The 72,089-nt window shown below is 38.1% G+C and overlaps 1 protein-coding gene and 1 pseudogene across 1 annotated transcript; one reads left to right on the top strand and one right to left on the bottom strand.

Annotated features, from left to right (window-relative positions):
• Nucleotides 1-468: 468 nt before the first annotated feature.
• Nucleotides 469-891, bottom strand: LOC149143000 (glucan endo-1,3-beta-glucosidase GV-like). Its single transcript, XM_089451648.1, has one exon. The coding sequence runs from the start codon at nucleotides 889-891 to the stop codon at nucleotides 469-471; it is 423 nt and encodes a 140-aa protein (XP_089307774.1).
• Nucleotides 892-28,469: 27,578 nt separating this feature from the next.
• LOC149142999 (CSC1-like protein ERD4) lies at nucleotides 28,470-63,906 on the top strand (annotated as a pseudogene).
• The last annotated feature ends 8,183 nt before the right edge of the window (nucleotides 63,907-72,089 follow it).

Below are 72,089 nucleotides of genomic sequence, written 5' to 3'. Positions count from 1 at the left end.
ATCTATCTCGTAGATATTTGGTGGCTTATATTTGTAAATTCTCAACATCCACTAAGATGATGTAAATACTTCCTCCAAGTACTCAAATTTCACATTTGTTATTCCCATTTTGAAAACATTTGGTAGTTCAATAGATCTTCTGCCATAGTATATAGTTGTCTTACCATTGTTGTAGTGTGTAATAGAAATATAGTAGAATAAGTTATACTTGCACTTCGATGTCGGAACAAGTTTCTGGTTTTCATTAAATAGATAAAAAATTAAGGTGTCTAGAGAGTACTTGGGCTTGAGCGGAATTCAAGAGTTGGAAAGGACATGCTTGACGAGGTTTCCATGGTAGTTCATAGTGTTTTCAAGTTTAGCACCAATTTCACCCTCATCACACCTAGATGGCCACCCCATCTTAGACACGACAATGTCGAGGTTCTTATTTCCAAGGGCCTACATTGCAGAGAACACTGCATCCAGCTATGCATCAAATATATTAGTGTACAGGAGCCCGGTGTTGCTGTCCCGGACACTGGCACTTGGGTGAAATGGTACATAGTCCAGAGAAATATCATTGGCATTGCCCTCGTAGGCAAAGAAAGGGTAGACATTCACCATGAGATAGGACCCTGTTTGGCTCAAAAAGTCGAATGTTGGATTTATCATGGTCTCCACAAGGTTGCTCTTGAAAACATTACTTAATGGCAGGCAAGAGTTATGTAGCACACTAGTGAAAATCAGGCTTGACACCTTCATAATTCCATTGAGGTTGTATTTGACAACAACCCTGTGAATATTCATCATGGCAAGGACAAGGTAGGAGTTGAGGTCATTATAATTAGCAAAGGTTTCATTGATGATAGTTATGGTGGTGATCAAGGTGCTGAGAACGTAGGTGACCATATTCTGCTAGACTTAGGTGTAGGCTCACGAAAGACAATGAGAAACGTTGGAGAGTTTCTCCTTGGGAAGGACAATGATGATTTTATTGTCGATACCACTAAATCTTTGGAGATCTGTTGGGTCTGCGTCATAGAATTTCAACTTGTTGATGCCTTGGCTGCTAATCAGCTGCATTACCTTGGAATTGAGGGGAATATTGTTTGCTTTGCAACCATAGTTGATACCCCTAGTGCCAGCCCTAGCAAAGCCAATGATATCCAAAGCCGCCATAATTATGATTATCACAGAGCGCGTTTGGAGGCTCATTATGAGCAAAGAAACTATAACTGACCAAGCTTTCTTCTTTTTCTTCAACTTCTTTTTGCACTAAACTTTTACTCGAACTGATTTAACATCAAAATTGTGATTACGACCACGTATGTTAGAGAAGGAAGGGGTTGGCGATGAATTTCATTTGACCTTACTGTGATGGGATACAATGCTAAACCCTAATGCTAACAATGATTTCGACGATGGCTATAATTTTATTGTTGCTCGCTTCAACAATCGGGTTGTCGATTCTCTACATTCTTAAAATCAAGGTTGATGTCATTGGATCATGATTTGGAATCACAAAAATTGAAAGAGACTCCAGCAGAATCAATCTCGAGAAACTCATCAAGAATATTAGTGCAAGAATGGCATCATAAGAAAAATTATGATAACAAAAGCCTAAGGTGTGCAATGTTCTGGCAACCATTGTTAGACATGATTTGTGAAAATAATGCACTTTTGAAGACCATCGATGAGAAGCTGTTGTAAGAAAAGATAAAAAGGCTAAACCCTACAAATATTTGTTCAAAGATAAAAGAAATAAAATGTCGCTTCAGTGATGTAACTTCAAGCAATGTAGCGCACCAAAATACAATCAGAAGCATCAAGGGCATGCACTTGTGAGTGTTGTTTCATGATTTCCCAAGTGAACTACCATAAGTAGTGGGGAAATAATTGGACAATTAACACAACAATAAGATTCTTGGAGACAACAAGACAACCAAAAAACCAATAAGTTTCTCTGATAAATGAAAGAAGGATTATGAGAAAATTTTACAATTTCCATGAGAGACCCTTCAAACCATAATTTCCATGGATTCATAACCCCCTTTGATACCATTGATCTGAATCTTGGGTAGGCCCACGAAATCTAACATATTGAAATGGATCCTGGGGGAGACCCCCAAGATCTGAGTAATTGTCACACCAAGAAAATAAAAAGAACAAACCAAACCACAAAAGTAAATCATGAACCAACTTTTATTACATAGAAAATGATAGTTCCAACTACATTGTGCTAAACCATCTGTCCTCTTATAAAAATATGCTCATTATTTATAACATTTTTGAGTTACATTACCATGGGTAAATACCATGGGCATAATTCCATTTGGTTCATTACCATGGGTAAATACCATGGGCAGATTTCCATTAGGATCATGGGTCCATAATATCAGAGGTTTAGATATTGGAGATAATCACAACATGCCATAGTTTGCAAACTTGCGCTATAATAAATCTCTGATATGGTGGATGTAAAATTACAATTAAACTCATTTTAATATCAATATCACATCCATATTGTTGGTCATTTTAGATGATGGCACATCAGGAAAGTTCCAATAAATTGATGCAATCTTAGATTAAATCCAATATTATAGTTATACTAGGTCCTCAACTGAATCAACGATTGACGATTTGATATTGGATGATTCATTCAAAAGTTCCAATATCAAGGGGACGCAAAATTCTTATTAATCAACATCGATACACCATATCGGGTTCGTATATCGGACATTGGAGCAAATGAGAGGTTGAATATTAAAGAATATCAACAGGATATGGATATCGGAGGAAGAATATCACATACAAACTTCAAACTGAGCTAGGCCAATTAGATCTATTTGTTCATGTATGGCCTGAATTGACCGCCACTGTTCAGTGATTGATTGATTAATCTTGGCCCACAGAATCCTCTTTATTTCAGCTAGTGTCTTGTCCAAAGTTAGCTCCTCCTCTAAGGCCTTTATTTTGCCCCTCAGGGCCTTAATTTCCCTTGTCTGCTCAGCCACTGTCATTTTGGACTTATCATATTTTCCTTCTAGATTGGCCAACTTTTCTTTGGCCTCTTTTATCTCTGTTGCTTGAAGCTCTAGCTCCTTGACAGCTTTTGTCAATTCATCCATGCTCATGCTAGACTCAGGCGCTATTGTTGTTGCTGTCGTGGCATCTGTGGCTGTTGTAGTTGCTAGAATAATAGGAGGGGTCACTGCTGCTTGTGTAGGAGGAACAGTAACCACAGTTGGAATTGTTTGAGGTGGCTGGGAGGTCAACTCTCCCTGCTTTCCTTGTAGTGCTTTCTCCAACTCTCCCTCCATCTCAATTATTCTTTGGTTCATTTGCATCAGCAAGTCCATTGTATCTTCAGCTTCTTCTCTCGAACCAGTTCTCCTGTTTGTGGGTGCATAGTCGAGGCGAGCCTCATTTTCTTTTTCAGAGCCACAATATCGTCCTCCTTTTTCTTCATTAGGGCCTTGATGGCTTTGGGGTTGTTAGGATCATGCCCTAGGTCCACAATAATGTCCTCCAATGTTTTAATTCTGTTGTCTTTGGCTGTGGAGGACATTCTTTCCAAATCAAGCTGAGTATTTGTATTCTTTAAAGATTCTTTCAACTCATGAGCTAGTGTGGCATTATCTGCCAGGGTAGCATAGACCATTTGCCCTGTTTGCTTATGTAACTCTACTTGATCCATGGGGTGAATGTCCTTGGCCAGGACCTCTAATCTTGTCTTGACATAGTCTGCAGCTGACTGTGGCTGCTGAACCTTGGGCTTGAAGTGGGCGAGAATCATCCTTTCTTCTTTAATGTCATATGTTGCCATCAATCTTTCCTGCTTGGCAGGTGTTGCCTTAAGAAATTGGTCATACAATTGTAATCTTAATAGCCCATTTTGAGCCTTAATTTCTTTAAAGGTGGCTTTGATGCAAGGTGGCTTCTTACTTTGTTGTGTAGAAGAAGATACCTCCATGCCATGCTGTCTGTCTTGCTCTTGTTGGAAAGAGCTTGTAGCTGTTTGTTGACTTCCTTCTCTGTCTCTCCTTGGACTTCCAAGGATTTCCTCATGGACTTCCTCCTCAATTGGAGAGTCAACCTTTTGCCTCTTGGCTTCAGGCTGTTGTGTAGACCCACTAGCAGGTGTGGAGTCTTCTCGGTCTCGTTTTCTGCCTCTTTCCTCATGGGAAGGAGTCTGTAAAACGGGCACTTGTGGTGCCTCTGTTTGTTGTGGACGAGCCTGTCCTTGAGATTGTTCCATTGAAGTGGCAGGCTGTTCTGTGACCATTCCTTGTTCTGTATCCATTGGCTCTTTCCTTTAGCTGTACCTGTTGCTGATGTAGATACTCCTTGGGCAGCTTGTGAAGCTGCAACAGTGGATGCGCCTTCTCCGACTTGGTCCGGCAGCTTGAAAGTTACCTAGTCAGCAGAATCCAAGTCAAGAGTTTTTTCTAAATCTTTGACATTTCTCTCCATAATCTCTTCTTGGGTAAATTCCTCAACTAATGTGTCTTGGAACCACTCTTCTTGGTTGGCATATTGTTCAATTTGTGGGAATTTACAATGGTCATAGGTCATCAGCCTGTATTTAACTCTTCTGGCACTGATAAAACCCTCCGGGTCATAAGGGACCCATCAGAAGCTCCTCTTTAACTTGTATTTGTCCCTCAGTATTTGATCGGCATCTTGCCAACCTTCTTTCTTGTTCATAATGAAGGGGCCTAGATGGTCTTTGAATTTCAGATGAGATTTCTTCTTGGCACTATGAAAATGAGTAAGATCAGAATTGATGAGCTGCCTATAGTACTCCAATGCGAACAGTCTCATTGGTACATATCTTGGGAGCCTGTAAGGACAGAGCTCACAGGCATAGATCCTAATGACAGTGTGATTTTGGTAGAGATACCAATCACCTATTTTGTAACTCTTAGACAGCTGCAAGGTCTTCTATATGTCATATGACAATCTAGAAGGAGGGGACCTTTTTAGAAGACAAGAGACTGGGTATACAAATTGGTCAATGAACTCACAGTAGGAAAATGGAGAATTTTGAACCTCATGGAAAACTGATGACCAAAAGATGACAGACCTTCTTTCCCCCCTGGAATCCAACTTTTTAATGGGCCATTGGAAGCATTCGGACTGGTTGTACATGAACAAATGATAGATATATGATGAATATTTAAAGACTCCCTCCCTATCCAGCTTCACTAGTTGGTCATGTATTTTTTTGGCTATGAACTTGGCATAATTATACTTGACAGCAGGGGGTTTTCCTGGGCTGTATGCCGACAGCAGAACCAGCACTATTTCATCAATGTGCTCACTTGTTTTAAAACCCAGCACAAAGGAAATCATATCTATAAGCAGCTTGCCCACCTCATTGAAATTGTCATATAAGAAACGAGGCAGGCCTGTAGGCTGGCAGTCTGTCCTCATGAATGTCTTGGTAATTCTTGCAAATTCAGAGCTAGAAAGCTTGGCACCTTCATCCAGAAAATAGTTCATGGAGAAAGGAATCAATAGCTGAGTCTGTTTGAAATTCAGCATCTGGTTGATGGAGTCAGGAGTAATATAAAAAAGTATGCTCCCAGATGGAGACTTGACAGCTCTCTGATTTGGTTCATAGTTCTCAGCACACAAATGGATGACCTGAGGAAAAATATTAATAGAGGGAAGGAAATAATAAGGCAAATTGGACTCCCATATGCCATACATATCTCAGTTGTTTATAAAGCTGTTTCTTAGTTGGCAGAAGGTATTCAAGTGATTTCTGTCCCAAACTAGATCTTGAATGAGGTCATCCTTATCAGCCAGAGGCATGGCTTCAAGTTCTCTGTTTGGTGGATTCATAGGAATGACACTGAGAGCTGTTGGAGTGGCCATTATAAAACTTTTTGGTGTTATATTTGGAATGAAGTTTTACAGAAGTAACAGATTGCTGAAAACTGACTCTGAGGATTTGCAAAGGAGTTGCAAAATGAGTTCAAGTGAGGGAATGGCCTTCAATATTTGTAATTATGATGAAAACGAAAACTTTGCAGAGTTCGGATAAGGCTTTAGCTTCTTTGGCAAATTCCTTGGATAGAAGACTATGAGGGAAAATTTTTGGAAGGGAACGGGGAGTATTACAGTGAAGTTGCAGAGGTTTATGAGCGGCATGTGGCAGAAAAGATAATGTTGAGTTTATTGCAGAGTTTTGATGGAAACCCGAGCTTTTAAAACAGCTTCCTGCGGTGATTTTGCGAATTGTCGGGGATTGGCAGGGTTTTCGTTTAACAATGGGGGGTAGTGAGCGAATCTGGGTAGGTTTTTTAGGCGTATGAGTGATTTCAATTCAGCAATTTGCTGGTTTTAGCATGAAAAATGGAGAAAAATGGTAAGAACAGGGTGAAACTGGTGAAATTAGCAAATACTTGGTAAAAATGGCACCGAGGGTTGTCGAGCTGGTGCAATGGTGAACAATGGTGGCGTATTTGCAGGCAGCAACAGCGCAATTTGGTCGAATTTTGAATTTTGACACCAACGGGCGAAAAAACAGCACAAACAGCTCCCACACACAACCAATGCATAATGAAACAAAATGGTCGAAAAGGCATGTTTTTATGAAAAATTTGGCATATTAGCGTTTTTGGTGCTTTTCTTGGGATGATATCAGCCTAACGTCATTGGCGGGTCCTAGGTACGGACAGGTGATGTGGCAGCTGACTCAGATGAAGACGTGGCATAGGACACTGGCGGGGTGACGACGTGAGCAGGTGAGGTGGCAATGACACGGGGCACCGGCGGGGACACGAAGACATGACGTCAGAAGCGACGCAGGGCTGACGTAGGAGGGCGGAAGGTGGTATCCGGTTTTCCTCGCACCACCTTTCGGCACAGGCGGTATTGGGGAAGGGGCCTCCGAACACGCCGGGAGGCCGACGCGTGGCAGGGGTACGGCAGGGAAACTGCCCATCCCCCGGACGTTAACCTCCGGCGGATCGGGGTGCAGGAATAACCGCCGACCATTGATTTGGGGAGCGCACAATCTGACGGTTGGCGGCACAGGTAAGGTGACGGGGATTAGGCACGGGACCCACCCGTATTATTTAAACAGAATGCGCCATGCGGGTCATAAACTTTGAAACGCGGGTTGGTGGGTTATGTGCGCCGGCAGTGTTTAATGTTAAATTAAATGTTTAAATGCTTAAACATTAATAGTGAGCGCTGAAAAAGGGTTAGGTTTATAAACAAAAGGGGAAGACCATGGTTATTATTTTCACCAGAGGTTAAAACAACCCGGGTTAGAATGCGGAAGGGTTAATAGTAGTCCCAGATGGACTATTATTTCCCTAGACTGTATATACATATCTATAATGCTATAGGGTGGGATTTTAATATTTTTTGGGATTTTATATAGTTTTTTGTAACAATAGGGATGTGAAAATTTAGTTAGGGAGCTATATAATAGGATTAGAAGTTAATATGAGTTTGTGATGTGAAGGAGTAGGGGGGAGGCTAAGTTTATGTACTGAAACTCAGTCATGGGAAGTGAATGGAATGTAAAAGAGTGATTTTAACACAAGAAATGTGGCTTCTTTTTATTGAAGAAAGTCAAAGCTTGAATTAGTATTTCACAAAAAAAAAAAAAAAAAGAAGTGATAACAGGGTTGGCTGGGAAAATCCCAAGGTCCTTCTGGGGTGTTAGTAAGAAATTTTGAAGGGGGGGGTGAAAGGGAGTTAGACATGCTTCTATCATTCTACCATCAAACTTGGCATTTCTTTCATTGATGAGACAAGTTGTAATTGACAATACATCAAGTGATCAAAACCCTGCTTTCTGCAACTTCAGACTACCTACCCAGCCTAATACACCTAACATTTTTTCTTCCTTTGAATGGGTGCACTTAGACTTGCAGACCCTGATGATCTTCTTTTCTTTTGACTGTCCTCCTAACTAAATCTACCCTTATCTCTTCCAAGGACCCAGGTTAAGCAGTTGGGCTCCTTCATTTCTCTACCTAGCTACTCATCTGCCAAGATTAAACAGTTTGGACAGACATTTATTCTCTATCTCTAAAACAAGCAATTTAAACATAAGGAAGCCAACATTAAGCTATTTGGCCTCCCATTAATCGAGAAATCTTTCAAAAATGGAACCTTTGCAGTATGGAAAAGGTGAACATTTTTGGCACTTCCACTGTCAATCATGAAATATGAAGCCTATTGCAATAGGAGGCTAACATAGTGAATAACGCATCACTGAGTGTTGGCAGCACCTATTTGGTTGTATCTAGAAGAAAGCTTAGCGTCAACCATTTCTCATGTGGTTTGACTAGGAAATTCCAATGGCATTGTAAGTCAATCTTTGATAGAGATTTTATTCGCTCAACCTTCTTCTTTGATGATTCTTGCCAAAATTTTGTCAATATTTTAACAACACGCAATGTATCTTCTAGGCACATTGAGATTAAATTTTCCTACAATAGACTATAGTTGATTAATTCAATCATGTTTCTAGATATGTCCTTGGCACTATATATTGCCATCTCCACATTTTTAAGCCTTATCTCCCATTCTTGGAAGACAATCTCTTTGCAAGATTCTTCTATTTTGAGCAGATTTGTTAATCAGCCCTTAGAGATGTTCCACCAGTTAATGAAATTGATGATTTTATGTTCAAATTCCTTGCTATATGTCCTTATATCGGACAGTAGATTCACAAGTGCATCAGTTGATTGGAACATTTCTTAGATAATGGCCAACTTTTAGCAAAATAGAATTTGATGATGAGAAAGCATGTTATCTAGCTCCCCTGCTTCTTTCATGATTTTTGTTGTCTCTGGATAAGCCTTCAGTTGCTCCATCCTGTGCTTTAGCTCCTGTATATGGGTATCCTAACTCTTCATGTCAGATTCATATTGAATCTTGAGCCCATTGAAATTGGTTTTCAATTATGCAAATTGAGCTTGCCATTGTTGGATGATTCCTTGTTTTTCATTTTCTAAATTTTTTTTAAGGTGCCTTATTCTATCATCTTTCTCCCTTATGAGTTGTTGCACTTATATGGCTTTGTCAATTGTTGCACTAACATAGGCTCCTGGATATTGTGATAGTCTCCCAAGATCCTCAATAGGGGACACTTGGGCATCTTTCCACATTACTTGAAAGGAGGTATTTGTAGGGACCAAAGCCTGCCTTTGTTCAGTGCTTCTCCTCTTTCTCTACCTGCTGACTACTACTATTTGTTTGGGACTGTAAAATATGTCTAGAGGAGGAATCTCCTCAATATTGAGAACGACCTCAGAGGTCAGAAAAATTGGGGTGATTTCCAGGTCATCAGTGTCCATAGTTTCTTTAGAAGGATGAACGGTGAATGAGGTATTCTTAGTGATTACATAAGTCAGATCAATTTGCGTTTGCGATGGAGTTTTTTTTAAGGGTCAGCCTCTTTAAGAAATTGATCCCAAATCCCATCCATAATTTCTTCTATTGCTGCCTTTTTTGCCTTCAATTCGCTAGCTACCAATGTTTAAGTTACAGGAACTACACCTTCACTTTGAGATGTGCTCATTCATGTGTCTTGTTCCGTGTTCTGGTGATTTAGATTAAAAATTTCACTCGGAGAATGAAAAATCCTTTTAACCCTATATTGATGAAACTGCATTAATTCCTCAAGGCTCAGCTGTGTTGTTGCTTCTTTTTCAACCTCTGCATAATTTGACATCGATTGAAAGAAATCATCATATTTATTAGGCTCATTTGTAAACAGCCTTATCTTCACCTATGTTGTAATATTTTTTGCAGTATCAATTGGATCATACTGTAAATTTGGAATGGATGGAAAGTTCATCAGTTGGATTTCCTCCATCTCCTTAGTATCATGTTTTAAATTCTCTAAAGAATAGAATCCACACCGAAATGATAAAAATAGGTGACATTGTCTTTTTTCTTTCTTTCATGACCTTAGACATGCCATTTCCCAAAATCTTGTAGGTTATTTTGCGGGCTAGGAGCTTATAGGGGACATATAGCAAAAACACCCGAGGTTGTGCAAGGCTACCAAAAATTTGAAAATAGGTAAATGATTCCTCTCCAAACCATCTTCCTACTAATAATAGGTCAATGTTGCCTTCAGTGGAGATTCTAGGGAAATTCTCATTGAAAACAAACTAGTAAATAGGAAGGATGACAACATCTCTAATATTGTAAAAATTGGGTCGGCATTTTGACTCCCATAGAATATTATGGTAAATATGAATAGGCAAAGGGTCTTCAATAGTGCATTTCCATCCCATGGATGGAAAATCTGAACTGAAGAAAATACAATCCATAATGTAGACACATGTAGAATGGGAGAGCAATAGTTTCAAAAAAATTATGCTTTTTCCTATGTTCTAGGATTTTGTTGGTTAAGTTGCTGGACATAATAGTTCCTGAGTCCATAACAAAACTATCATAGGTAGCTTCAGTCAGGGGTACCCATTGGTCTAAAAACTTTTGGGTATTCTCATAGCCAAAAAATCTACACATCATTACAACAACAAAACAATAGGGTGCATTAATATAGGCTATAGCATACATACCTTTGTCCTCCCACTTATGCTTTCTTGCGTCTCTTCTCCATCCTCAAATGAATTCAGATTGGTGTTCATTTTCATGCACGAACTTCTCAATGAAGTCTTTATCATATTTCTTCTAAGCTGATGGGAGGTGGTACATTGCAGACAAGTCTTTTCCATTGAAAGAGTCGATGGTCATTTGTCTCTTGGTCATGAAGCTCCTATCTGCAACGTTCATATCATCAATGACCCATTTGATCATATCCATATAAGACAAGATGCTTGGGTGAGCGCCAATTCTATGGAAAAACGAATTGGCCACATCACTCTATGTAATTTCTTAAACCTGAACCTTATCCTCTGTTGTAACTATTCTTCCTGTGACTTTTGGCCCTTCATCTTCAAAAATGTTATACATGACCTCCCAACTAAAGGCCCCAACATCTAGGGTGCATGTCGTGTCGAAAAATAGCACAGGAATTTCTGCGACCTCGGGAGGAGGAGCAACTAGCTGATGTTGAACAGGAATTTTCATTTTGGGTTTAGCCGGTCGAGACATTTCTTGTGAATTTAATTTATCAGGACTAGCCTGCAAGGAAAAAGCACAAAAATGACATGTGCCTACACTTAGAGAAAATGACCAATTATGCATGAATCTTTGAGAATCATTAATATTAATGAAACCATTTAGAATATTGAAAACCATAAATTCACTGCATTTCGCCATTAATTGACAGAACGTGCATCCACATGGCCTTCAACACACGTGCATCTACTAATCTCTGATTGCGGTATGTCTAACTGTACACATCATCTTTACCAAATATTTTTATCGGAAAAATCATATAGTTGTCCTAGCAAAACTTGTTATCTCCTCTATCTCTTGACCCTATTAATTTTATCATAACATCTTTAATATAAAATTGCATTTGCCCTTCATCGCAGATTTTGGAAAGAACCCTTCACTTGAATCTGTCGATCTCTGATTGCAATATGCCAATAGCCCTTGATTCCTTTGAACTCTTTGTTTATGTTTTTCTAGCCCTAAAATCAGAGTCCTCTCTATCGGCCATCTCCAATTGGAGGTGTAACCTTGTTGCATGACATGTCAATTCACTAATTGTCGAACACTGATCACCTTCTACATTTGGCCCTTCGTCCTGTAGCTCTTCATTTGACCGCAGTCTACCCCCCGTATTAGATCCCTTCAATCGGAGGTTATCGGTCATAGGTTTCACTTTGATGCACAATATGCCTCAACCTCTGATCACTAATCTCCCATGCGCGACACCATCGCTGCCATGTATCTAACTCATGTGATGTTGTGAGTAATGCCACGTGTTACCATTTTTTGGCCTATTGTGAGCCTTGAAATTGTTGAATCCACCTACTGCATATCAACCGTGTTGGCACGACGTGATTACATCAACCTTTGCATGTCACTTCTCGCAACCAATCAATAGCTGCCATGTGTCCCTTAAACCATTCAATCATTGCTTTCCACGTGTCTCTTATTGGATCTAGTATTTTGCTACCATGCATCCCTTTAGGAAGAGAGAGAAAAGGCTCCAGTTTCTTCCATTTTGCAGTGAAATCCTTTGTTAATTTGATATCACCCATCCTGATACATTAACACTAGTAGCTCATTCCCAATGATTTCATCGCATATCACAACTTGCATATCATTTTTTTTAAACATTGTCACTCTACCTCAATTCCAAAGATAAAGTACATAGTTTGGATGCCTGACTGCCAATATCAACTTTCATATAGTGTCACCTCTAATAATCGTCGATCATCGATATCATATATGGATGCGATTCATTTTTTTATAATGTTTTCATATGATTTCACCTCCATTTGTCGCAACTTTCCAATATCACATATTTGTGACACTTGTCATGTTAAAATATCTTATATCAAAACCTATGATACCTAATAAGGTCTCTATTTTGCTCAACCAGGGATTAAATTCGGGTCTACATGTCCTGTCAGCATTTCTTTGCACGTCTTAGTGAAAATGCTAGTATATATTACACCCATGGTATATACTGGAGTCATATGCACTGCGTAAATTAAAATTGTGTGGACCCTCCCACAACCCTTCCATATGCACGACTCTAGTATGCTCCATGTGATCCCATATGACATACCATACCATAATTTAACATAATTAAAATATTGTCGACCCCATTAATCCACATACCCATCTAGTCAATTGTGGTGGAGGCCTACTCAATGAACAATTGAGATTCAACTTGGACGGTGGCTGCATGTACAATGCACTTATATTAATATATGGAAAACCCCATGATGCCCAACATTTGAGGAGGAATATATTACTGCAATTTCAATTAAAAATAAGTGTTATTAAACCTGACCCCACCAACCTAGCATGCAATCAGTCGATGGTTGAAAACTACAGATCGAATGGTGCAGATTTCGTGGGGTCTCATAATTGTGCGACAACTAATGCAAAGTTTCACCCTGATATATCCCTCCACGGGGACTTCATTAGGGGAGCAATACCATGCCACATGCATTCCTATTGGGGGATACATATTGAGAATAAAATGACATAATACATTGGAGGATATATAATGGTAAAGGGTCTTCATATTGGCAGGTATAAAAAATGGAGCTCAAAGTTAATGAAAAATAGCAAAGGGGTCTAAAAAATATTAATGAAAAAATGGATACCTAACATATCTAGTAAAAGTAGGGTTTTTTAAATTGGGAAGGTGTATTGGGTTCATATTGATATGGGGTTAAATAATGTGAATTTTAGAGACATTTTCCAATATGTAATCAAATTAAGGGTACTTTTTAGTATGCCACAAACACGCGTGATATGTCAGAGGTTCAGTGAGTGAAGCTCCATAGATCTGAGAGTCTAAATCTGCTTCATCCAATTGATATTAGGCACCATTAGGTCCCACCTTGTTAAACTGTTAACACACTCCTCATGACTCAACCCAACAAATCTTGGGGTTTCATCTCCTCGTCATGGTTCGTCATGGTTCCATTTGTTGGTGTTGACGTAACTAATCCAAAACATATGCTCTACCTCCATGTCACCCATCTTTAGCACCATCTCTGCCTCGCAATGGTTCTGTGGCCCTTATTTACTAAGATTTGACCACCATGGCTTATGATATGGCTGCATTCTAGATTGCCTCCAAGGCCCGAGACCTACGTCATGGCCTGCGGTCACTTTCCTCGGTACTAACCTACTGACCCTCGAGGTTGGGCTTCTTGGTGGACTCTTTGACAGGTGGCCTAGCCACCATATCCCATGGCATCAACCTGCCAGCCTATACAATGCTTCCTCGGTCTATAGCACACTCGACAACTTAACATACACCATTTGAAATTTCACCTCGTAGCTCAAGGCTTTATGAACATAATTCACACACATTATATATAAAACCATGCCTCTCGAACTTATATAATTTATGTGCATATATATCCTTAAACATTGGCCCCTTCTTATTTAATCAATTAGATTTAAATGAAACCATGTAACTCTTCACCTTAAGCATTCGATGGGAAACCATATATTTATATATCATACTTGGATTAAAACATCAACGATGCATATGTATGCATGCTCACTATAAATCCCCTTCACACTAGAACTTAATAAAACTTCGACTTTCCATTCAAACTAATCCCTACCATGCAACTTAATACCAACTCATATTCGGCCCCAACTCTAACATTTCTTAATGCAGCGATTACGACCTTGTAATATACATAAATATTTTTTGATGTCCTTGTACAAGGCACTATACGTAATGGCATTCCAAATATCATTTTGATATAAAATCATACACCCGCATTCAGAAAGAGGGAGGGTATGAAACTTTAAATGTATTTAATATAAACCTTCCATGATAATCATTTAAACATTGGAACAAACAACCACCCCCTCATATCCAAGCTCGTTGAGACACGTAAGGGTTCCAACTTTGGAACCTTGCTTTCACTTCGACCAATATATATATATATATATATATATATATATATATATATATATATATATATATATATATATATATATATATATATATATATATATATATATATATAATAATTAACAAATTAAACCTCTTTTTATCATGGAGAAGATGCATGTGCATGAATTGCCCTCTGAGTTTACAACTAATGAACGTCCACAAATTGATCTTGTTCATCAATTCAAAGTAATCACCACCAAGCATTTCTAGTACCTCTAATCTAATTCTAGGTTGAATTACATTATTCTTGTCACAAGGGCTTCTATCAAATAGTTGAAAAACAACCTTTAGTTCTCCATTGTGTCCCCAAATTCAGCCTATGCAAACCCAAAAACTATAAAATTTTGACATGTAATTCTAGTTCACAGTACCATATATCCATCTATGGTTTTCTATTGTCGAATTTATAGAGATTTTTGTTAATTCCACCCTTGACGCTTTCGTCAAACACATGGTGGACAACCTGTAAACATTCAAAACATTTCATTAACTTGCTCCAATTCTAGCCCAATTCCAACCCAATGTTGTAACCTGCTTTAAGACCAATTTGCAGCATCCCACTCCCACTAGCCGTCAACACCACTCAACCAGTACTACATAAATATCATTAATTTATCTTGTGGAAGTGTAAATAGTGAGATCTTCCATAATTCTCTTTAATTAACCTAAACCCAAAGATTTTAATTGTTATGTGTGTAGTTCTAAATGCTATGCAAAACACTATTTTTCAACTCATATACATAAGTCTAACATAAAATAGAGTGGACGTAAATATTTTTAAACAACATCTTAACCTAAATCCCTAAGCTAGGGCTTCAACATAAAATCCGTTAATTAAATTCAACATTTATATAGCCATACATCAATACACACAACTTAAATTAATAGTTAAATATCCTCATTCAAGCACAATAGCTTCAAACCCTAACTCAAGCTCACATATACATTTATAAAAACATATTCCACACATCACATTTAGTAAATACAACATTGATCTAGTTGAGGGTTCACTACCATAATGCATAACACACATAGCAATACATAGATATCATATAGTGGGTACTTATCTAAATAAATGGTTCGACTAGTTATAGACTCTCTACATTCCTCCCAACCATAGATTGTGTGGCTCATAACCTCAACCAAAGGTCACTCTCGAGATGGGACAATAACTCCAAAGGCAATAGTTATACAAAAAAAAAATAAAACCTAGGCCACAACATCAACCCTATCAACCTTCATCTCTAGCCACAGACTCATATCGTCGTGACCATCACCCAAGTACGACAACCTAAAACCATCAGTGGTTCCTACCTTCCAGGGAAATTACGGATGGTCAAAGTAGTCCCTTCCAACAACTCTAGGAGCCCTATTTAAGTCTCATGTCTAACTATTGAATAGTCGAACTAAATAAACCCTTTACTCAGTGACAGATTCCAATCAGGACTCCAACTATCTACAACCAAGTTCCCCACTAGAACTCCATGGAACCAAGCAATAATCAGGGCTAACAAATCCTCATAGCCACCAAACCCCGAGAATTACTTTGGAGCTCAAATAAAATTTGAATGCATCCCATTGGTAAGGTTAAATGAGTAACCACACTCAAGCCAATTATGGAGTCCAACCCCAAGACTCCTTGACTCCTCAGTCACCAATTGAATTTCCTTCACATCCAACCATAACTAGCTGAACGAATAATTGAATCAATAATCTCACCAGAAACATATTCCCATTTATAACTACATCGCTTTAGTTCTCCATGTGGCACCCTGAAGAGCTAGATGGGCTTTGGGGTGCACCTTTCATCCAAACATAAAATTGTTGTCCTTTTATTTGGAGTTGTTCCCCCAATACTCTTTCCATGGATTGGGCTCCACAACCAACCTTATTTTAATATTATTATATTATTTTTACAAAAGTAATTACAGTTTATCTATCTAGCTACTTAGACATAAAGGGAATTTAAATCCAAGCACGCTATCCCCATAAACTATTTAATATTACTACATGGGGAGACATGCCTCAACGAAAATTTTAACTAAATAGCCTAATATTCCAAAGCATCCAACTCACAATGCTACCCTAAATATTATTGTACATTATTTACATAGGCACTATACCCTTATCAATTAATTCTCATCCTACCATCCTAACCATGGGGATACTTCCATAGACACGCTAGCCTCAACATCCACATATACATATACAACACAGGGTTCGAGCAACGATATTACACTTCCAAATGAAAGGTTGAGGGTGGTATGGATGACAAAGGTTTGGAGGGTTGTTAGGAACCTATTGGTTCTTATATTGATGAAATTACTACACATAGTGAGTTTCACATCATGATCATTTCTATTATTAATCCTAGAGGAAAATCATTCTAATGATCTATCCTTAACGATGTTAGGTACTAGAAACCAATCATGAAGCACAAGAGTCAAACATCATCTAGTGGGAGAGGTGGTTATGTGTCTTGTTCCAATATAAATATTGTTGTTTATTTATCAAAAACTACTACTTCTACCTCCTTAAGGAAGATAATAGAGGCATTGGCTGAGAATGATGAAGGATATAATCAAACCCACCTCAAGGTTATATGGAGAGGGAGCATGGTGCCTCAAAGAGGTAGAGGAAATCTAATAATGAACCTATAACTAAACATAAAATGGTTTAAGTAATTTATGGTATCTTGTAGATTAAACATCAAGATGCTACAATTCTTGTCTGGGCCATTACACAATTTAAACATGATAGTATGGATGACAAATGTTTGGAGGGTTGTTAGGAACCTATTGGTTCTCATATTGATGAAATTACTACACATAGTGAGTTTCACATAATGATCATTTCTATTATTAATCCTAGAGGAAAATCGTTCTAATGATCTATCCTTAATGATGTTAGGTACTAGAAACCAATCATGAAGCACAAGAGTCCATCATCATCTAGTGGGAGAGGTGGTTATGTGTCTTGTCCCAATATAAATATTGTTGTTTATTTATCAAAAGCTACTACTTATACCTCCTTAAGGAAGATAATAGAGGCATTGGCTGAGAATGATGAAGGATATAATCAAAACCCACCTCAAGGTTATATGGACACGGAGCATGGTGTCTCAAAGAGGTAGAGGAAATCTAATGATGACCCTATAACTAAACATAAAATGGTTTAAGTAATTTATGGTATCATGTAGATTAAACACCAAAATGCTACAATTCTTGTCTAGGACATTACACAATTTAGACGTGATAGTATGATTAAAGGAACATATCTTACATCGAAGCTTCCGTAATTTTAATATAAATTAATCACTTTTAACCATGCTAAATTTAAACCACAAGATAAGAAATTTTATATTAGGAGATTAAAGATAAAACTGAAGGAGCACTTGAAGAACAATTCCATTTCATTGAACATTAAAGAATCGGGAATAAGATTAATTCTTTGAAGATCACCATATATAAACACTTGCAAGATTATTAGGAATTTTACAAAAGTTATGTTAACAAATTTAGGAATACTTGGGCATACATGAATGTGCACAAAGGTGTATGGAGAGTCTGCCATTGAATACAAAACTCATATAGATAAATGCTGGTTGGCTTGCTAGATTGGATATTTTCTGATAATTAATTCCTACTTGTGATGTGTTGAATAATAGAAAGAGTGGAGTGTTTTTCAAGAGTATTGATAAAATCAAGGAAATATATATACCATTAAGTGTCCACTAAAATAATGTTGTCACCAAAGAATAATATGAATTAAATAATATCATTTTCAAGACCACATTGGTTGAACAATTTAATGGGATCACCACCTTCTCAAAGAAAAAGGTAAGAAAATGATTAAATGATCTTATGGCTAAAACTTATAGGATTAATTAAGTTTTGTGGGAAAACGTATAGAAATAAGTGAGGTACAATATGAAATATGTGAATGTACCTTAGTAAAGGACCATGCCATGGTAGACCCCATCAAAAAAATTCATCAAAGCATGGATTGATAGGGATTTGGAAAAGGTCATCAAGGCCTTATAAAAATTCAATTAGATGGATATTAGGATTTGTAAAGAACAAATATCATCGCTACCTTGTTATTATACCTGTCGAGGTAGGTATATATCGATCGCTATGTAGTTGACTGCATATTAATTGGGTTGAATTGCTTTTCATAATAATCATTTAACCAAAGTTTTCCATACGATTGAGAACTACATGAAGGATTGTGAAGTTTAACCAAAGTTTCCTTTTCATTTGATTAGGCAACAAATGAACCTCTTATTGCAGCCTCACTTTAATTACTCTGAGCAATATATTGTTTTTACAACATTATCCTAAGTTCTAGCTAACATCCAGGATAACTTTACAACATTATCCTAAGTTTGATAACTTTAGGACTGACTATAGCCTTTATGTATCATATCCTATCCTAAGTTTTATATTCATGCTAGTTGAATCGTGTCATGTAACCCACTCTTGGCATGTTAGCCATCTGTGATATTTCAACCCAATCCAACCCACTATTAGCATGCTCGCCATTTTTCAAGCTTTCACTATCGAATTCTTTGCTTCTGTCTTTGCTTTTGGTCTCAAATCAGTCGGCTCTGGTACTTGATCCGCAAGTGCATTCCCTTTCTTGGTACTTGATTTGCTTGGTACTTGATCTACAAGTGCAATTCCTTTATTTCTTTCTTTGTTGTTCATTTCTTTCTTTCTTTGTTGGTGAACTCCCTTTCTTTCTTTCTTTGTTGGTGATAGAAGTAGAGGCTTTTTCTTTGTTGGTGATAGAGGTAGAGGCTTTTGTTGGTGATAAAGGTAGAGGCTTCTTCCATAGGCATTTCCAGGTACCATATCCCTATCTCCAAATGCAGTGAACCAACAATGTACCATATCCTCATCATTAGATACAGTTAAGCAACATTATAGATACAACATTTCCAAGTACCATATCCCCATCATCAGATATAGTGAAGCAAGATCATAGGATACAACATTTCTAGGTACCATATCCTCATCGCGAGATATAGTGAACAAGCTCGCAAGATACAATGAACAACATCGTGAAGCACGTTGTCGGATACAACATTTCTAGATACCATATCTCATCGCCAGATACAATAAACAACATCGTGAAACAACATCATCAGATACAGTGAAGGAACATTGCTACCACAATATCCCTTGTGCCCTTTCACCCTGTACATTGAAGATTTCCCTTTCACCTTCCCTTTCACCTTGTGCATTTATAGTGTTCATCATGTAATCCATTTACATTGGAGCATCCTAACTTAGTATTACATTTAACATAGTATTACATTGAATAAGAAACAACAACTTCTTCACATGGCTAACCTCAAAAAAAATATATTTTACACAAAATATTACAAATTTTGGTATGTATGTACAAAGCATTTAGAATTTTCCATATCTGTTTGTTTTCTGGCTCTTCAATTTTCAAAAATACTGAAGCATTATAAATTTTGTCTATGTTGGGTCTAAAATCTTGTGTTTTCTCTTAATTTTCGAGAATAATGAAGCATTATAAATTCGGTATATGTTTATATGCAGTAATTTCACCTTTATATGCAAAAAAGCATTAATTTCAGAATGATTTCACCTTTGTATGAAGAGAAACACCAATTTCAGTAGTAACAATTTACCATGAGACTCATTGTTCGATGAATGGCATTGGAACAACGTCAATTGGATATGGGTCTTGATCTTGATTAAATGAATTTCCATTTGATGGGATATCTCTTTGAACTTGATCTCCATCTTGATCCATCGCTACTAATGCTTTTGCAAATACCAAATATAATAATTGAAAATGCTTTTGCAAATACTGAATATAATAATTGAAAATGCTCTAGCTTCTTTAGTTAAATAATAAGTAGTGGTCAAGAATTTGAAAATAAGACAGAATGCCCGAGCTATAATGGGTGGGATATATGGGCGATGGGTAAACTAAAATGGGCATTGTTGCTTCTTTTATAAATACTGAATATAATAATTGGCGAGAAATTGTACAAAAGCAAGAGTTGTTTCCATAAAAAGCTTTGATACAAATTGACAAGGTCTTATAAGTCTGGAACAAAGAAATATGTTTCATCCTCCTTAGGTCATGTTGCACTACCTTGCCTCAACCGCAAAGGCTTCACCAACCTGTGCTTACTGTAATGTAAAGGAGGCATGAAAATAATAGTTGGTTGATCATGTAGAGGCTATGGCTAATGATGCAGCAATGCCTATAGTACAAAAAAAAAATTAACTCCTTATTCGAGCCAACAGCGATTTGCATATATGGCCACCTGTCTCAACAATTCTTTGCATGGTTGTTGATGAACGATGGTCTGCATAGTTGTCCACCTGTGTCAACAAAGGTGTCCACCTATGCCAAAAAAGCTTGGCATGGATATCAATCAACGGTGCTCTGCCTAGATGCCGACGTGTCAATCCTTTAATACAATGGATACATCATATGTCAATCTTTCGTAGGAATCCATACAGTAATAAGAAGAGTCATTGTTTACTTACCTCGGATTTCGATGTTTACTTAACTTAGAATTCTAAATTTCAAAAGAAATCAATGTTTTTTGATTCATGGTTATACCACCATTTCTTTTCCAATAATAGACAGACATCTATTTGTTAAAAAATAAAAAATTACTTCCCTTACGATTTCAGCATTGTACTCTCACAATTACAATTCGTTTAAAATAAATTCTGCAAAAATAATTTAAAAACAATTTCGACATACATATTTTGATTAAAAAATAAAAAAATACTTTTAGGATGTCAGTATTGTACTATGAGTAATACAAATCATTTAAAAATAATTTTGGCAAAAATCGTTTAAATAAATTTTGGCAGGTATCCCTTCTGCAACGTATATCTTGTTAGTCCCTGCCATCTCGGAATCACCAGGGACTATAGTAATCGAAAACCATGATGTTAATATTAGTTGAGCTATTTGTGAGTTATTTGTTACTGCCAGTTCATGGAGTATAATGAAATTTTTTAGATACATAGTGATTTACTATCTTATTTGGCCTCTTCTCGAGATGGGAAGGCAAAAACTTACGTTATATATATTTATGTTTTTCCTATCAATGTTAGATCATTGATCTCATTAATAGATCAGCTCATGCTAGCATTTAATGCTTGGGATCTTCACTGATATCAAATTTTGTGAAGACAAACATTGTCTTATTGATAGACAGGTGGCAGATAGACAGGTGGCAGATAGACAGGTGGTCTGTGTGACCTACATGAAGATGCGCGTGAAGAGAGAGGAGGGCTGCATGAAATGCAGCATGGCTAGATGAGAGGAGGGCTGCATGAAATGCAACATGGCTAGATGAGAGGAGGGCATGCATGAAGATGCACATGGCCAGAGGAGGTCTCTATCAGAGTGGCAATTACCTTTCTCAATAACAGTTTCTCTGCAACAGCTACCGTTACCTTTCTCTGGAGCAGTTTTTCTACAACAACTATGAATACAATGTCTCTCCAACAGCTATGGATGCCGAAACTAATACCATTACCTTTCTCTACAATAGTTTCTCTACAATAGCTATGGATACCGAATTCAAATGTAAACCAAATTCAAATGTAAGGATAATTACCTTTCGTTGTGGCTTCTGTAGCATACTATAGTCACACCAATAGCATAGGCGGTTGACCAAAATGATGACCCCACAGACTTGTAGAAGCAAAGATGCATCCAAAGGATCAGTTCAGTTGGTACACCCAAAGGCTTAGTTCGGTTGGTATGTATCCAAAGGTAAGCTTCCTGTTGTTTTTCATTATCCTCCATAGCTCGACTCTTATCTGCCCTTTTCTCTTCTTCATTCTTAGTATTTGTTTTCCTCTTATTCATTCATATTATGTGCTTTTGATATGGGAAGTTGCTTATACTCATCGTGGCAAGCATGTAGGATCTGCAGAAGCTGTGAAGAACTCTACACCATTAAACTCTACTACGAAAACAGTCTCAAATAAATCAGGCTAGATAGATATTCTATCAAGATCAACATATGTTCCCTCTGGTTTTGGCAAGGTTTCTACATTGCTTTCCTCAACCATTAGCACCAAAGATTCTCATTGTAAGGTGACCATGTCTAGTGGCACAAATGAATTTCCAGTGACTTCAATTAAGGAAGACAAAAGTAGCAGTTCCATTCAATCACAGAATTGTTGAAATTATAATTTCAACTGAAGTGTTGCCGGAAGCTGACAGTTGAACAGCGACCGTAAAAGTACTCCAGAAAACCGCCGGTGCTCATCACACCACTTTTGATCGAAATTTGTTTTTCCTCCGAGGGCTCAGATCACACTCACCTGTTGACGCGTGTCCACAGGAACTGTTCCAAAACAGCCATTTCCCTGGAAGGTAAAGGTCGGTAAGAAGAGGGCTTCCGATATTGACCACAGCGGTCCGATTTCTGAGGGCAGATCAACGGTTATGATAACGGGAGCATGTTTTGTTTTAATGCAACATACATTGCAGTTCGCAAATTGTACATACGCTCCAGAAATTAATTTATCTCCGTACCAAAGTAATTGAGGAAATTTACTTCAGTCAGTAAATGTTAGTAAAACATTCAATTTTATTTAATGCACGGGAGTTGTTCGTTTTAGGGTAAAAAGTAAAAACAATTTTTTTTTTTTGTTTTGTCGTATGAAATGAAAATGGGCGCAGCACTGTGAACTGTAGTGTGCAGCAGCGCAAAAGAAAAAAATGCACAACAATGCAGAGATTGAAAATTGTAATGTGAAGCTCGCCGCAATGCGAATGAAGAAATCTTTCACACAGCAATGAAAAAGGGTAATGTATGTTTTTTTGTTGAAAATGTAATACGCAGCAGTGTTGAAACCTGTAACGTCTTTTGTTTTGTTTTTTGTTATATATGCAATGTAAAATTCACAGCAGTGCGAAGAAGGAGGGAACAGGGCAGCGAGGAATCACAATTTTTATTGTGGAGAATAGTAATGTAAAGGTGCAGCAGCGTGGATGAAATGTTTTATGCATAGCAGTGCAGAGTTAGTATTGGTGGTTGAACTTGGAATGGAGCATGCAGCAGCGTGAGTGAAAGTAAGAAGTTCGTTTAAAACAAAAGGGAATGTGCAACAGCCCACATGTAATTTTTGTTGATTGAATGTATGTTATTTTGTTGGATGAAATGTAATGTTCCGCAGCAAATGTAAAAGCAATTTTTTTTTACACAGCAATGTAAATTTTTCAAGAAGAGACAGAGTAATTTTGTTTGGAACTGAAGCATTCCCTGGTTGAAATCCCTCTGTTAAGAGGAAGATGCTTTTTAGCATAGACAGTTGTGAAATCCCTCTGTTAAGAGGAAGATGCTTTTCAGCATAGACAGTTGTGAAATCCCTCTGTGTGAGGAAGATGCTTTTGTAACAGCAGTTGTAATCCCTCTGTTAAGAGGAAGACTCTTTTGTAACAGTAGTTGCGAAATCCCTCTGTGTGAGGAAGATCTTTTTTTGTAATAGGCAGTCATATTAATGAATGCAAAGTTTTTTTTGGAGTGTAGAAAAACTTTGTTTCTCTGTGTCAAAAACAACCTCCCTATGTTAGTTTCCATTGTGTCAAAACAGAGCATTGTTTCTCTGTTCAGTTTGTTTGAAATTACCAGAAATTTCCAACATGGTATCAGAGCTTGTCCAGGCTCTTTGAAGGTGTCAAAGAAGCTAAAGGAAGGGTTTCTTGGTGCAGCAGCTTCTCCAGCAGAGTGAAGACTCAGTTAAGAAAGATTCAAAGGTATTTCTCAGTTTTTTTTTCTATGTTACTATTGAAGATAGTTAGTTATTTTAGATACACAGTCAAATGGCGAGGTCAAAGAAGAAAGACTCCAATCCTCCTAAAAATGTGTCTCCTTCTACTACTAAAATAGAAGACAATCAATTTGAAAGCATTCTATTTGAGGCTCCAAGGTTCAATGGGAACTTTAATATATGGGAAGTAAAAATGAGGACTTTCTTACAGTCTGAAGGGATTTAAATTTGGGAATCAGTGATTGATGATAGCAAGATGGATAGAGAATCTAAGGAGTACAATGAAAAAGAAACAAAGACAATCTTGGATGGGCTACCTGATTCTGTAAATAAGAATCTAGGAAAATATTCATCAGCAAAGGATATATGGGACAAACTTCATGACCTTCACTCAAAAGGAGCACTGACCATGACCATCAATCAAAAAAGAGATCCTGAACCCATCATAGACGCTGAAAATGAGAATGATGACATCAAGGCCGAAGCAGACCTAAAAGATGAAAAGAATGAAAGGGACTTTGTAGAAGAACTCCTCGCTCAACTTATGACTGCCATGGAAGAGATTAACAATTTGAGAAAGTAAAATGAGGCACTTAAGAAGATAGCTCCAGTTGGTAACCAAGATCAAACAAGGAATAAAGTTGACCTCATCAAGCTTCAAGTACAAGAAAGGGATGAAGAGCTTGCCAATCTTAAGAAGGAATTGAATAAAGCAAAGAAGCAGGAAAATACCTTGTCAAGTCAACTTGAACAAAGGCACAAGAGCGTGAACAAACTTGAAGAAGAGATTGGTCAGTACAAGGTAGAGGTCTCCTCCCGTAATTCTCAATTACAAGAAGCCAGGAAATAGGCACAAGAAGCTGAGAAGAAAATGGAGAGCAGTCAAGCAAAGAATGAAGAAATCTTCAAAATGAAGTCAGATATCATTTCCTTTAAAATAGTAGCAACTGAAGCTACTCGTAGCAAGGAAGAAACTGAGGAACAACTTGCAAAGAAGAATAATGAGTGTGAAATATTCGAAGAAGAGATTGTCCTCCTCAGAAAAAAGGTTGAAGGGATGAACAAAATCTTGAAGAGCTCTCAATCCTTGGATGACATGCATAGTTATCACAGATGTCCATCTGATAAATCAGGACTCGAGTATGTAGATGAACCCCCAAACAAGAATGAAAATTCTTTAAGAAAAAGAGATGTGAAGAAGCCAGAAAGAAATTGTGATGCTCCTAGTTCCGGCAAAGGCAAGGAGAAAGATCAAGGCTACAATAGAAGAAATCCTATTCCAAAAAGAAATGTAGATGATGTCAAAGAGGCAAGAGGCAATGGTTATCATCAAAGGATCTCAAGGCAGAAAGGCTTCAGAAGTACATCAAGGAAACCTCCATCTCCCAGGTACCAAAGTTCATTTTTTGGTTATTGTTATTCTTGTTCAAACTTTGGTCATATGGCAAAAGACTGTAAGGCATCTCATAGAGATAGATGTTATAGTCTACGACAACCTCCAAGAAACAATTTTACAGGAAGAAATCATGAAATCTTATTCATGAACAATGTAGAATGCTTCAAGTGTCATAACATTGGTCATATGGCACGTGACTGTAACTTAACATGGGCTCTTACACAAGCTAGAACCATTCAAAAGAAGAAAGTTACACAAGTATGGAGAAGGAAGGAAATACAGTCCGAAAGTCCCTTGAGCTCCCCAGCCAATCTAAGTTTATTTTTGAGAAGACTCTGCCAAAAGGAGATGATGCATACAGTTAGGGGAGAGATATGGAATTAAATCTGCCATAAAAGCAGAGAAGAAAAGGTTGCAGGATAGCTTGGAGATTCAAAGGTTGAAAATCTTGCCTGAGGTAGAGAGAAAGAGGATATTACATGATTGGAGTGCCTGAGCACAGCAGTGAAAGCGATGAAAGGAAAGCTGACACGAATAGGCATAAAAGTTTTGAATTTTTGATGAAATGTCTGGGTATGACTGATAACCCAGCAATTGAAATTAAAGGGCAGTGTTGAAATTATAATTTCAATTGCAGTGTTGCCAGAAGCCGACAGTTGAACAGCGGTCGTAAAACTACTCCAGAAAACCACCGGTTCTCATCGCACCGCTTTTCATCGAAAGTTGTTTTTCCTCCTAGGGCTCTGATCACACTCACCTGTTGACATGTGCCCATGGGAACTGTTCCAAAACAGCCATTTCCCCGAAAGGTAAAGGTCGGTAAGAAGAGGGCTTCCGATATTGACCACAGCTGTCTGATTTCTGAGAGCAGATCAACGGTTATGATAACGGGAGCATGTTTTGTTTTAATGCAACATACATTGTAGTTCGCAGATTGTACATACGCTCCAGAAATTAATTTATCGCCATACCGAAGTAATTGAGGAAATTTACTTCAGTCAGTAAATGTTGGTATAACATTCAATTTTCTTTAATGCACGGGAGTTGTTCGTTTTAGGGTAAAAATTAAAAAAAAAAAAATAAAAAAAATTGTTGTGTTGTATGAAATGAAAATGGGCACAACATTGTGAACTGTAGTGTGCAACAGTGCAAAAGAAAAGAAATGCACATCAATGCAGATATTGAAAATTGTAATGTGAAGCTCGCTACAGTGCGAATGAAGAAATCTTTCACACATCGGTGAAAAAGGGTAATGTAAGTTTTGTTGTTGAAAATTTAATACGCAGCAGCGTTGAAACATGTAACGTCTTTTGTTTTGTTTTTGTTATATATGCAATGTAAAACACACAGCAGTGCGAAGAAGGAGGGAACAGGGCAGCGAGGAATCACAATTTTTATTGTCGAGAAGAGTAATGTAAAGGTGCAGCAGTGTGGATGAAATGTTTTATGCACAGCAGTGCAAAGTTAGTATTGGTGGTTGAACTTGGAATGGAGCACGCAAGAGCGTGAGTGAAAGTAAGAAGTTCGTTGAAAACAAAAGGGAATGTGCAGCAGCCCACATGTAATTTTTGTTGATTGAATGTATGTTATTTTGTTGGATGAAATGTAATGCTCCGCAGCGAATGTAAAAGCAATTTTTACACAGCAGTAAATGTATGAAGAATTTACACACAGCAGTGTAAATTTTTCAAGAAGAGACAAAGTAATTTTGTGTGGAACTGAAGCGTTCCCTGGTTGAAATCCCTCTGTTAAGAGGAAGATGCTTTTCAGCATAGATAGTTGTGAAATCCCTTTGTTAAGAGGAAGATGCTTTTCAGCATAGACAGTTGTGAAATCCCTCTGTGTGAGGAAGATGCTTTTGTAACAACAGTTGTAATCCCTCTGTTAAGAGGAAGACTCTTTTGTAACAGCAGTTGTGAAATCCCTCTGTGTGAGGAAGATATTTTTTCGTAACAGGCAGTCATATTAATGAATGCAAAGTTTTTTTTGGGGTGTAGAAAAACTCTGTTTCTCTATGTCAAAAACAACGTCCCTGTGTTAGTTTCCGCTATGTCAAAAGAGGGCATTGTTTCTCTGTTCAATTTGTTTGAAATTACCAGAAATTTCCAACAAGAATAACAGTCGGTCCTGGTCGAATGAGCCTGGAAAGGCTGTAGGTTCAGTTTGGAAAGAGGATGCTAGGAGATCTATAACAAGCTCTATGAGTGCTAAAGGCTCAAGTTTAGGATCATGCCATAGGAAATCAAGTAGTGGAGTTTTGGGATCTGATGAATGAGGACGCTAGAAAGAGGTCAATGAAGGGAAGCTGATATGGAGCAAAAGTATGTGTGAAAAGTCATAACAGTTTGGTCACACATCTGACAAGCCAATAGATAATTCACATGGGGATAATACAAACAGTCACAGACTGATAGTTAAACTTCTAAACCCTAGATGCACGCCAGCTCCATGTCCCAGTAGTGGCACAGTTGAGGACATGGTCATCCCAACAAGTAGAGGATCTTATCCCAATATCTCTAATAAACATGATGCAAGTGATGCAAGACCAAAAGTGAAGATTGATGTTTGTCATGCTAATAGTGTCGTGGAGGTTAATACTGAATCATGGCAGAGAAATGAGGTTAAAGATGGGTTCACAGAAGGGGATGGTGGAGAGAGATTGTCTGGTGCCATTCCAAGTGAACACGACAGTAGAATTGGTGAAGAAATTGAGAAAACATCATAAATATCTAAAATGGCCCCATCATCAGAATCTAGCAAATCAAATGATCCATCAAAGGGTATGATTGAAGTAGAAAATGTTAACACAAGTGAGCGAGTTGGTGTTGCGATTGTTTCAAAAAATAGTTGCTCACAACTTTCTAGCACAATTGTAGGTGATATGGAGGATGGGGGGATGAAGTCACTGGGAAGTCTGGCAGCCACTGAAACATCCAAGGACAGGAAAATGACTGTTGTTGGTGCCAGTGAAAGATGTTCCTCAGCAGCAGGAGAGGGTAACCTGGATGAGTCTACAATAAGGTGTGCACTTGATAAAGTCCATTCTAGTCCTGCCGATGATGTAGATTATAGAAGAACCATTTGCAGAAAGGAAGTGAAGGACCTTACTCTTGCCAGGGAGAATCCAGATGTTTCCATAAATGACTTGTTCAATAAGATTCAGAAAATTGGAAGGTCTGTTGCTCAAAAGGACTCCCTTCTCTGGTGAGATACAATGAACAACGTGAGATAAAACTGGAATGGTTACTAGCTATGGACATGGGATTCAAATGTCTCTACAACAGCTATGGATACGGAATTCAAATGTCTCTGCAACGACATAATGAATTCAAATGTATTCAAATGCAAGGATAGTTACCTTTCTCTGTGGCTTCTGTAGCATACTAAAATCACACCAGCAGCATAGGCAGTTGACCGAAATGATGACCCTGCAAACTTGCAGAAGCAAAGATGCACCCAAAGGCTCAGTTTGGTTGGTATGTATCCGAAGGTAAGCTTCCTGATGTCCTTCATTATCCTCCTCAGCTCTACTCTTGTCTTCCCTTTCCTCTTCTTAATTCTTATTATGTGCTTCTGATATGGGTTGTGCTCCTGATATGGGTTGTCCTTGCTCAGCAGTAAGAGTGGTAAAGAAACCCTCTAGAAGATGAGATACAATGGACAGAGTCAGTTGTGTTTCTGCGTGAGATACAATGAACAAGGTGAGATAAAACTGGAATGGTTACTAGCTACTCAACAAAAGTGTTTTCTACCTAATTTTCTCTATCTCTTTTACTTCAAACCTCAATGGTGAGGGCACGTTCAATGGTGAGGGAATGTGTAATACATGAAGCAAATTTTAATAAGTGTTATTCTCCATGGGTTTAAAAACACATGTCATCTCATGTACCTACCTACCCTTCGAGCAAGCTCATTTGGAATTATAGGGAACTATAGGGGCTTATACAATAATCATAGGGTAAAGATCCTACATACTCGCAACAAAACTCTCTAATAAATCAAGCGAGGAATCTAAGGACTTCTCCACTTTACTCTAATTTTCTATGCTTCCTGACTTCTTATCAACAAAATGATGACATGTGGTGTTTTTATTGCAAACGCTAAAAGTTATGGGTTTATGTTTATGTTTGAAGTTTGCATGTCCATTGACATCACTCATTTCTGCAACGGTGATTGGTTTGGTAATCTATGATGATTGGTTTGGTTGTCATAGATTAGGGTGAAAATCAAAATGTAACAAGTTGATATGCTATGAGATCATAAAATTACAAGTGAAAATCTAATTTACCACAAAACAAAACGACAAATAAAATCGAATCTCTAAATTATATTTAATAAATAATATAACTTTGTTGATGAGCTAAATTATATTTAGTAAAGAATATACCTCTGTCGATATGCGTGAGCTCAACTAGAATCATAAATCACAATGCTTTTATCCATTTTGTTTTGTAAATAACTTTGCATCATAAAAGCTTACACGAATGCTTTTGAAAACGGAAGATACAGGCCAGATGATTTTAGAGGGAAATACTTATTTTGTGTGTAAATAATGGACTTAGGTGGACTCGGAAATCTAGTTCTCTAGCAACAAGGTGAATTTCCGAGTAATTTCCGATGGGTGATCCCTTCTCATCAACTATCCATCTGTTCTTGGAATGTATTTGATCTTTTGAACAGGGGAAAACAGTAGGGCTAGGCTCCCCACGGCAAGGACTTGCTACGATGCATCCCTTCTTGTTTAAACTAGAATTCCTTAATTAAGTGGCATTATATTCTAAGCCCTCCAAAAATTTTATGCCCCGCTTTTATGATTTCCCCCTCCTTTTCTCCCCTGCAACCTTTCCTCCTAGGTTTCTTTGGATTAATTAGTTGCTCCTTATCTTTTCTAAAGTATTTATAAATATTACAAGTTTATGACACTATTATTTTTGCCTTTATCAATTATATAATTGTCATTGAGATTTATCTAGAGGATATATCAATCCACTTTATGTCATGAAAATTTTAAATTATTTCATGATGTGGGATTCGAAATGTATTAAAAGTTCCCCCACAAATAATTATTTAGGTACTCAGTTTGTTTTTATGTGTTTTGAAAATTTTTAATCAATGGAAACTTGAGAAAATGGCTCTTTGCATCTCCTTTATTCTTGAATGAAATAATTTTCGAAATTTATTTGGTTTGTTCTAGCATGTTTTGTTTCTTCTTTTATTATGTAATATTGTTGTTGTGTGCCCAACATAGGAGTGATGTGTGGGAGTAATGTAAGAATTTTTTTCCAATTTATAATATTTAAAGGGTTAGTAAACATTTACATGTCGGTTGAAAGTATATAGAGCTCAGTATGAAGGAGATGTTGTAGTGTTCGTAAAATCTTAAAAGCAATAGAAGTAATAAAGTCAATTTATTACATTGTATTTTTATTTTTTTAGCCTTAGTGGTGCAAACAGTTGAGAAAGGGTTTTTTTAGGAAGGCAACCTATGTTCAAACCTCAACAGAATGCTAAGCACGTACTTAGGGTAGAAAAATTGACTTATACGAAAAAAGAATTGTTTTATTAATAAAATTACCAATAATTTTTTAGATAAAAAAAAATCATAATATGCATATTACATTAAAATATATAACATGTCCTGAGGGGGTCAACTCAATTGGTGATCGAATTAATGTGAAATAGAGAGGAGGACAAGTTAATTTTCACGATAGAAATGATAAGATAAGATTTATTTTACCTTATAAAATAGAACAATTATTTTGTAATCATATTGAAATTTAATTAATAAGCACATAAGAAATTTAATACTTACAATAGACTTACAATATCACAATATGTTTGACCATGGATATTTGTGTCCACTTTGCCATAGATGTTTTTACAATACCGATACCATGGTTCATAAATACAACATGCCGAAAACCCCTCTCTCATTTCACAATCAAAATATTTTATAAATATCTTCTTGGAATTTAATTTTATAACATTTATTTTATTAAACCTAAAAGAAAATAAATTAAAATTACTTTTGAGATATATCTACACCTCTATCACATTAATATATATAAGATATAAATAGTAGCTATAAATTAAGATCCATTTTACCATATAAGTTAAATAATAATTTTGTAATAATATTTATATTTCATTAATAAGCACATAAAATCTTAATACTTACAATATAACAAGATTCTTAACCATAGATATTCACCCCAACTTTACCATGGATATTATTAACTATGCCAGAACATGCGCCCATAAAATGGCTCATCAATACTATATGCCCAAAAACCATCTCTCATTTCACAATCAAATTGACCCAGTGAAATTAAATAAAATTGAAAATGAAAATAAACTAGCAATTGCACCACATGTTGCAAAGGAAACATCGTAAGGCAGTAACATAGGAAAGAGTAGCATCAAATTCGTCACAAACAACAAATGTGAGATAAAGAGAAAGTGAGGGGCGTGTGATGCAGGAAAGTGTTCCCTCTGCGGACAGAGGCAACCCCTCTAGCCCTAGAGTGGGTCTAGTCACAACAAGGACAAAACAACAATTGATTCCCTTAAATAATCATCGTTGGAGGCCTACCTCAAACCGGTGGTTGATGAAGTTCCGTTGCACTACTCCAGCTTCCGTTTCCTTCTCCTCAGAGAGTAATTTACCTGAAACAACATAAGACAACGACAAAGCACATAACCAGGAAACAAAAATGATCTATTTACTCACAAATTCAAGAAGTCATGAGCTATCAAGTAAATTACATACAAGACATAGGAAATCATCATTGATTATATTAATAATGAAACAAGAGTAAGCTTACAACTAGGTCTTAACGACGCAAGTCTTCTCAGAGTGTCCAACAAGTGTGTTTCTCCAAGCATTCACTCTGAAAGATGGGTCTCCCAAATATCAATATCTCTCTCTCCCTCTCATTCACAAGCTTTACGCAAGATTAAGGGCACTTCACACCTTCTTGCAAACTATAAATAAATCCCACACTTGTCACACTCACACCAACTATCTATCAAACTCAAAAATAGTAGCAGCACTATGCAACCAAAAGAACTAGCAGATGATAGCAGTGGTGAGTGATTTTATAGGAGAAGGAGTCTCCATGAAGTGAGGGAGAGGGAGTTTATCCTCAAAACAAGCAGCACAAAAGACGGAACTACCATGCCAGAGGGAGGAGGGCGACCCAAACTGACCCAACAACTAGGTCCAGAGACATCCAGAAGGCCGACTATTGAAACAAATTCACCCAATCTGGATCGTCGCGAGTTTATAACTAATATTTAGCGCTGACAGCGCTAGTAGGCAGTGTAAGCAGTCAAAACGTCATGAAAGATACCAAATAGGCTCGTGGCAGAGCATGAAATCCAATCGTTGCAGGAATCAGATGTACTCTCGCGATGGGAGCGTGACTGTACTGATTATGACAACTGCTCATCGCATAAATTTCGCTAATAGTCGCAACGAGGCAGAAAACTTAGGAAAAGTGGGTTAATTCGAAACATAAGAGAGAACTTGTTTTGTATGAGCATGTTTTACTGGATACATTACACAGTAGAAATACTGGGGTGAAGGCAGTGACAAATTACTATGTAACAGATGCCCCGTAAAGTATGAAGCCCGAGAGAGTGGGAGGGGTGAAATGCTTTACGAAACTGTCTGAGCTGAACAACTTCTGGAAGAACCTCCAGACGCAAGTACCACTGAGATCTCTGATAGTGAAATACATGTAGTCTAAGCATGAGCGCAACCATCCAAAAGACATACGAACTAGGTATGTGGTATGGATGCAACCATCTAGCTAGTAAGACCATGATAATGATAAAGGTATGGTCGCAGCGATCCATGAAGACTCAGGTATGGTCACAGCCATCCATCAATGAGTCATGTAATCACGAACCAATCCACGCAGCCCGAACATGTGTGATCTTAGTTCGGGGCCTTGAAGCCCAACCAGTCATAGTAAAAATTCTAGCATGTGAATAGAGGTGCTGAAGTCGAGCATGATAGAAAGTCGCTTGATTACTGGTCAATGAGGAAAATTGTTAACAAGCACAAGAGAAACCACCAATAATGCCAATGGCTCTCAAGGTATTGTCTAGTACAATCCACGAAGTGTGAAGAATGAGCTGAAGTCGAACACTTGCGGAATCACCCAATCGACGACCAATGATGAAATTCGATCGTTACGTACGAAGAACTTGCCATTGAGGCATGCAATCTCTAAGGTACCGAAGGGGATCTCTAGATCAATCTCCTGGATAATGAGTTGATGTCGACAAGAGATGATCCATCGCAGGAGGGCCATAATGTTTCCCCCATCAACGCCATGAGATAAGTAACAAGTGGTAGATGGCAAAACAGAGTATCAGAAGAGGCGGTAAGGATGTGAACTGCAGAAGAATTATACTCTTGAGCATGTCGGCGACATGACTCCAGAGAGTGGCATCATTCAGGTACCAATGGATCAGAGGCTTGATCGAGACGGTGTAGATTAGATGGAATAAGGCTAAATGGAAACCTAAAACCCTAGAAGGCCAAATTAAAATGTATGCATATCCCAACCCAACAAGAAGCAAAAGTGTCGATGTTCAAGAGTGTCTAGCTGCCGCAGGTAATCAATGACAACTTCCAAATTTCCACTACCATTGTTGGCGAGTACCCCAATTATTTTTTAAGACAAGCTTGAAGGGGATAGCATATGATTATAATATAAGTTCGACCTTCAGCTGAATCCAACCTAGTAATAGTTTACCGAGTCCTAGGGAGGAGAAGCTCGAGTCTCATCATGATGACGAGTCCAATGTCGTTAGGGTTTAACGAGTCCGACATAGGCAAAACTTGGAGTCTTTTTCATGTCTAGAGAGTTTGAAAAAGACATGAAAAAGAAAACTCTAGGGGGGTCCTTTCTCATAGATTTGTGTCTCTCGAGCCCAAAAAAGTATAAAACAATAGCTAAGAGAACCGCTTGACTGTGAAGTCAAGGAGTACTTTTCGTGATTAGTGACCCCGATCTGAAAAAGTAGAAAAATGATTGAAACCACGTTGTTTTGTAACCAATAACGAATCCAAAATGAAAAAAGCTTGGCAATCTTTTCATGTTTATATTGTTAGAAAAGAGCTTAAAGCAGACCGCCTCTTATTTCATTTAACAAGTCAAAAGGAATAACTTAGCTATCTTTTCGTCTTTTAAGTCAGAAAAGAGTGTTAAAGAAGAATTTATGGATCAAGTGTGTCATAACCTCGCCAACTGTAGCTCTACACAAAAACATGTCAAACGTAAAATCCATTCGACATAAATGATTAATATATGTGGAAATATAGTTAAAAAACCAAAAACCCTTATTAACCATGCAATAAAAAAGGAGAAGACCCACATTTCAAAGCATAAATTTTTTTAATTTTTCAAAAAATTACTATAAAAGGGGGTGGGGGGGTAATTCATTTGTTTTTACCATTTGCACTATTCATTTTACCTTTGAGTGTTTGGAGCACCAACCTGAGCAAAACTTCTCAAGCTGATTCCGGCCTCATCCATTCACGATTCGTCTTGAAACCTTCGCCAAGTAAGTACATTTCTCTGTGCGCTGCATTTTAGTAGTTTTTTCATGTAATTTAGTGCTAGGTAGGTGGTAGTTGGCGGATTTTTCAAATCTGAATCCGCCTCTTGGTTGTCGTGGAAAAGATACTCGGGTCTGCGACAACCAAGTGCGATAACACGTAGCCCCTCCAGGATCGTCGCGAGAAACTGATGTACTCTCACGACGATTGCGAAAAAATTAACTGTTGACTCCGCGTTGTCGTTGTTGTTTTAAAAATAGCTGCAATGGTGACGTCAAATTAGATTTTCACATAAATTATGAATTTAAATTTATAAAAGGAGTTCTAATCCACTTTTCTTATCATGCAGGGCAACATGGCATTTGTTTGGCAGGAACGAACTCATGATATCAACAATGAGGAAGCATTCAATGATGCTGGGTGCCGAAATGCTATATGGGCTTGCGGGTTACTAAATTTTTTCCTCACTTCGCACCTTCAGGCTCAATCGATTTGCTAGAATTGCTAATTCGTGCTTGGAACCCAACAGAGAAAAAATTCAATATCTATGGTAGAGACATTGAGTTCGATGCTACAGACATATATTTCCTAACCAGATTATCCCGTCGTGGTGAGAGGCCAATTCTAGAGGGCCAACGGGTCATGGGTGAATCATTAGATATGCTAATAGCACGAGTGTGCCCATAGGCACGCAAATCAAAAAGTGGGAAGGAGGCAATTCCCACAGTGGAAGACTTGATTCTTCGTGTAGTTCTATTTATGGTGACGAGGGCAGCGGGCTCCCAAGCCCAACACGAAGCAACAAAGACCCAACTCCGGTTGGCTTTTGACTACCTCAATCCGACCATGTTCAACTGGGCGGAAGCAATGACGGCCAACATGAAAAGATATCTTACCAACAGTCGTCGCGAGGAGGCGAAGCAGTTTGGCTATGGGTCTATCTTGATCCTTCTCATGCTGGAGTGGGTGCCAATACTACAGCTACAGGATATGGACATGGACAGGCCTAGACCGTGGGAGACCAGGATCACACAGTGAGCACATGTTAAGCCACGAGGGGGTGGCGGACAACCAGTGTCATGGGGGACACTATTCCGTGAGTGGTTGGATCTTCAGATGATCTTCATCGAGGACTGGCCATATGCTGGTATGGAATTTCGTGGAGACCCCGACATGTAGCTACCTGCTAGTGAGCAGTGGGATGGTGGCAATAAAACACTTGATCACATTATTTTGTATTTTGTCTTTTATGATATTTTTAATTTTTTTTTTATGCATATGCCCTAATATTCTATGGTACTTGCAGACATGGGACCATAGAGGCCTATGGGGCTAGCTCTAGAGGCACAGAGGGATCCACAGGGCATCAAAGAGCTGGCCTTGGCTCCCCCAGTTAGGAAGTTCAGTGGAGATGGTGGCCCAAAATCTTGAGGGCCTGATGGAGGGGATTCCTAATTACAGAGGGATCGAGCAGGTCCCCATGGAGTACCAGATACATACAGTAGGGGTGATACCTAGGATACACTGAATTTTGAGACGAGTCGCACGAACGTTGGTGCGCTACAGGGAGCATAACCCACCACAGTAGATGCCTAGGTTTTATTTCCTGCTGATTTTTTGAGAGACATGTGTCTCAGATGTATAGAGAACACAGACTCTATTTGTACATATGCTTATTTTTTGAGCGCCTCGGTGCACCACATGAGATATATAGATATATATATATATATATATATATATATATATATATATATATATATATATATATATATATATATATATATATATATATATATATACATATTTCGATGGTTCATTATTGCGTTTTGGATGCTTCGATATGATGTTTTGATTACATGTTGTGCAAATGTCCGTCTAATACATGGTTTGCTAGTGCATCAGTTAATGTGTTTAATCTTCTTGGAATGTGTTGATATGTGATCAAATCAAAATCTCTTTCTAACAATTTAACACGCAAAAACAACCTTAAAATCCGATGATCTCTAACGGAATAATGCCCATTAAGATGGTGGACAACAAGCTGAGAATCCAGATTCACAACCAATGTACGAATACCAAGGTTGATAGCCTCAGTCAATAACTTAATAACAACACTATATTCAGCGACATTGTTTGTGGTGCAACCTAGACAAACACCTTGAAGGTCTACTAACTCATGTGAGGATCATAGATCACCCATGCCGCAGAAGAAAGATTCTGAATATTGAGGTAGGTACCATCAGCGAAACCAATGTAGGGTGTATCAAACATCTGTACATGAAGCAAAAAGACACAATAAGCGGCAATTATGCCTACACACCAAGCCAAACATGAAAACATGCACACAACACATCTGCTAAAAAACACACGTATGTACAAATAAAAAATGCATGGGGTTCATGCATAATATTTTTTCAAATAAAGCCCATTTTGGGGCTTATCTAGAGGGTTCCCTTCATAATCAATCAGCTCATAAGCCCCTTCTTGCAAAATTCGTTTTACAATATACGACCCATGCCACATAGGCTCGAATTTTCCTGCCCCCAACTTATCATTTTCTTGATCATAAAGCAGGACTAAATCTCCTTCAACAAAAGAACGAGGATGGACAGTATGATCGAAGTGAGTTTTCACTCTCTTCTTTTGTGCTTCAATAGCTAGAGAGGCTAGTCAACGAGTCTCGTCCAGCTGCTCTAGGTAGAAAAGACGTTCTTCTACCAGAGTAGTGTTGGGGAGTAATTCGATAGATAATTTCAGAGAAGGGATCTCACACTCAATGGGAAGGGTAGCCTCTAGACCGTAAACCAACTGGAATGGAGTGAACCTAGTGGCATCCTTTACTGAAGTTCGGTATGCCCATAAGGCGGAGAACAACATCATGTGCCAGTTGGACTTGTGCATGCTGATGGTGCGTTGAAGCATCATAACTAGAACTTTCTTGACAGCTTCCACTTGGCCATTGGCTTGGGGATAGTACGGTGTCAAGCTATCATGCCGCAAGCCTAACTGGGTTGTTAACTCAGTCATCATATGATTACGAAAATGTTTTCCATGATCAGTGATGATAGCCTGAGGGATTCCGAACTGTGAGATGACATGATTAAATAAAAATTGCGCTGCTATGTGACCGTCTTCAGATAGTGTAGGCATTGCCTCGGCCCATTTTGTGAAAAATCAATGGCAACGATGATATACCCATGCCCCCCGGCCGAGCGAGGGTTATAGGTCATATAATCAATGCCCCATTTGGCAAAAGGGCCGACGGTAACAAGAACAGAGTCGATGCCTAGACAGATACCCTCCCGGGAGACGATGAACCCGAGAAGTCTGCCTGAATCAATGTAGAACACACACTTATGCAGATTAGAACAGATACGATAGTGTTGACAACAGAGGAAAATTTCGCGAAGGTGAGCTAGACGGTCCTGGCGCTTTGCTGAATGAGCTGGAAGATCATCCAGGTAAGGCTGCACAATGTGTTGAATATCATGGAATGCATAAGGCATTGCACACTGGAAGGTGGCACCAGCATTCTTTAAACCGAAAGGGATCTTTTTATAAGAGAAAGTGTCCCATGGACAGATAAAGGTGTTCTTTTGTTGATCCGTAGGCGAAATATTAATCTGGTTATAACCAGAAAAGCCGCCCATAAATGAATATATCACACTCCTGACACAATCATCAATGAGCTGGTCAATGAAGGGTGTAGGGTAGTTATCTTTGGGATAGGCACGATTAATATCACGATAATCAACACATACCCTAATAGTGCCCTATTTTTTAGTCACAAGAATAATATTAGAAACCCAATCTGTGAGTGGGATGGGGTAAATGAAGCCAGCTTTAAGAAGCTTTTCAACTTCCACTTTAATAGTTGTGGCCTTTCGGGGGTGCACGGGGCATAGACGCTGTCAAGCAGGTTTGGCACCCAGATATGTAGGTATCTCAGGCACCATGATGCTAGGATCAATGTCGGGAATCTCTTCATAAGACCAAGAAAAAACATCACGAAATTCGTGAAAAATATCACTATAAAGTTGAATCTCTTTCGGAGTACAAGTTACCTCAACATAGATGTGCTCAACAATCCTTGGTTTACTAGAGATGTCGATTGGTTATGTTTGTGTAATGTTTCCCATATTCCCTTCAGAAGACACTTGACGAACTTGGATGGGTGTCTAAAGGGGTTGAGATGGGAGACAAGGAGCAAACTGCTCGAGACAAGTAAGCATTTCCCGATGGGCAGGGAGAAACGAGGAACAGTGGTGGTGATTAGACCAAGGGGGTTCCTCGAAAGAGATGGTCTCAATAATTTCTTTATTAGAAGGAAAATTTCCTTTAAAGGGTCTGAAGAGGTGCCATCTCCAAGCCATAGGGATTGAACGTACAATTCGAGAGCTATGCTCGAAGGAGCAGATTCAGAAGATGGAGCGGATGTAGAAACAATTTCGACGTAGTTGAGCTCAGCAGGACTCAACGGCATCTCATCGCCACAAGATTCTATCTTATCAGTAGGGGTAAGAAGCCAAGGATCAGAGCGAATAGAAATCATATTAATCGGGGCAATTGTAGGGGGTGGGAGTGCAAAAACACCCATAAGGGTGGGATCTTTAAAGAGTCCAGTACCCACACTCTCACATGGAACAGAGGTATGCTCCACAAAAAGCACGTTCCATCGAAGGAGGAAGAGGTGAAGAAGGACAGTCGGTCTACTGTGATGATCTTCTCGTGGTGACGAAAATGAAAAACACGAAATAAAGATGAAGCCACTGCTTGCATGGCATATGTCCAGCTTCGTCCTAAAAGGAGGTTCTAAGTTAAATTGGCATCAACAACTTTGACCTCCACTTCGACCATCTTCCCTTCCAGAGTAATAGGCAAGCGTTGGAGTATACCATAAGGATGAGACTCTTTCCCTTCAAAGGCTTCCAAGGTCGTAGGAGGCTAGCTCAGGGTCAGAGAGCCAATAGCCTTCCAACAAGCAAAAGACATGATGCAAGTAGAAGCACCTTCATCAATGACTGTACGATGAATCATTTTAGAATTGATGATGACTTGGATAAGGAAGGAAATTTGGTGAGGCAGTCTCGGTATATGACTATCTAGGTCAAAAGTAATCAAGTCCGAGTCGGTCGGGTCAATGCCACCGATAACCGATAGCAAGGACTTCCTCTGAGAGGGGTAGCTCTGGAGGACTTCTAATGCGGACATAGCTGACGGAGCCTGGACTAAGTCCTCAATGATGCTGTAGTGCTGAGCAGCATGAGCATTAGGGTTGTAAGAAAACTTTCGGACCACACCCTTAGGAGGAGGCTGGATGACCGCTTCAGTACTAGTCCACTCGATATGAAGGGGACCAAAACTGGGTGGAGGAACACTAGAGGGGACCTCAGCCTCCTTCCCGACAGGCGACAGATACTCTTTTTCTCGAGTACTAATGTGGACGAGAATCGTCCCAGCCATAAACACTTGAGAACCAATGGGAGAAGAGGATTGAGATGGATCGGCCACCATTTGCATTTGCTGCAAGGGAAATGGCTCTTTGAGCACGGAAGGAGTCCCAGGGGCACCTTTCAACAAATGACTAACTTCAAACTGCCTCGGGCAGTCTTTGCTATAGTGATCCTCGTCACAGATAAGGCAAGGATACTTAGGCTTATTTTTGGTACCTTCCTCGGGTGGAGGTTTAGGGGAATCATGCTTCGGTTGAGCAGCCTTATTCTTCCCTTTTCCCCTATTTTCCCCTTTCAAGGCTTTGTCCGTCGTGGTGGACTAAACAACATTAACCTCCGAAGTGTTACCATAATTGGATATAGCTGAGAAGTGTTTTCATTCGAAGCATTCGAATTTTTCTTCCCAGGGTTCATGGAAGATTTCTTAGAGGACAAATTAACAGAACCAATGACGCCGTCACTAGATGGTGTCGGCGGGGCTTTGGAAGTTTCGGGCCTCGGAGCATCAGGAAAATAATCATATAGTGTACCGAACTGGGAGTAAACCAAGTCAAAGTATTGAGCACGTGCAATAGCCTACTCTTCAGTTACACATGGCCCCATAGCAATGTCCTGGGCTATCAGACTGACAAACGAGGTTGTGAACCAGTCGGTCAGAAGTTGATTAGGAATCCAAAATTTAATCAAACGACGACGCCGTCTCCATTCATGGATATGATCGAAGATGTGCATGGCCATCGTCTATTTTAAGGATGTCAAGAGATGTGTGCCCATCTCATATTGAACCGACAACTGAAAATGAGTTAAAAATTCCATTGCCAATGAGTTAAAGTCCTGAAAAGATCCGCGAGCTAGCTCAATATACCATTTAGCAGCAGAGGCAGTGAGGGTCTATTGAAAAAGGTAGAGCCAGATTGAATCATCAAGCCATGAATTTGACGAACACCATAGATGATAAGTCATAACATGGGCTTGGGGTTCTTCTCCAGCTTTACCATCAAACTTGGTACAATCACCGGGAATTTTAGTTGGAACCGGCGACCAATGCGAATTATGAAGAATGGGATCATTTGTCAGTTTGGACACATGCAGTAACTCCAACATTGCTAAAAAGGGTAATTGAGGATTAAAGGACATTTGAGGCCACGGGTAGGAGGTAGTACCAGAATTCCACCCAGTTGCTTATTTGCCCCACTGATTTTGTCCGGACGGATTTGGCCTAGAAGGGCTTTGTCCATAGGGATTTTGTCCATAAGGGTTATAACTGTAACTGGATGGTTGACCCCGGATCTGCCCCCCAACATTCCACTGATTACCAAATTGGCCTGTACGAGCAACATATGGTTGCTGGTAATTCTGGTAAGGACTCACCTGCAGTTGTTGATAATTTTGGTATGGGGCAAATTGGATTTGCCCTTGGGATTGCTGAAAACCATAAGGCGGCTAAGCCCCAAATTGAGCCTGGGAGCCAAGCTACGTCTGATGAACAGGTTGGGATTGGGATCCAACTTGAATTTGAAGACCAGATTGGGTCTGGAGCCCAGACTGGGGCTGAAAACTGGGTGGAGCTTGAGAAGCGATGATCATTTGAGTGCCCGGTTGAGCAGGCCCAGACGGATATCCTTGAGAGGATAGAGGTTGAGCCACCTGGCTAGAAGGTTGGCCTGGTTGAGGTTAGCTCATCTACCTAGAAGCTTGGACTTGCTAGGAATTGGGTTGACCTTGTGGAACCAAAGGCTATCCAAACTGACCAGATGGTTGAGTAGGCTAGACAATTGGCTGTCCTTGTTGAATTTGAGACTGACCAACTGTTGAGTCCCAAACCTGCATCTTCCCTATATACCTTTTCAGCCTTCTTTTCCATTTAATTGATCCACCAAGCTGTCAAATAATTGCATATTAGTCTAAAAAGAGCTTATGAAATGGTTCCCTAACTATGTTTATGACTGCTATTTGATTTAGATTTTTGTTCAATTAGCTGAAGAAACTTGTCACTTTCCACAGCCAGCTCAAGTTTCCGCAGCCATTTTGTTAAAGACTATGTTACAGGTGTCCAATGGAGAATTCGGCCACATGGGTAAGCTGCAAATGACATGTACATGGAGCGTGTCCCCTTGGTTCACCCGAATCACTCACAAACAAACATGGTCAAAGATGGTCAAAGGAGGGGTCAAACCAAGAAGTTTTGCGATGGCACGGCTCTGTTTTGCCCACACGAAGTTTTGCGTGGCAAGATCCTCAATCTATGGAGGTGTGCTAAAACCTGTGGATCAATCCTTAAACCGAATCGAGCATCCACCACTCCATGGATTTATCTGTCATGATTAGCATATCGCTAGATCTCAAGCCGTGGAGATTTACGTGTCTGTTTGGCAATGTAGAATCTAGGAATCAGTTATAGTGTTTTCACTTATAAATAACGCATTAGTATATGCTGGATAGTTAGCCTTTGATATGTAATCTTGACTGTGTTTATGAGCCCACTGTACCGTGCTCTATTTCTATGTTTTTACTGCACTTTAATATATGAGAATACAACATTCTTGAATTCGATTTGTGACTAAGTATTGATTGGCCGAGGTTGCAGAGGGCCCCTGAACACCAAGGCTTTGTATCTACTGATAATTTCTTTATTTCTTCCATTATGTTACTGCTTTTATAATTAGTTGTCTGTGTACATATTTCCTGATATTTTATACTAACTGTTGTTTATCTTTTCTTTTATGCTTTCTCATGGTTGCTAGTTGATCAGTCCTTGTCTTTCAGGTTCTTGTAGGCAGCTCGAGAAAATTACATAGTTTTAATGACTACTGACATGTGATCATCTTGTCCTTTCTGCTGATTCATTTACTGAGTTTTAATTCCAACATTGTCATTTCTTTTAGTTTTGCTTTGCTTATTTACTTTTCTGCCACTTAGATATCATATTACTCATCTGTTTATGATTTCCCTCCTATAGCCAAGCGACTCAATTAGTGAGGAATCGGAATATTATCTGATGTAGTATGATTTAGTTTGCTTTCCTGCAAGTTAGTGATTAAATTACTTATGTCATTTTCAAGAATTGAAATATGAATGAGTAGTTAAATCTTAGTTTCCTTTTATGCAATTTGATTTTCTGCAATTTAGATATCATATTACTCAGCTTGTTTATGATTACTTCCTATAGCCAGAGCGAGTTGAAAGGTGAAGGGTCAGAATGTGGGTTGAAGTAGTGTGATTTAGTTTGATTTGATTTTAGTCTTTGAGTTGCTTTGAGTTCAGTTTTTATTTTCTTTTCATACAGCAGTAAGGATACTGGGCCATTGTCACTAGTTCACTGTTTTGGTACATTTATTTTCTTTTGAGAATTGATTTCATCACAGTCAGTTTGAAACCTTCTTTTTGAAAACTTTAAAGTTTGGAAAATCATTGTAGAAATCAACATTACCATCCATACTTGAATCATTGTAGAAATCACCAGTACCATCCATACTTGACTTTTAATTTCGCCATCTCACACTAGGGAATCCACAGAAGATAAACCCAAAAACAAACCAAAAACTCAAAAACGACAAAAAGCTAAGAAATCAGTTATCTTGCATATATAGTGCACTTCACTTCAGCAGTTTAAAACTCCTGGATTGACATTTTAAATAGAAATTTAGGACACACTAAATTGACCAAACATTCTGGCACCGTTGCCAGGGAAGTGAAACTAGGTAGCCAATTTCTTAAAAAAAAACAAGAAAATTTCAAGGAAGGAAAAATTGATAACTTCTCAAAGTATGCTCTCCTCTTGCACTTAGTGTGAACTGGAGGATCAGAAAAGAGAGAGTTATTGGTTTAATAATTTCTTGAGTATGCTCTCTTCTTGCACCTAGAGTGACTTGGAAGATCAGAAAGAGAATTATTAGCCCAAGTTGAAGAAAAATAAAAAAAATGACATGCATAGAGCAAGAGATTCTAGGGGAAGGTTTTTAGCTAGGGCCAAGAGTTCGATTTTTACAACTCCATCTACTTCAAGGAATAGACAAGAGACACCTCCATCATCTCCAACTCACACTCCTAGCCTTAGGATTCCTGGAATTCAAGATGCAGTAGTTGAATTAGGAGACTCTCCCACACCATCCATCGAATCTGAATTAGGAAAATATCCTTTATTTCCTTCTACAGGGAGACACATTGTAGTTGTATAAGTAGAATCACCTGAAGAAGAAGAGGGAGAAATTCCTCCTTGTTCGCCATTAGTAGAGGAACCAGAGGACTTTGAAGTCTCTGAGGAAACTATCATGAAAGAGGAAGTAGTAAACGGACTTGGTAGAGGTAGCGGTAGAGGAGGAGGAGGAGCAAACAATGGAGGAGGTAGAGGTAACAATGGGGGAAATAGGGATGGAGATAACTCATTTGGATTTCCTATAGTTGATGAGGATTCACGAACAACAATGAAAAAAATTTCACCATCTGTCCTCCCAAACTTTCATGGGTTAAGAAATGAGGATCCTGAAACATTTCTATTTGAGTTTGAAGTCGTGTGTTGAACTTATGATTATCTGGAAGACTCTCAAAAATGCAAATTGTTTCCTTCAACATTGAAAGGAGCTGCTTTGAAATGGTTCATGGGATTAGTCACTCAATCCATTAGGACTTGGAATGATATGAAACAAACATTTTTGGATAGATACCTGGACTATTGTATGCCCACCAATCACAAGGATGAGGTATTCAAAATGGTGCAAATAGAAGATGAAAACTTGGAGGATTTACTTGAAAGATTTCAATACAACCTTAAGAGAGAAAAGATGAATAACTTAGATGAGGAAACCTTGAAATCCCTTCTATTAAAAGCCATTAGAGATGAATGTATAGATATTTTGAACATTATGGGAAAAGGAGATATATCTCAACTTCCACTTCATGATATAGCAGAGTTATGTGTCCATCTCTCAAGGGAAATCTAAAACTGGAAAAGGGCCTCGAGATCCTTCTCTCATTAGAACAAACAAATCTACAACTAGATCACTAAGTAGGCCAAGATTGGCAACATGCTTGATGAATTCAAAACTGATATCTTAGGGAGTCTTAGTGAGCAACTAGACACCCTTAAAATACAAAACAAGCAGAAAGCAGAAGCTGAAGCTTTGGCCATCTTTTGCCCAAAATGTAGAAAGAAACATGCTCTAAGGGAATTTCCCTTGGATGCAAAAGTTGTAGAAACATGTGTGATTTGTTCAGAAAACCATGAAACCAAGGATTGTCCTTCAATTGTTGGGCTCAAAGCTGTCTTTCAAGAAGATCCAAATTCAATTGAGTCTCTCTGTTTTGTTGCAAGGAGACCTTGGCAGGGGCAACAAAACCAAGGGTTTAACAACTCTATGAACTTTCAACACCCACCAAATTGGAATCCTTGGCAACAACCTTGGTCCCAACCTCAAAATCCTTTTCAATCATGGGTACAAGGTATGAAAAATCCTTATGGGAGATTTGCTCAATTTTATCAATATCCTCCATCTTTTCAAAATCAACAAGCTCCACAACTTCCAAATCAAAATCCACAACTATCATTGCCATTTCCACAACAATAACAACCTTCTCAATAGAATCCAAATTCTCAACTCTTGCTTCCATTCCAACAAAAGACAAATCAACTACCTTCCCAGCCATTGTCGAACCCCAACAATAAAATTCCTCAGAATTCTTACATGGTAGAAGGACAACAATTTCCTACCTATATGATTGTTCCTCTCAATGATGTACAACTCAGATCTGGTAGAGTTTTAGATAAGCCTTCTATAGATGCTCAAAAGCAAAGAATTTCTGAGGAATATTCTCTTGAAGCCAATAAAGGTTCTGAAGTATCTCTTCAAAACCCAAACGCTCAAAAAGAAAAAGAAAAAGAAAAATAGTCAACCCCCACAAGTCCTATAGTTGAGCAACCTGCATCTTCATCCACACCTCCTTTTCCTGAAAGATTACAAATTGACAAAGGGGTGGAAAAACAAATCTTGTTGCCTGACTATGATTTTCTAGATGAATTAAAGAATGTCTGTATCAAGATTCCCTTGTTACAAGCCATTAGAGATATTCCTATTCTAGCAAAAACAATAAAGGAGTTGAGTCTTAAAAGACTAGGAAGGAAATCGAGAGATACAAGAGGAATCCACCTGGTAGGAAAAATTGCGGATATCATGATGGGAAAAATTACTATGCAGAAGTATGTAGATCTCGGTAGTCCAATTGTCAAAACACATATCAATGGGGTAGAAATTCCAAATACTTTTATTGATTTAGGCGTTGCTATCAACATTATGAGTAGACAGACTATGGAACAGCTGAAACTTCCTATTCTTCTTTTTACACCTACTTTACTGCAACTTGCAGATCAATCAATTATCAAACCGTATTAGAAGACATTTCGGTCTCCTTAGACTCTTGGGAATATCCAGTAGATTTCATGATTTTAACTCCCAAGAGTAATTTAGGAGGACACCCTCTCATCTTAGGAAGACCTTGGCTAGCCACAACTGATGCTTTTATCAGTTGTAGGTCTGGGGATATGTATATTTCTGATGGTAATTCGACAAAGAAATTCAATCTGTATCCTCTAGCAAAAGCAATTACAGAAATAGGAGATGATGAGTGGGTTGATGATGAGGATACTATACAACCTGTCTTTACCATTTCTGAAATCAGTGAAGATAGTCAAATTCTGAACACATTAGAAAACTTTGAAACATCTTCAGAATATGACCACACACAATTTCAGTTAGATTCTGACATTGAGTATCTATCATCTAAGAAAATGTATCTTTTCTCTATGGAAGAGTTTGGTAGTTCCTCCATTGAGATCTTTCCAGGTAAAACATTGAATATCAACAAAAACTTGGAAAAATCACAACAGAGAGAGCTAACCAAAATCTTGCAAAAACATTCTATTGCATTTGCATGGGACTATACCGATATGAAAGGTATTGACCCTAAGACTTGCATTCATCACATCTATATCGAGGAAAATAGTAGACCAATCAGACAACCTCAAAGAAGGATGGATCCAAACCTTAGGGAGATAGTGAAAGAAGAGCTCCAAAAACTACTCAATGTAAACTTCATTTATCCAATTTCAAATAGTCGATGGGTTTCTCCTTTGGTTATAGTACCTAAAAAGAATGGTAAATGGAGGGTATGCATTGATTACAGGGAATTGAACAAAGCAACTTTGAAGGATCACTTTCCTTTACCCTTTATCGATCAGGTATTAGATACTTTAGCAGGCAAAAAGTATTTTTCATTTTTGGATGGTTTTAGTGGCTATAATCAGATTCAGGTAGCACCTGAAGATCAAGATAAGACCACATTTACCTGTCCATGGGGAAATTTTGCTTACTGAGTGATTCCTTTTGGATTATGTAATACACCCACAACATTTCAAAGGGCAGTACTAGGAATCTTTTCTGATCTAATCCATGATTGTGTAGAGGTTTATATGGATGATTTTACAGTTTATGGTAATTCATTTGAAGAGGCATTAGATAATTTGGAAAAAGTCCTTATAAGGTGTAAAGAAACAAACCTTTCATTGATTCATGAAAAATGCTTTATGATGTTTACTGAAGGTATTGTTTTGGAACATCATATTTCGGGGGATGGGATTAAAGTTGATAGATCAAAAGTTGAAGTCATCTCCAAGTTGCCTATTCCAAATTGTCAAACAGATGTTAGAAGTTTTCTTGGATTTACTGGATACTATAGAAGATTTATCGAAAACTTCACCAAAATAGCATCTCCACTCTTCAAATTACTTACAAAAGACTGTGAATTCAAATGGGATCCTGATTGTCAATCTGCATTTGAAACTTTGAAAACAAGAATATCTGAAGCACCCATTTTAAGAGGGCCAAATTGGAAACTTCCTTTCCATTTTTCTACAGATGCTTCAGATACAGCTCTAGAAGCTTTGTTGGGTCAAAAGGATTTAGTTCCTTATGCCATTTACTACACCAGTAACAATTTGACTCCCACCGAGTTAAACTATACTGTGACTGAAAAAGAGTTCTTAGTTGTTGTTCATGCAATCAATAATTTTAGACATTATATAACAGGCTATGAAACTTTTGTCCATACTGATCATTCTGCAATTAGATATCTAATGAACAAACCTGTTACTAATGATAGTGTTACAAGATGTCTCTTACTTTTACAAGAATCCAATATTACTGTGTTGGATAGACCAGGGAAACAAAATACAGTAGCTGAGTTCTTGTCTAGGATCCAAAATATTAACAAAGATTCTCCTGTAGAGGATAAGTTTCCAGATGAATATTTATTTGCAGTAACTACTAAGACTCCTTGGTATGCAGATATTGCTAACTATTTGGTTACAGGGAAGCTACCTCTACATTTATTTCCTAGTGAAAAAAGAAGAATTATTCAGGAGAGTTCGAAATATTCATGGATTTCTAACGAATTGTTTAAAACAAGGCTAGATTGTGTGATCAGAAGATGTGTTCGGGAAGATGAAATTCCTGACATCCTTAAGGCATGTCATGATGAACCATGCGGTGGACACTTTGCTGACAAAAGGATGGCCTATAAAATCCTTTCTTTAGGATATTATTGGCCTTCCCTCTTCAAAGATACAAAACAATATGTCAGAAGGTGTGACAGCTGCCAAAGAGTTGGGAGACCGACTCTTTCAAATGAAATTCCATTACAACCACAGGTACTCATCGAACCCTTTGAAAAATGGGCTTTAGATTTCATTGGACCCATTAATCCACCATCTAAACAGAAGAAGTATATATTGGTATGCACTGATTATGTCACTAAATGGGTAGAAGCCAAAGCATTGCCTTCTACCACTGAAAATTCAGTTGTTCATTTTCTTTATGAGGATATTTTTACTCGTTTTGGTGTCCCAAGAGAAATTGTGACAGATCAGGGGAGTCAATTTACATCTAACTTGATGGAAAAGCTGATGGAAGAATACAAAATCAAGCACAGAAAATCTACTCCTTACCATCCGCAAGCAAATGGCCAAGTGGAGTCTATAAACAAAGTTCTTGAGAGCATCATCGCCAAAACTGTCCATCTACACAGAAGAGATTGGGCAGAGAGGCTTCTTGAAGCCTTGTGGGCCTATAGAACTACATGGAGGAACACAACAGGACATTCTCCCTATGAACTTGTTTATGGGAAAGAAGTCCTGCTCCCCATCGAATTTCAAGTAAAGACCTTTGAGATGGCAGTTCAGTTGGGGATGAATCTATCAGAAGCCCAAAAGCATAGAATGGAGCAGCTGAATGAGCTAGATGAGATCAGACAAGAAGCAATTTAAGAACTGATCTAGTTCAACATCAAAGAGCTAAGTGGCATGACAGATACATCAAAGAGAAAAAGTTTCAAGAGGGAGATTGGGCACTACTATTTGAATCCAAGTTTAAAGACTTCAAAGGTAAATTTCAGACTCATTGGCTTGGGCCATATGAGATTGACAAAGTCTTTAGCAATGGAGCGGTAAGAATCAAGACCATTGATGAATTTCAAACTCCTCTCATTGTGAATGGCCACCGATTGAAAATTTATCATAAGCCACTCTCAAAAGAGGAATTTGTCAAAATGTTTCAAGAGAATTCTGCAATAAGGCTGGTGAAGAAGAATCCTTCTTCCCCACCAGCCTAGCCTTTGTTTCTTTCAGTTAAAAAAAAATAAAAATAAAAATAATTTTTTTTTTTGTATAAGACTGAAAACCAATCACAGATTGGCGATCTTATACAGAAAATGTAGAGTGAAAATCAGGGACACCTCACACTCTATATTTTCCAAAAAAAAAAAATCTCTTCTTTCCTTCTTTTTCCATCTTCACTCCACCTCATTTTCCATTCCACTCCATCTCCATCTCATTTTCATTGCACTTCACTCCGCTTCATTTCACTCCATTTCACTCATTTCATTTCATTTCATTAATAAAAGTCCCTTTCAGGACTATTTTCACTCAGTTAGTTATTATCTAACTATCTTTGTTCAGCTAAGAGGGTGTTGTGTCAGTTTCCGCAGCTGGTAGCAGTTTCCGCAGCCAGAAGCAGTTTCCGCAGCCAGAAGCAGTTTCCGCAGCCACCACTCTATTTTTCAAATCCACAGTCAAAATGTTAGTGCAATAATCATGAAAATGCAGGTGTGATTGAGCATATGCTATGAAGACATAGAGCATCTCCAAGACATCAAGGAAGAACAGTTGGTTAAAAGCTAATGAGCAAGAAATGACAAGGTTTCCAAAGGTATGAGCAATTTTTTTTAATCAAATAGCAACTAAGTCATGATTATGCATAGTTATCAAACCATAAAAGCTCTACTATGTGCAATGATAGTCACGATAGCTCCATTACCCACTACCATTCCACGATATTATTCCGCACACCATGCATTCATTTCTTAACGGTCTCATGATTGATTTTCGGGTTTGAACTCATAGTCAACTGCACTTTCATTCACCACCTGTAATCATGAGATGTGACCTATCCCATTACGCCTCCTCTCCACCGCATTTTCCACAACCATCCATTAAAACGTGTAATATTTCGTACGCAGCCTTTTAATTCAAAAATATCGACCTCACTCCATTCCCTTACCATTCTATTAAGACCATCCTCTTCACATACATCCGCATTTCTTCTTGTGAACTCATTTCGGCTGCTCATCCTCTATTCCGCCAGTAATCCCGATGCACTTCCATTACCTACTATCCATCTACCAATTGCAGCCACTGTATTTTGCCATAAACCCTGCAACCGAGCCACCTTCCCTCTGCTAAACCCTCACACGCAATTAAGTTTTCAGTTGAAATTCAAAACAGCGGAAGGAATGGGAAGATTACTAAGAGCAGAACCAGAAGGACCGAAATATTTAGAAGGTTACCCTCAAGCAAAAGATTTGCTGAAGAAGGCCAAATGGTTATGCTTCATCCAAAAATTTAAGGGCTATAATAAAGAGGTAACCAAAGCTTTTGCACGGTCTTTCGATGGACAAATGGTGGAAATTGGAGATTTGAAGCTCACGGTGACTGAAACAACAGTAGCAGCTGCCACAGGCTTACCCCAGGAAGGTGAGCGATGGTTTAAATACAAAAGCATGGACGAACAGGCATGGAGAATTATGCTAAGAAACCCAGGTATGGACACCATTGTGTTTACAAAAGGAATTCCTGTTCATGCATTGAAAGAAGAATGGGCCAGTCTGCTTTTAGTTATCCAAAAATTTATCACTTACGAAGGATGCTTTGGTTCAATGTACATGTACCATGCTAGACTGTTGATGGATTTCCTAGAGATTCAAACTCTTAATTTGTCTTATTTCTTGCTGTTGAGTTTGAAGAAGATGAGTATCATAGTCCAAAAACACAGAGGAAATATAAAACCTCATCTATATCATCATCGACTTGTAAAGATTCTCATTGAAGACCAACTAAAGAAAAACAAATATGCCTGGGAACAATTCTTGATAAGAAACTACTTTCAAGAGCCATTTGAGGCATCTAAAAGTAGTACACCAAAGACACCAAGAAAGAGTAGGAGAAAAGAAAAGAGTGCCATAGTCCAAGACTCTCCTACTACAGAAACTCAAGAAGTTGGTCAAAAAGAAAAAGAGAATAGAACTAAAGACAAGAAACAGAGAAAATTGAAAGGCAAAAAAAACATACAAGAAGTCTACCAATCACCTTAGCCATCTATAGAGGAAGATTATCAAACACTGTCAGAGAGATTAGTGCATCTTCAAGAACAAGCTACTATAGCAAAGAAAAAGGAAAAAGGGAAACAGAGCATACAAGAAGGGAGTACTAGTCCACCATACCTAAGGAGAAGCACCAGGCTTAGAGGAAAGGGGAGTAAAACACAAGTAAAACGACCCCACTTCATTGACTTGGGTGGGGAAACACCTGAGAAACCTCCAGCTCGCCATAGTCCACCTCGTCCTTAGCCAAGTATTGAAACTAATCCTCCACATGTTGATGAAAGCCCTTCTCGACCAGAGCTAGAAAGCAGTCCTCCTCCTCCACAAGATTTTGAACTCAGTCCAAGAAAGACACCTGAAATAGATCCCAGTCAACAAGAGGTATATGACTACCTTGAATATTTAGAAAAAATAGCTGCAGGTCCGAGTACCACTCTGCCCCACATGGTACCAGATGCACAAGTTTAATCCTTAAAGCAAGAGGTATTTGAATTAGAGGTTCTAAACAGGCATATCAAGCAAGAAAATGAAGCACTTAAGGAGTAGAGCAAAGTAGATAAAATTATTCATGATAATACCATGCTTCATTTGGGACTATGACAAAAGAAAAATAAGAAACTGAAGAAAAAGTGCAGAAAGTTGAGCAGAGAATTGATCAATCTCAAATTCAGATGTCTAATAAGGAAACCCAGGATGGTGGTAGCACCAAAGAAGAAGAAAAGAGGACTAGATGTCCTAGCAGAGGCTTCAGAACATATGGATTAAAGGGGAATGACTAAATTTTGGTTGCATGAGGACATGCAACACCTTCACAGTGGGGGTATGTTGAGTCCCAAACCTACATCTTCCCTATATACCTTTTCAGCCTTCCATTTAATTGATCCACCAAGCTGTCAAACCATTGCATATTAGTCTAAAAAGAGCTTATGAAATGGTTTCCTAACTATGTTTATGACTGCTGTTTGATTCAGATTTTTGTTCAATCAGCTGCAGAAACTTGTCACTTTCCGCAGCCAGCTTAAATTTCCACAACCATTTTCTTAAAGACTATGTTACAAGTGTCCAATGGAGAATATGGCCACATGGGCAAGCTGCAAATGACATGTACATGGAGCGTGTCCCCTTGGTTCAGCCGAATCACTCACAAATAGCCATGGTCAAAGACAGTCAAAGGAGGGGTCAAACCAAGAAGTTTTGCGGTCGGACGACTCTGTTTTGCCCACGTGAAGTTTTGCGTGGCAAGATCCTCAATCTACGGAGGTGTGCTAACACCTGTGGATCAATCCTTAAACCAAATCGAGCAACCACCACTCCATGGATTTATCTGTCATGATTACCATACCACTAGATCTCAGGCCGTGGAGATTTACATGTCTGTTTGGTAGCATAGAATCTAGGAATCAGTTATAGCGTTTTCACTTATAAATAATGCATTAGTATACACTGGATAGTTAGCCTTTGATATGTAATCTTGACTGTGTTTACGAGCCCACTGTACCGTGCTCTATTTCTATGTTTTTACTGCACTTTAATATATGAGAAGACATCATTCTTGAATTCGATTTATGACTGAGTATTGATTGGCCGAGGTTGCAGACAGCCCCTGTACACCAAGGCTCTGTATCTACTGTATAATTTCTCGCTTTCTTCCATTATGTTACTGCTTTTATAATTAGTTTTCTGTGTACATATTTTATGATATTTATACTAACTGTTGTTTATCTTTTCTTTTATGCTTTCTCATGGTTGCTAGCTCATCAGTCTTTGTCTTTCAGGTTCTTGTAGGTAGCTCGGCCAAATTACATAGTTTGAATGACTACTGACATGAGATCATCTTGTCCTTTCTGCTGATTCATTTACTGAGTTTTAATTCCAGCATTGTCATTTCTTTCAGTTTTTCTTTGCTTATTTACTTTTTTGCCACTTAGATATCATATTACTCATCTGTTTATGATTTCCTTCCTATAGCCAAGCGACTCAATTAGTGAGGAATCAGAATATTATTTGATGTAGTATGATTTAGTTTGCTTTCCTACAAGTTAGTGATTAAATTACTTATGTCATTTTCAAGAATTGAAATATGAATGAGTAGTTAAATCTTAGTTTCCTTTTATGCAATTTGATTTTCTGCAATTTAGATATCATATTACTCAGCTTGTTTATGATTACTTCCTATAGCCGGAGCGAGTCGAAAGGTGAAGGGTCAGAATGTGGGTTGAAGTAGTGTGATTTAGTTTTCTTTGCTTTCAGTCTTTGAGTTGCTTTGAGTTCAGTTTTTATTTTCTTTTCATACAGCAGTAAGGATACTGGGCCATTGTCACTAGTTCACTGTTTTGGTACATTTATTTTCTTTTGAGAATTGATTTCATCACAGTCAGTTTGAAACCTTCTTTTTGAAAACTTTAAAGTTTGGAAAATCATTGTAGAAATCACCATTACCATCCATACTTGAATCATTGTAGAAATCACCAGTACCATCCATACTTGACTTTCAATTTCGCCATCTCAAACTAGGGAATCCACAGAAAATAAACCCAAAAACAAACCAAAAACGAAAAAAAACTAAGATTTCGGTTATCTTTCATATACAATGCACTTCACTTCAGTAGTTTACAACTCCCCGATTGACATTTTAAATAGCAATTTAGGACACACTAAATTGACCAAACACCAACTTGTCCAGAAGGGTAGCCTTGCTGGGTACTAGGTTTGCCTTGTTGAATTTAAGGTTGTCCTGGGTTACCAGAAGGTTGCCCAAAGTATATGAAAGAAGAACCACTGAAGGCCGAAGGTTGTCCCGGAATGGGTTGTCCTTGTGGACCGGCAGTTTGCCCTAGATAAGGCTGCCCATAGTACGGTTGTCCGTAAGACTGCTGCCCGTAAGATGGTTGACCTTGACAGGGTGGTCCTTGAACATTTGAAAACTGCACTTGGCCACCATGGTAAGCTATGGTACCCAAAGCGACAGACAATGGAACCGAGAGCTCAACAAAAGGTTGAGATGTTATGGGTCTAGGATGATAAATATGAACTCCTAGAGAATCATAAGAATTAAACGGATTTTGAGGATCCAGACTCTAAGGAATTTGAAGAGATTGATCATATGCCCCCCTGCTGGAATAGAACTAGAAAAATGTGGGGCACTTAGACTAGGGTCAACAACCTTGGATATGGGTGCCGCAGGGCCATTGTGTGAAGGACATGTCAAAGGTCTAGCAACGGTGGTCACCACTGAAGATGCAGTGGTAGCCCTAACAGCGGGGGCTGTGGAAGCCACCCAAACAGTTGGCATAGTTGGGACAGATGTCACATTGTGAATCTGGGGAGTAAAAGATCCCGAGGTCGGAGTGACAATACGAGACCACATGGAACTTGTATGGGGAGACCTAGAACCCATGATATTAGCCACAACATTATAACATAACGACAGCATGATACCAAGGGAGGCGACATGGAAGGGCGAAGTTTTCGTCGGGATAGGAATTTCACTGCTCGTCACAAAGGACACTTCACTCGTGATGGGGGATGTGTCATCCATGTCAGAAGAAGACATTGGGATAAAAAAATTGGGAGGAGTAAGGGGAAAATCTTCTTCAGGAGGCTCCCAAATTGGGTTCCAACGAATATCGTAAGACTCGTCTTCTGGAGCATGAGAGTTAAGCGGTTGGATACTCAGAATAATAGGGAGAGTATCACTAACAACCGGTACCTCAGGAGCGACAGAAGATGGGGATCCTTGGTCACTTGGAATGGGAGATGGGATCGGTGATTCTGCCAGGATGATTTAACTCAAAAGCCCTAGGAATAACTAATTGAGTAAGGAGAAAAAACCCTATAAAACTAAAACGCAACAAGATCTAACCAGGTAGGTGTGAACGTGGTCGAATAAATTTTAAGACACAGGAGTAGAACTTGACTTTTTCATCTTTAAAGAGATGAGAAAAGGAAAAAAAGATGACTCTAGTTGCCTTCGAGTATTTAATGAGCCTGAAGTGACAAGTGCTTAGATGGACCTTTTCTTTTAAGGAGTCCGAAAAGGAATGAAAGTGACTGCTCTGGAGAAACTAGGCAAAAGGTTTACCAAACATCCCATAAAACTGCATATACACCTTGGTGATCATATGAAAACCAAGGGCTTTCCGTATGGCAGTCAATCTTCCAGAATGTTGTGCTCAATGCGTTATGGTTTGCAAGGCGGAAGACACGGCTTCCTAGGGGTATAGGATGATAACCTAGTGGGGTCTCCCAACATATACTCGATGGTACTAGGAGCACAATTTCGTGCTAGACCACTACTGAGTCACAGAAGGAGGAATCACCAAACCTTGAGTGAAAGCAATAGCGAGTAGGTTTAACGACGCCAGAGCACATCTCTAGCCTAGACCTCTAAATAGTGTGCGTTATGTTCCAATGCATTGTTAAGTTCATTCATTTCATTTTAGAGTTGATCTTGAATTATGTTTTAGTTTTCACGCCTTACCGTATGTATACAACAAAACCTAGGATGCAACTAGAATGAGTGAAATATCCTTTTTCTTCAATGAACACCTACTAACAGGAGGGTAGAGAGATCATTCCCAAACCAAGAAAACCAAGATAAACCAGGAGACACAATCGAAGAACACGTCAACCCTATAGTTCACGAATACTACTAATGATAGATTTTATCATTTTCTATCCAATATGCAAACTCGAAATGCAAATTTACTTTTACTTTCGTATACTAAATGAATGTAGTCTTTTGGTTTTGATTGCTTTAAGTTTAAGAGAAACAAACAAGTAAACAAGCAAGTGTGAAAAAACTAGTTGATCCAAACAATTGTGATCTATGTTCGGTAGTGAAAAGAAACTAAATCAATGCTACAGATTGGTTCAATAACTATCACTAAAAATTCAACCAGAAACAAGCAATGGAGAAGACTCAAACAAACCAACAAGAAAGTTGCAAATGAACCTTGGGTGAACTAACAACCAAGCCAATTGATTCAAGCACTTGAAAGAACGAACTAGGTCACATAGGCAAAAATGCAAGATTCATTCAATAAAGCCAAAGAAAGAGTGCCTTAACCATAAACAGACAAAAACAAGCTACTGAGCAAGAGAAAGAAGGTAAGGGGTCAACAAGACTGGTAAATTGAGGAGGTAGAATTGAAAAAACAATTCTACAGGAATCGTCACGGGTACTACACAAGCAACTAGCGGTGATAAGCCAATGTCTGTAGCAACAGAGCGACGTCATCACGAGAGTATACGTCTCTTCCACGACGGATCGATTTCAGAGTCGTCATGACTGTGCGATGGGATTCAGCGACGCACAGGACTTTGCAAAAGAGTAAAGGCGATGTCGGTGCAACTGTTAAGCTATTTTCTACTATGGTACTAAAAAACAATGATAAATAAAAAGAACTCCCAAACAAAAACTATTCAATCCTTCAATCAGTGTAGGGATCTCGCAGATCATCCTAGGTAACCCAAAGGACTTATAGTGTATCCCGAAAATTCAAAAGACACCAAATCAGAATCAAATCAAGAGAAATCAATAGAGGCAACATACAAAGGACTCCCCAGTGGAGTCGCCAACTTGTGATGTTGGAAAGTGTTCCCTCTGCAGACAGAGGCAAACCCTCTAGCCCTAGAGTGGGTCTAGTCACAGTAAGGACAAAAAAACAATTTATTCCCTTAAATAATCATCGTTGGAGGCCTACCTCAAACCAGTGGTTGATGAAGTTCCGTTGCGCTACTCCAACTTCCGTTTCCTTCTCCTGAGAGAGTAATTTACCTGAAACAACACAAGACAACGACAAAGCACATAACCAAGAAAGAACAATGATCTATTTACTCACAAAGTCAAGAAGTCATGAGCTATCAAGTAAATTACATACAAGACATAGGAAATCATCATTGATTGTATTAATAATGAAACAAGAGTAAGCTTACAACTAGGTCTTGACATCGCAAGCCTTCTCAAAGGGTCCAACGAGTGTGCTTCTCCAAACATTCACTCTCAAAGATGGGTCTCCCAAATAGCAATATCTCTCTCTCTCTCATTCACAAGCTTTACACAAGATTAAGGGCACTCCACACCTTCTTGCAAACTAAAAAGCAATCCCACACTTGTCACACTCACACCAACTATCTATCAAACTCAAAAACAATAGCAGCACTATGCAACCAAAAGAACTAGTAGATGATAACAATGGTGAGTGATTTTATAGGAGAAGGAGTCTCCATGAAATGAGGGAGAGGGAGCTTATCCTCAAAACAAGCAGCACAAAAGATGGAACTACCATGCCAGAGGGAGGAGGGCGACCCAAACTGACCCAACAACTAGGTCTAGAGACATCCAGGAGGCCGACTGTTGAAACGAATTCGCCCAATCTGGATCGTCTCGAGTTTATAACTAATATTTAGTGTTGACAACACTAGTAGGCAGTGTAAGTAGTCAAAACATCGCGAAAGATACCAAATAGACTCGCGACGGAGCATGAAATCCGATCGTCGTGGGAATCAGATGTACTCTCACGATGGAAGCGTGATTGTACTGATTATGACCATTGTTCATCGCATATATTTAGCTAATAGTCGCAACGAGGCAGAAAACTTAGGAAAAGTGGGTCAATTGGCAACATAAGAGAGCACTTGTTTAGTATGAGCATGTTTTACTGGATACATGACACAGTAGAAAGACTGGGGTGAAGGCAGTGACAAATTACTGTGTAACAGGGCGGATCCATAAAGTATCACCTCCCAAAGCCTAAAGGAGTTAAAATGTCAGGATTTCATGGTAGCCAAGAAGAAACAAAGAACCAGAGAAGCTAATTAAGCCATGAAAGAAATTAAATAACTCCTAAAACAAGAAAGAAATGATTCACCTATTGTATCACATCTGCCAGATATAAATTTGAGCAACAAATCTGGAATCAATATCAAGCGATCAGGGACAAAATGTTTCTGGACCAGGGAGAAAGAACACTAATCATAGAAGAGAATCCTAGACTAGATCCAATAGAGGAGCATTTTTGTCAATGTAACAATTCTCTTTTTCCCTTCATGGGCCCTTTGCTCATATGACATGGGAATCATGTCAACAATCATAATTACTGAATAAAAATCTATATAACCCCATCAACCATGGTAATACCAACTTTTCCTTAGCGAAAAGAATATTAAGCTTAGGAGCATACAACGATGTAGACACGATTCTGAAGCATATTGAACAACTTTAAAACTAGGTAAAAAAATTTGCACAAAATTCATGATAACATTGGTATCTACTATAGTCTATTTTTCTTAGTACTAATTAGATGAATATGGATCAATGTATTTCATTATTTAATTAAATTATGTATGGATTAATATATTTATGCTTACATTATTAAATATGTATGTGAACTATATAGATATATATTGAAAAAAAATTATATACCCTCACGTCTCTCTATCTGCCTAAATTATCCTAAAATATGAAGGTACTCCCACACGTCCCACCTATGAATCTCCCTGCATCTACGTCCCCAACCTTGGCGTCTTCATGGAACATTGCTAATAACAACTAAAACACTAACTTTTATAACCTAAGTTACTAAGGTGACTTTATTACAAATATAAGCCTTACATTCTAACACCAAAAAGTGGGACATTCGAATGCTCACTGCAATGAATTTTCAAGACAAAACATCAAAGCTACAAACCCTTTAGCAATTTATCAAAGATTTCTTCTATATATCAATGTGAAAAAGGTCAAATCACCATTGAGTTTTAATTTCTTAGCACATTTTTTGTTTTTATTTCATGTTTATCATTTCCTGCCTTTAACTTAGAGATAAGGACCCCTCTATCCCCCCATCCCCCATGGGGTGTCTCCACATGTCCCCATAGTGCATTTCCCCACTCCCACATCCCCACATCCTAGAAACATAGTGAAACATTGATATGATCTTCGAATGAGGATTAGAAAGCAATGCTAGAAAAAAAATGAGACGAGCCCGGATTAGGCAGTAATGCTAGAAAAAAAAATAAGACAAGAGCGCAAAGAGAATACCAAATGGATCTATGAAGATTTGAAACATCTGGATTTTGAAAATTGTAATCACAAGGCTCTAATAGAAACTTGTGCAAGTTCAAGAATGAAATGTGAGAAAGAAATGAAAACAAAAATACTAACATGAAATCACACAATTACAACAAATACAAGTGTTTATTACCCCTAACAATAACAAACTCTGCTATACATTAGATGTATGTATAATATTACATAGGAAACAAAATTGGTATATATATAGATTGAAGGAAAAATTTAAAAGAAGAAAAGCTAAAAGCTATTTACAATATCCAATCCATGTATGGCATCATGCACACCTTTGACTTCAACCATGATGTCACAACCAAAACCCTAACCTAAATGTCACATATGGTATTTTAAAACTAACAAAAGAACAATATATAATGGTGTTGTCCCTTAAATCACACATAACAATGATCATGAAAATTAAGATGCATCACAACATGAAACACACCACATCCCTATGAGTACCCTTACATTAGTAAAAAATTTGATAGTTTACGATATAAGCACCCCATGTGACCATCCAAATGTATTCCTACTGCGAAGAAGTTAAAATCATTATCTGATTCTTAGTTTACAAAATTGAGTATATTATCTCACTCATAGTTCACAAAGTTAAAAACATTATCCAATTGATACTGTAAAAGGTTAAATGCATTATCATGGTTACAAATAAATTGTTTTGAGCTTTTAAAATGATGCCCCTAAAACTGAGCTAGCCCCTTTCACAACATGACCAACCCTTGAAACAAAGTGGGCAAAGTTAAAGTTATATTACACAATGATTAAGTTTTCTTAAAACTATAAACGCTAATATCAACTAAATGTTCCTTTACCCTATTTAAACTAAATTTCAACAAAAATATTATTCTAGACCAAAATGCCAAAAAAAATCATGTAACTTATTGGGTTTCTTTACATTTCTTCACCTTCTAAAGATGTGTCCAAAAAAAATTTATAATTTTTTTAGTGTGCATGATACGATTATATTTGAAACCCTCTTTACTTGGCTCTATAACTTTCTCCCAATTTTGTGTAAATATAAACATAGATGTACATATAGTCCCATTACAAATTTGAGAAACCAAAATCAAATATCTTTAAAACTATATAACCTAAAAATTTGTAAAAATAATAAGATGCAATACTTAAATCATTCTCTTTAAAAGGTATTTTTAGAATTTTTAAACTTAATAAAATTGTAAAATTAAGTGGAATCTACAATATATTTTTTAATACAATATATTAAAAAATGTGAAACAATATTACAATATATGTAGATTATCATACCAAAATTATTTGTCCTAAAGAAAAAATCTAAACTTCAAAACAATGATATCCACAAACATCATTATTCATTCTAATATGTTCAAGGATATGTTGTCAACAAATATAAAAATCTAAACTTGAAAATAATGGGATCCACAAACATCATTGTCCATTCTAACTTGTCAAGTATATGTGGTCAACAAATATCAAAGGGACTTGTTAAATTAAAAATATCACAAAAATTAATGAATAGAAAACCAAATGAATTCCCTACAAGTCATCTTCTTATTGCAAATTGAAATTTCAAATGTGAAATTCCAAATTAAAATATAATGTGTAAGGGTAAAACTAAATTTAATGTTTCTTGTTCACCTCAACAAAATAGAGTAGCAAAGAGGAAAGCCTTGGTTGAAAGCAAATGGTGCATGCATATGCACACTTATAGGACAAGAAGCATAATATGCTATATGATAAACAATATAGTAAGTGCATGATAAACAATTGTAACTCAATTTTAAAAGTATTCAGTTTATATTCCTATATGAATGGGAGCTGAAAACATAGAACATCAACATATAGAAATAGGTGTTAAACATTGGATTAAAAGTATTATGAAAAATCATCTCCCAAATACCAAAAATAACACCACAAATAGCATTACAAAAACCATTGAAAAATGTGAACATAGGGTTTATAATGCTTCATTTTTGCAAGTCAGGTTTCTTCAAAATAGAATATCAACATACCTTCGTATTGGACATTTAGCAGGGCTTTCCTATGAACAAAACGCACCTGTCTTCACTGTTGAATCAAACACTCAAACACTGATAGAATGCTAGGGTTTTGTTTTATATTGAACTTTTTTAATGTTCATGAATAGGCTCACAAAGCATGGAAGGAACTAGAAGGCTATAGAAAGAGTCTAGCTCATGTTGAAGTCATATTTGAAAAGTCTAAGAGAGGGGATGTGGCCATTGCACAAGACAAGAACTTTGGGACTTTTGGGACCAAAAGTTGACTCTATAGATTTCTACAATGAGAAGATTAAGGATATGTCAGCCAAGCTGGAAACAAAACAAAATATTACACTGATAGAGAAACATGTTGCAACAACCTTTATAATTTTCAAAAACAGGCCGCCTGCTGCAGCAACTGCATTTCAGGTTGTGCATTCAAAGTTCACAGATATATGGACTGTAATGCCTACTCCTGAGCCTTGTCAAATACTGTGGTAAAACCTTGCCATGCCCTTCTATCAGAGGATGATACGAGAGAGGATTATATGCATTATTGTGTTTCTAGCTATTGTTTTCTACATGATTCCCATCACCTTTATCTCTACACTTAGAACCCTTTATAATCTAAGAAAACTTCTGACTTTTTTAAATTTATTGGTTATGGATAAAAAAGAACTTAAAAGCATCCTTGAAGCTTACTTGCCTCAGCTTGCTCTGCTTGTCTTTTTGGCTTCCTTTCCCACAATTCTCATGATTCTCTCCAAGGCTAAAGGGATTACTTCAGAAAGCCATGCAGTGAGAGCTTCCTTTGGAAAGTAATTTTACTTTATCATGTTCAACATTTTCCTAGGAGTTACATTAGGTGGCACCTTTCTTGAGTCCCTCAAGGTGATTGAAAAGAAACCTAAATAAATTGTTATGCTGCTTGGAAATTCTCTTCCTCCCAATCTACCTTCTTCATTAGTTTTGCTGCGCTCAAGTAAGATGGGTTTCCCTTTCCTTCCAATTTAATGAAATTTTTTTCTAGTGTTTAGTCTCTAAAATAATTTGTTGTTGGTTTGCTATTGATGAGATGGGTTTTGTTCTTAAGGTCTTTATGTATAATTTCCTTCATATGTTAGTTGTCCTTTTAAACAAGTTTTCTGTAGGCTATGGACTTGAACTTTCTCGCTTGGCACCGCGAGCGATATACCATATCAAGAGGAAAATTATTCTCTACTTCGGCCCCTGGTGGTTTTGGCTATGATACCAGAGTTCCAAATGGCATGCTGATTATCACCATTACTCTTTGATATTCTATTATTTCTCCCATGATCCTTCATTTTCTCTTCGTGTATTTCATTGTGGGATGGTTTGTGATTCGGAAATAGGTGACTCTCTCTGTCTCACAACTTTCTTTGTTTCTAACAAATGGAAATTGGTGCCCCAAAATTTCATATGAACCAGACTTGTGATAATAAGAGAAGCTAAGGAATGGGTTGAGGCTCATATATGCATTTTTTCTCACCACGACAAAATTATTTGTTGGCCACAATGAACAATCCAACAACCATGATTGAGAAGACAACACCTACAACAACAACTCCAATGATCAAAATTGCTGAGATTTTTTTCCTTGCAGAAGCGGCAGGAGCAGAACCGAATTTCCCAGTAGTATAGAGACCAGGGTTTCTTGTAGGTCGTATCAATAATTATCAAATCTTTTGGAGAATTTGGAAATTTTGGAAGGACACCTGTTAATCTATTGTTTGAAATGTTCAACAATGTAAGACTGCCCATAGCTATCAAGGAACTGGGAACTTCTCCAGTCAAATTATTGTTGGAAAGATCCAAAATTTCTAGCGTGATCAAACTGGAAAGAGAACTTGGGATTTCCCCCTGTAGAGAATTGAAACTTTGTGATGGATCCAATTTTTTTTGGGATTGTTCCACTTGGATTGTTGCTACCCAACTGGAGCTCTAACAAGGATACAATGTCTTGAACATTCTTTGGAACCTTTCCTGTTAGGTTGTTGTTCTGTAGTCACAAATTTTGCAGCTTCTTAACCTCGAAAATGTCTATGGGTATAACCCTTGATACAAGATAATTTTCCACTCAAATCAACTAATGAAAAATTAGATAAATTTGATAGTACACCTAGAATGATTCCATTAAAATGATTATTCGGCAACTTCAGCACTTGCAAATGTTTTAGTGAAGCCAGCGGATCGGTTAATGAGCCTGTCAATTTGTTGTGGCTAAGATCAAGTAATTGAAGACTGGTACATTTCGCCAGTTGCGGCGGAATCTGGCCATCTAGTAAATTGTTATTCATTTCTAAGTATGTCAATCCACTCGCATTCCCAATTGTAGAAGAGATACTTCCATTTAGAGAATTGTTGCCTATTCGCAGCCTAAACAACATACTCGAGAAATTCTGAGGAATCTGTCGAGTGAGAAAATTCTACGTGAGATCCAATCCTACAAGTTGCTTAGACAAAAATGTTCTAGAGGAATGCTTCCCCTTAGCTGGTTGTAGCTCAGATCCAGAAACTGTAATCATTCGAGTTTAGCTAACTAACGAGGTATGTGTTGGTAATTGACAACTAATTAATGTAAATTTGGGTAAAATTGTGTTAGTTATTGACAAGTTAGTTGCATACTGAATTAGTAGTTATGTAACTGAGGAGACTCATATAAAACTGATGAATGCCCGAACTATTTAAGGAGAATAATTTATTGATTCAATAGAGATTCCAATCCCTTGCCCCATGGATGTTTCCTTGACACCCTGTCATGGTTTTACCACGTAAATCTTGAGTTTTTACCTGTGTGGTTGTATTCAGTTTATTTTTCATTTCTTGTTTGATAACCTCTAGTAACTACAAGTGATATCAGAGCTAGTTGAGTTAAGTTGAAGGAAAATGCTGGTGAAAGAAAATCAAAGCTGTTTGAAACCCTGCATGGTCATCTTTGGAGGCGATTGCAGATTATAATTTTTTGAGGACCATCAAGGAGGGCACCATTGTTGCGTTGTTGCTAAAAACGTTTGCTTCCAGAGGGAGCAGTCGAGGGCCCATCAAGGAGTGTTGTTGCGTACCCATTAGAGGAGAAGTGACAGCTCTCTACGTGTGTTGGTTGCCTCTATGTGCTAGCCAAGGAAGCCAAATCCATCAAGTGTTGGATAAGAGTTGTGTCCTCTCTGTGCTTCCCATAGAGTTGCTCAGACAGCCTACTGCTAGAACCCGTATCTCTGCCCTCTGCATGTGCACGGACCAGAGATTGGAGAGCCTGCTGCCAGAGCCTATTTCTCTTCCCTCTGCGTGTGCTCAAACTAGAGCTTGGAGAGCCTATTGCCAGAGGAGAAGAGTTGTCATTGCAGAGAGGAAGATTCATCAAGTAGGTGTTTTTGATGGCCCTGTGGCAAGCAGCGTGGCTGTCTGTTTCTATTTGTTGCCTTCTGCATGCTCTGCATGGCTTGTTCTCAGTGTGTTGGCCACCTGCGTGTGAAGGAAGCCCTGCATGGCTACATGTGAAGGGTGGAAGCTACCTACTGCAAACCATTTCCTGTGTGTGAAGGGAGGCACCTGCATGCTGGCCAAGGAAGCAAGAAGAACCGCAGCGAGGAAGAGTGTTGGCCATCTGCACGTTAAAAAAATGGTATCTTTGAAAAAAAATTGAATGATTTTTTGTTAGGGTAATTGTTTTTATAGTGAAATAATTTGAAAGAAAGTTTTTCCAGAAATTAATTTGTTGTCAGTTAAAGAAAACGAGTGAATTATTTTTTCCTCCAGAAAACTGTAGAGTTCTTTTTAATTGAAGAAAAGAATTTCCCAATTTATTGCAGTAGGTTTTCTGTCCATTAAAAAAAAAAAAAAAAGACTCTGAAAGTAACTAGGAAACCTAGGAGGTGAAGGCCAAAAACCCTAGAAGTTGAAAGACTGAAACCCTGCGAGGAAACAAATGGCCAAGATATCAAATGCAAAGTTCGAGGTGGAGAAATTCACCGGAAAGAGCAACTTTTCTCTATGGAAACTAAAAGATAGGGATTTGCTTGTGCAACAAGGGTTGCACAAAGCTTTGGACGGGGCAAATAAGAAACCTGCTAGGATGAAAGATTCAAACTGGGAGGAATTGAATATCCGAACTCTCAGTACCATCAGGTTATGCCTAGTGGATGAAGTTCTCTTCAATATTGTTAAAGAGAGTAAAACTTCAGATTTATGGGAAAAACTAGAAAAACTACATATGACAAAGTCGCTAACCAATAAAATTTATTTGAAAAGAAATTTGTACAATTTTAGAATGAAGGAGGGTTACATTTGAATGTTTTTAATACACTTATATGCCAATTAGCAGATATGGAAGTTAAAATTCAAGAAGAATACAAAGCTATAACCTTGTTGTGTTCTCTGCCCAAGTCATGGGACCACTTCGTAAGTTCAATCGGTTTGAGCACCACTGATTCTTTGAAATTTGAATCAGTTGTGGAAGCTCTCCTGTCTGAAGAAGTACAAAGGAAATCTAGTACCGAAACAACAACATCAAAAGCCGTGATAGCTAGAGGACGGTCAAAGGAAAGAGGAGAGAAAACAAGGGGTTCTTCCAGATCTAAATCAAAGGGAAAGAAGTGTAAGGCAAAATTTTGGCACCGTGATAAAATTGGACACCTGAAGAAAGATTGTTTGAAACGAAAAGAGTCTAATAACCCGAAGAAGGAAGAAAATCAGGTTGATTTAGGTATGATAGATGAAGTTTTATCTGTTGAAGAATTATGTATGATATATGAAACTTCACCTATATGTAATGTCTCTCGGGTTTTTGAAAGCTGGCTGTTAGACTCTGGTGCTTCTCATCACATGTGTCCACACAAAAATTGGTTTACTTCATATGAAGATGTAAATGGTAGTTCTATGTTTATGGGTAATAATGTATCATGTCAAACTATTGGGATGGGAAATATTAGGATTAAAATGTATGATAACACAGTTAGAACATTAACTAGTGTTAGACATGTACCTGAATTGAAGAAAATTTTGATTTCTTTGGGAGTGTTGGATTCAGATGGTTATAAGTTTACAGGTCAGAATGGAATGATGAAAGTCTCTAAAGGTGCCCTAGTTGTTCAGAAAGTAGAAAAGGTCAAAAATATTTACAGACTCAAAGGAAGTACTCAAGTCAGTGAAGCATCGATTGTGTCAGAAAAAGAAGAAGAAGGTGCTAGCCTTTGGCATGAGCGATTGGGTCACATGAGTGAGAAAGGTCTTCAGATACTGATGAAACGTAAATCTCTTCCCAATCTGAAATCTTTGAAGTTGGATTTCTGTAAACATTGTGTGTATGGAAAACAGTGCAAAGATAGATTTAAAACTGGAAATCATAATAGTAAAGATATTTTAGACTATATTCATTCTGATCTGTGGGGACCATCTCCTATTGTATCATATGGAGGTGCTCTATATTTTTTAACATTTATTGATGATTTCTCCCATAATGTTTGGGTCTTTATGCTAAAAAAGAAAGTTGATGTATTCAATATCTTTAAACAATTTAAAGAAATGGAAGAGAAAAGAACATGCAAATCAATTAAATGTTTAAGAACTGACAATGGTAGTGAATTCACTTCAATAGAATTTGAACAATACTGTAAGGATGAAGGAATTGTTAGACACAAAACCGTTGTTTATACTCCTCAGCAAAATGGTGTTGTTGTACGTATGAACCAGACTCTTATGGAAAGAGCCAGAGGCATGATCAGCAATGCTAACTTGCAAAAGGAGTTGTGGGTAGAAGCAGTATCCACTACTTGTTATTTAGTTATGAGATCACCTTCAGTAGCAATTAATTGTAAAATTCCTGAAGAAGTTTGGTCAGGTCAGCCTTGTGATTATTCACATTTAAGGATATTTGGCTGTGTTTCTTATGCTCTTATTCCTAAAAATCAGTGTTCAAAATTAGATCCAAAATCGAAATGTTATGTCTTTGTTGGGTATGACGATGCAGTGAAAGGATATAGGTTATGAGATCCTACATCACGGAAGATAGTCATTAGTAGAGATGTAACATTTGATGAATCCCTTTTTTTTAAATCAAATGTTGAAAGAATTGAACAGGAACCAGTATTGGCAAATCAACAAATTCAGTTGGAGGCTAGACCTTTCGGTGACAGTCAAAAGGAAGAGAAGATTTATATAGAAAAAGGTGTTGAATATACAAAGGAAACTGTTGAAGTTTCTAAACAAGTTTAGCAACCAGTCACTCTAAGAAGGTCTACAAGGGAAAGAAAAACTCCGAAAAGGTATGAAGATTCTGCTTCATCTTTTGTTTTGATTACTGAAGATGGGGAACCTTCATGTTATCAAGAAGCAGTAGATGATACAGATAGCGAAAAGTGGACAACGACTATGGAAGAAAAAATGGATTCCTTAGCCAAGAACAATACCTGGGATCTTGCAGAACTTTCTAAAGGGAGAAGTGTTGTTGGATGCAAATGGGTCTTCAAAGTGAAACGAAAATTTTATGGAAGTATCGAAAGGTATAAGGTGAGACTGGTAGCAAAATGGTGTTCTCATGTTGAAGGTATCAAATTTCATGAGATTTATTCACCAGTTGTAAAACTTGTTTCTATTCGTACTGTGTTGAGACTAACTACATTACTTAATCTTGAGTTAGAATAGTTAGATGTTAAACAAATTTTCTACATGGTGATCTGAATGAAGAGTTATATATGGAACAACTAGAAGGTTTTGTACAAGATCACAACAAAATATTAGTTTGCAAGCTCAAGAAATCATTGTATGGTCTGAGGCAGTCTCCGAGAAAATGGTACAAGAAGTTTGACTCCTTCATGGTGAGCTAGAACTTTATTAGAAGTGAGTATGATCATTGTGTATACTTCAAGAGTTTCAATGGCATATTCATTATCTTAGCTTTTTATGTTGACGATATGCTTATTGAAAGCAAAAGCATGGAAGAGATCAACAGGTTAAAGGCTTAGCTTTCTAGGACATTTGATATGAAGCATGTTGGAGCAGCAAAACATATCTTGGGCATGGAGATACACAGAGACAGGAAAAATAGTAAGCTTTGGTTATCACAGCAGAAGTATGTGTAGAGAGTACTTGAAAAGTTTTGTATGAAAAATGTGAAACCTGTTAATGTTCCATTAGCTTCCCATTTTAAGCTTTCTTCAGTTTTGAGTCCTAGAACTGATGAAGAAAAGCAGTATATGTCTCATGTACCATATGCAAATGTTGTAGGCAACTTAATGTATGCGATGGTATCTACAAGACCTGACATTCACATGTAGTTGGAGTTGTCAGCAGGTTCATGGAAAATCCAAGTGAAGAACATTGGTGAGCTGTGAAATGGGTGCTTCGATATCTAAGAGGAAAAAGTGAACATTGCATCATCTTTAATGGTAGTGAAGGATCAGTCTGTGGATATGTAGACACTCATTATGCAGGTGATTTTGAAAAAAGAAGATATACTACAGGTTATGTAAGGAGAATAATTTATTGATTGAATAGAGATTCTAATCCCTTGCCTCGTGGATGTTTCCTTGACACCCTGTCAGGGTTTTACCACGTAAATGTTGAGTTTTTTCCTGTGTGGTTGTATTCAGTTTATTTTTCCTTTCTTGTTTGATAACCTTCAATAACTACAATATGCTTCCAGAGAGTTGATTCTGATTCGATGAGAAGTGAGTCAGACTAGAGAGATTACCCAGTGTTCCAGGAATCTCTTCAGAGAAGTTATTGGCTGACACATTCAGGACTCTTAAATTGGAGAAGTTCCCAATACTATCAGGGATGTTTCCCTTCAGCATATTGAAGCTGAGGTCTAGAAAATCCAAATTGGTACAGTTCGCAAGCTCCTGGGGAAATTACCCCGCAAAAAAGTTATGAGAGAGATCTAATTTCTCTAACTTCAGTTGAAATCCCAGCAAGGGATTGAACCATTGAATTGATTGCATGTCAAATTGAGCACTATGAGGTCTGTCAAACTCTGAATTTGTGGGCCAAAGTATTTTCTTAATCTATTGTAAGAGACATATAGGTACTACAGGTTGTGCATCCGTGCAAGCGAAGGAAGGGAGCCTAGCATAAAATTGGAGCTAATGTTAAGGGAAACCAAGCTGGTGCAAGCCTTGATATCATTATCAGATGGGGTTAACCACCCTTAGAGACATCAAGGACTTGAAGGGCTTGAAGTTGGCATATAGTCTGCCAAGAATTGCCATTCAGCCCAAAAACAAACGTATGAAGCGCAGTGACACTGCTCCCATTGGCAGTGAAATTCACACCACTCCATCCACATGGGTTATCAGACTTTGCAGTCGTCCATGAGGGTATGTAGGATGACAGGTTTTTCATCACCTGTCTTTGTTGGTTATCGAGACAAATTCCAGAATCCAAACATGAAAGAATGAACAGGAGACTGAGAAAGGGAGAACATCTCCAACAATACCTCATTTTTCACAGCAAATAAATGAAGAATGCGTGCAATCCCTACGCCAGAAATTACAACGATCGCGTTTGGAAAATCAACCAAAACTGGTAAACATAATGAAGAAACCAGGCATATAGCCATATTTAAATGGCAACAAGCGGAAGATAGTCCATTCGTAAAGTGACAGGTATAGTCATTCCAAACTACAACGTAATCACTACAGGAAGTTAGTCCCTAATTCTTGCGGGAGGTTCCACTAATTGTCTAACATAAATATCGATGGCCCACGACTGGACACAATGACATAGGAGGAAGTTGGTCTTGGAGAGAAATGCCTTATGGGGTAACTATAAAACTATTAATTAAAACATCTTGACTCTATCAAATTACATAAAAGTAAAAAATAACTAAAAAAATAAAATTAATTGAGCCAAGAGGCTCATTCTACATCCCAATGTGAAGGATATGTGTAAGTATGTATGTTCTCAACTTGGAGTTGACATGTCTCCCTCTTAAAATAAAAATAAATACTCTAAATAGAAAAACAATATGTGATAGTAAAAAGAAGCAGAAAGGGAAGCAGCGGAAAGGGTGGCAATTCCCCCGTCCTGACTCAGAGGACAATGAATCAGAAGCAGAGGAGGAAGTTACCCCCACAGAGAATATGGAGTCTACCCAAGGAAAGGAGACTCAAAAGGAAAACATATTAGCCAACAAGGTTTCACAACTCCATTCAAATCAGGCAGAGAAGACAAGCGAGGATCTGAGTATGGGAGGGATCAAACGGCATCACCCCTCAGATACTTCAGACTCAGACAAGGATACCGCTCCACAGAAAGTAGAAACACAGTTAGTTCTAGCTTCGATTGAGCCCACCCATGGTGAGTGGCGCAAGGTCGAAAAGAATAAGGGGAGAAAAACATAAGGCATGAGTCCTCTACTCACTCCCCGGAACTAGTTTTTTCTGTCATTTCCTCCTTTCTTTTTTCTTTTCATTCATTCTTTCTAAATGCACAGTATCCTCGCTGCGTTGCATTGTGTGCGAAAGCACTCGAGCCCAATGGGCAACTTCTGGAAATGCTTCAATGCATATGCTTTGTGTAACTTTTCATTTTTTTTTTA

This window comes from Pinus tabuliformis, chromosome X, assembly GCF_031772625.1.
Source record: "Pinus tabuliformis cultivar Carrire ecotype Pingquan chromosome X, CPIR1, whole genome shotgun sequence".
NCBI lineage: Eukaryota > Viridiplantae > Streptophyta > Pinopsida > Pinales > Pinaceae > Pinus > Pinus tabuliformis.
The sequence above is the reverse complement of the archived record's forward strand: the minus strand, read 5'-3'. Positions and strand labels throughout refer to the sequence as shown.

Coding starts and splice junctions, on each gene's coding strand:
- LOC149143000 (XM_089451648.1), bottom strand. CDS start 891: ATGGTCACCTACGTTCTCAGCACCTTGATCACCACCATAACTATCATC.